The following is a 59,864-nucleotide window of genomic DNA, read 5'->3' on the forward strand; positions in this document are numbered from 1 at the left end:
GAGATGGATTGAGTAAAAATAAAATTTAAAGATAGACTCAACCTACTTGACTTTTACGATGATTTTTTTCTCAATCTCAGCCTCTGCCGAGCCATCATGAGTACTGTCAAGTTGGCAATTTTTTTTAGCAAATTAGCAACAATGTAACATTTATTATTTAACAAAAGCAGCTGTTTAAACAGGTAACGCCTCCCTCCTTACTAATTATCAGGTCATTTACTTGCTAATTTTGGGGTCATTTGTTCTTTTGCTGCTCAACTTTTCATGTTTTTGAAAGAAATCAAGTCAATTTGCTCATGTTTCAAAGGGTTAAACATAATTTCAGATAGCTGGCGTACATGGAGGGAGAGATGGGACGTGAGCAGAAAAATATGTGATGGTAAACAAAACAACCCACACAGCAACATTACATTAACATCTACAAAAAATACATTTTCAGTTATCCATCCAAGATTACTGTAACAGTGTCATTACCCACAATAAAATTTCATGGATTTTCCAAAATTTTCAATGTTTTGTTTTGACGTTTTCTGGCCTGGAAAATGAATTTGAGAAATTTCATGACCTTTCAAGGTTTTCCATGACCACGGGAACCCTGTATATTATCTTGTGAGATCAAGTAAATTAACTTGTGCACACAAAATGAAAATATATCCCCTTTCAGGACTGCAGGGCTCCATAATGTTGAATATTTCAAAGAATAAGTGAAAATTTGGACCCCCTGGTGGCGCTGAATGACACAGAGGTCGGCAGGATTTATTCTCTGGGGATCATGAATATTTCAACCACACTGCTGGCGTGGCTAAAACAAAAACAAAAAAGCAGTTTTCTATGTTAGGCACTTTTATTGATTTTTGTATTATTGATTCACAAACACAAATATTACTGTCAAAGACATCAACCAATTTAAACAGATTGGTATACAGTTTATTTATTCAGAAATTTCAGTGGATTTTAATTTATAGTCTATGTTAGCCGTAGAGGGAAGACAGAAAGTGTTAATTCCTAACATCTGCATAACAAAATGCAAGAGGTATTTTCTAAATTATCTGTTGGTGTAAACAGAGTTTTTGGCCAAAATATAAAAACAGAGAGTGAGAAATGTGTTTAGTGTGTTAGCTGAAAGGCAAAGAAAAGAGTGCTTCATGTAACTAACCGTTAAGGGGTTCGTCTATCTACATAAATAATGTTCTATTCTCATCACATGGCGTCCTACAGTAAAAGTTACCCTGAACATGTTCTGTGCCGTTCTACTTCCAGACCTGCTGAATATCAGAATTGTCACACTGTAGTACAGTAATTAAAGTAGTACAAAGCTATGAAAAATATATCAGTGTAAAGGCATACGAGACTCGCTCAACAATCACAACAGCACCGCACGACACCACCAAGAGTCACACAGAGCTGGCTCAGGGGGACGCAGCCCTTGTCCGAGGAGAGTTCACTGCTGCTGAGATTAAGTTTTATAACATTAAGTCTTATAATAAATCAGCTTTTGTCTGTCTTTTAAGCAGGTTTGCTTAAAAGTAGTAATGCAAAGCAACAGATTTTAGTGGATAAAGCTGTTTAGTTTTTTCATTCATTTACTAAACTGTAAGATTTACAACAAACTCCCAGCAGATATTACATCTTCCAAAAACAAGCACTGCCTACCCCTGGGCCACACTGATTATTACAGTTTCTATCAACCTGGCCTGCCAAGTCTCTCCACTAGAGGACACTCTGGTTTCAACAAAAGGACGACGTGCCACTGCAAAGACACAGCACAGAGAGCTCCACTCCACACTCCTCCATGACTCAAATCCAGCACAAACCATGTCCAGATGTCTGTAACGAGACTGTGTGAGTGACATGACTCCCACATCTGTCACATTATTGTCTACCATATACCAAAATGGCAACTAGTTTTATATTCGGATGATTTTTTTGTATTCTTCTCAGGGTCTTTGGATTAATCTGAAAACATCAGTTTGGACCTTCAGGAGATTATAACTGAAATAAAGAGAAAAGGGAGAAGCTGAAGTGTAACAACAGACATGAACAAAGTAAAAGGATAGGTTCACACAAACACTCAGATGCCCACATGTGCATTAAGAGTTATGGATGGTGAGATTATTCCTTCTGTCCACAGCGGACGTGACAGGATTCCCTGATAATACTGTTCTAATGCACAAGATAGGTGACAAAATCCTTTATATAGACCTGAACAAAAACGCATTTTAGTTAGTTAATCCATGTGGGTAACTTCCAAAATTAGAGATTTTAGTGCAATATTGACTTGTTTTCTTTTAGTGCTGTCCCTGCAGCTCAGTAGGGAAACACAAAGATTTCACACTAAAAAAAGTACAATTATCTTAAAAGCAACCCACTTGATATGACAAATTCATACTGCTAATTCCCCATATTACAAGGCAGACACTTAAAAAGTCCTAAAAGGCACTGAATTCATTAATCTATGAATTGTCGTATTAAAATGTTCAAAATTCTCCAAAATACAAGTAGTGAAAAAAGGATTTTTTAGAATCTTTTTTTTCTGACATTGCATTATAAAATCTCCAAGTTACTGGAAACATCGATTTAAAACAATAAAGACAAAATATCTATATTAAAAAAGGCCTATTGCAAAAACATCACATAGATCAATTTAGAAGAACCAACAACAGTCATTTTTTTTCGTGTGAATGCTCAGAGCAGAGGATCCACGGGCTGCTGGCACCCTGGGTCGGACACCGAGAAAAGTAACTTCAACCAGATTTTTAACCAATATTTCACGGCCTGGCTGAAACCAGCACAAGGCAATACATATGAGGTTCGGTGCATTTTATACATTTTATTTTTCCACAATCTGCAAGAAAAGCAGTGGATCCCTACATGCAGAGTGAGAAACACAAAACCACCAAGAAATCTCACAATGAAACGGCACTTTTTGTCCGTTCTGTTCTACTACAGTTACTGCTGGAGTAGGTTTGGTTTCAACACTGACACGCCTATAAAACTGCAGGTTTGAGCATCAAACGATGAATTCCCTGCATTCTGGTGAATTTTTATTCACCAATTTTTGCCTTTTCTGCATCAACTTTATGGTGGAAATATCTTTAATTTGGTCAAAACAAAAGTTCTCATACTTTTAGGCGTCTTTTGGGAACAAATGCACCTATGCCTTTCTCTCCCACAAGACAAAGTCAAAGTCATGTTTTATGTTTCAGTAAATATTTGGGAAAATTGTTTCTATCATGAAATAAGTGATGTTGGTTCACGCTTTTTCGCCATCAATTTTTGTTGTAAAGCTGGTCTTAGATTTCACTCTGAATGGCATCAAAAAGTCTAAAAACTAATTTGCCTTTAGCTGTAGGAACCCTGTATTATCTCTGTTTACACTTTCAAATGTATTTTTGCACAGAGACAACGCATGTTAGATTATAATCACGTTAGAAGAGATTTTTTCACTGCGGGTCACAATACAGCGACAAATAACTCCTTCAGTTTACATGTGGGCATGTGAGTGTTGTATCAAAGGACAGGTTCACAAGTTTTTAAAGGATTTTTTTAAGGGACCAGTATTGCAGCTTTCAGACGTTAACATTATGAACTTTATCCTTTAAGGTCCACTTGAAAGAAATGTGAATCTATCCCTCAAACATGCTGTTAAACACGAGAACATGCTGTGTGAGCGCTGACTGTCAGGTGGGAATGTGAAAAGTGGTCTTTGTGTTCATGTCTGTTTTACATTTCAGATGAGCGTTTCAAGAGTGAGCGATCTATGAGAGGGACCTAATAACTCCGATAATCAATGGATATAATGCATTAATGCTGCATAAAGCTGCACAGATTCGCATAATTTAGAAATGTGCTGAATGTCATCACATAACGTACTGTCAGAGAGACTGAAATATGTTCCTGCATAGATGTAGATCATTAAGTTACAGTGATTTCACAGATCAGCTGGATATAGAAAATTATACGGTAACATTTATGAGTCTTCATCCGCTGAGTTTCTACTGAAGTTGAAAACAACACATTTGTATCTAAAATCTACAGTTATTCACTTTCACCCACAACACACAGATTTAGGGCCCTTTCACACCTTCCTCATTTGTTCAGGACTTTCGGACTTTTGAGTTTGATCCGAATCCGATCCGATCAAATCCGATCTCTCCTGGATCACAAACGGCCGAACTTTGGTCAAACCGAACCACGGTGCGCTTTGTTTCCTGTGAGAAAACATTTTTTTTGGATGGTTCAGACTTTCAGAAAAAGTACGGTAAGTTTATGCAGGTTATCATCACGTGATCAGAGTGGTGTAGCGCCTCGTCTGCAGCGTGTTTGTGGTTGAGCGACACAGACGGCGGCTGCGGTCAAAGCAGACACGTCTTTTTCATTGGCGACAGGAGAAATGAGCAATAATGTCATTAAATTATAGTAAACGTACAGTGTAGGTTTCAGTAGCACATGGGAGTTGGAAAAAAAAATCATGAAAACTCAGACATTTTTTCAATTATTTTCAGAGAGGATGAGAGAGAAGCTCACGTAAGTGATGACGACAGGACACACTGTAGGTGTGTCATGTATAGTTCTTCAGTGCGCTCACGAGATTGCAGTGTGGAACCAAAACTAATCAGATCAAATATATACAGCGTAACAAAAATGTGGACCTTGGCGTTGACTTTTCGGTGTGAAAAGGCCCTTAGATATCTGGGAACAAAAGTGCAGCCATACCACTACAAAAAAAAAAAAGGATTTCCAAGCGGAAAATTTTGCCAAATGACAAACACACACACACTGGGCACCCACAGGGGCCACATCAGGAGGACTCAGCAGTGGGAGATGTGAGAATGGTGAATTTGAGTCAGCAGGTAGCACTTTGTTTCGTTGGAGGAAGCTTTAACACACAAACTCCTGTCTCATGCGGATGATCTGTAGTAAGGCGGCCTGGACGTCCTCATCCATGTGGCCCTAGAGAGAAACGCAGTCAAAAAAGAGCGGCAGTTAATCTATTTGTACCATATTTCTCACTGACTGTGTTTACATGCACACTAATATTCCACTATTATTATTGAATCTGATACAGGTCACATAAACAGCAAAATGTGTTTAGATATTCTGAATGTAGCATTTTCCAATTAAGACATGCAAGAAATGTCGGTATTATTCAGATTAACAGCATTCTTTGGACGTTCAGAATATGTGTCTCAACAGAGGTTTTACTACAGTTTGCAGCACACAGTCTATTGACTGTTTACGGTTGGCTCTGTGCATGTATGTACAGTGCAGCGTTCAGTGGCACATGTTGCCAACATGTTGAGATGCATGCCGAAAAATAAAGGAAAAAAAGGCCACGTTGCTGGTCAGGAGAAATACACCTACTTTGAAGCATTATGAAAGACTTGGATAGTTTTGGACGTTTTTGCAGGTCCATCAAAAAATGCAGGCCGACATGAGTTCTTTTTTCCTCAGTAGCAGTTTGTGACTCACATTGTGAGTAACTGAACTGCTGATATGTCAATCCACTTTTCTACATTTTAACAAAATTAGCCCATATTAATCAGAGTATGCACAGCTGCATGTAAACAGAAATATTAGTGAAATATTGATTCATTAGCCATGTAAACAGCAGGATATTGTGTGTGCATGTAAGCACAGCCACCGTGAGCTCTGTTTTTCGTTACTCACATAACATCATTGTGTGCTTCAGCTCCCGACAGTGATTGTGCACTTATAGTTACATAGTTTTAAATGATTCTTGCTGAGTCCATGTTTTCTCGTATACTTTTGTTTTTTGCCTTCTTGAAGTTTCCTGTTTTGATGTATGGATTTGCAGCCTGCTCCCACAAGATGTCCAACCATTAACTACAAAGTCTACCTGAAATAATAAGCAGGCTACTGTAAAGTAAACACATGAAGTACCTGCAGACCAAATGCTGAAAGTAGGTTGATCTTGATTTGACAAAAGCGCAACCAAGATTCAATAAAAAAAACCAATGTGATTTAATAAACATATTTTCTTACATATCATTCAATGATTGCAAATGTATGATTGTTTAGATTTTTTATCTGCTCTTCTAGTGTGTCACATAACCTTTCAGTCACTGCAGCCGTCCTGCAGCAGCTGTTGTGACAGCTCCCAATTTATCCCTTCTTTCTGTTCCATGTAGGTGGCAGGAAGTTATGATTAGCCAATAACTTTTGTGAAGAGAGGATTTTCGAATAAGTGAAGTTTTTAAAATCAGAAACTGTTTTTGGGAACGGCCATGAACTGACACAGTGCATGGTAAATCCTTGCTGTGTGAGTATGCCTTTTATAAAATCAAATATTTAAATTAAATCATTCTTTTTCTTTTTTTTTTCCAAAACACTTTTATCATCTTAGTTATTCTTGGATGAATTCTGCTCTCTGTGACTTCAACGTCCTTACTATTTTCGTTCTTAAACTTCTGTAAGGTCGTCAGAAAACTGAACAACAGACCTAAAATTATTTTAATTTACTCCATTCATGGGAAGTGAAATCAGACATTTTGCACCATCAACTGAGATAAATGAGAGGAGCTTACCTGTGCTGCACTGAGGAGATGAGTTCGATAAATGGAAACCACCTCCCTGTGTTGCCTCTCAGCATCCTTATGGAGCAGAAGAGAAAGACATGAAGACGACACAGTGGTTATTGTTTCAGTCAGTGTCAGCGTTGTAAATATCGACGTGGTGCAGTCACTGAGTGCATCTACAAGGACATGAAATGTTTATGATCTGTTTTTTCTGTAATGCATGAGGCTGAGCATCTTCATCCTCTTCAGCCCTGTCCGACACAGTGGTAGTGACACGTTTAAGCCACATTTTTCCTTCTCTACTTTATGTTTTAACAGGATTAAGGTTTTCAGTCTTTAGTCTTAAAAGAGAAACAAGCTGAGCAAATGTCAGCTGCAGGTCGGCTCCAGCCCCTGCGTTGTTGAACAGTATTGGAGAAACACTGATTTTTAATGTGAAACTGCCTCATTCTGTGTTTTGACCAGTTTAAATCACCTCGTTTGTTTGTTTTGGAAAGGAGAAGCCATCTGCAGATAACGTGCCTCTCAGTAAAAACCTCCTGAACGATGAAGAAATCCTAAGTGTAATGACAACATTGCTTCGTCTTTTGTTATTGTTTTGACTGTGAGACCCCTTATGGCTGAAAATGACATATTTCAGTTGAAATGAATGCATCGTTGCTGTTGTTTTTCAGTCAGTCTCTCACAAGAAAGCATTACTGAGCAGTAAAATAAAGCAGAATTTGCAGGTTTACATAATTTTCTGTGTCCACTCACAGCCAGCTGTTGCTGTAGGCTCTTGATCTGGGCTTGGAGTGTGTCGATGTGCTGCGTCTGTCTCTTATTGGGCGCGTTGCTGGTGTACGCCAGCTGGGACAAACCATTCAGTGCCTGCTTCAATCGCTCAACATCTGTCAGCAACTCTGTGATCTGAGAAACACAAAAACACACAAATATTGACCTCAGTGCATTTTTCATTACTGGATCAACCATGTGACACAACTGAGACGGAAGTAATTTAATTCAAGAAATAGTAACAATTTTGATTTTATTTTTTAGAATATATATATGTATGTAATGTAGGTTTTCTTTCTTCAGAGTAAAAACAAATGCTTTTTAATGGAAAGCTGCCACATTTTAAATCTAGAGTAGTTACATTAACCCTTTCAAACATGAGCAAGAAGAAATCACATAAAATTAGCAAGAAATAAGTCAAAAGTACAAGAAAATTACTGTAAAATTAGCAAATAAATAAAAACATAAATTAAAAGTTTTAAGAAATGATCTGAAAAGGTGCTTAGAAAAAATAACTGTGCAACAATGTTAAATACATAAATATATATAAGTATGATAATTAAATAAGTATGGTATAAATATAGTTTTGCAACTTTTTCCCCCTATCTTTTTAAAAATCATTTTTTAAATCTGCTCATTTCTTGCAATTTGCCGCACATGAATAGCCAAGTTTCTCATTGCTGTTTTTCCTGTTTTCAAAAGAAATCACAAATTGCTCGGCACTCAAAATACTTGTGAAAGGCCTCTGAATGCAACACAAGAAATCAATGTCTGTTTTTGTCAGGGTGAAGCTACAGTCAAACAAAAACGTATTGTCTGTAGCAAAAGTAGTTTAAAGAACAAAAAACTGACAGACAGCAAACAGAGTTTCTACCTTCTTGTCTTTGGCTTCAGTCTGCTGCGCCGACATCTGAATCCTCCTCTGCAGATCACCGATGGTGCTGAGCGACTCGTCATATCTCTCCTTCAGCTCCCTGATTTCTCTCTCGATGGCGCGTCCCTTTTCCTGGACGGCCTCCATCTCCGTCCGGGTCCTGCTCTTCTCCTCCCTCGCCTGAGTCGCCTCCCTACGGGCCTCCTCGCTCTCCTCCTCTAAGCTCAGCAGCTTGTTGTTGAAGGTGGCGGCCTCCTCCTCCAGCTGCTGCTTCTCCTTCTTCAGCTGGTTCATTTGGTCTTCCTTGTCCCGAATATCCTCGAGAGCCTGAGTGGCCTGAAGGAGCTCAGACTGCAGCGCGGCCACGTCTTCGGCCCTCTGGGCGCTGTTCTCCTCCTCTTCATGGAGAGCCAATCGAAGCTTGTTAACCTCAGCCTCCAGGGCTTCTTTGCTCTTGGCCTGCTGTTGCAGCAGAGACGCCTGATCCCCGCGGAGCTCCTGAACTTCTTTCTGTAGGGCACAAACCCTCTGGGCCTCCTCCTGCTGAGCCTCTCTCGCTTTCTTGCAGTCGGCCTGGGCCTGCTGCATGGCGTCATGGAGGGCTTTAAGCTCTGTGTCGTATGTTGCTATCCGAGTCAGCTCTGATTTCAGACGCTCCTGGAGATTTTGGATCTCAGCATTGCTGAGGGTGTTCTGATTTTCAAGATCAGCTTTCTGAAGTGTCGCCTCCTCGTGCTGCTTCTCTAAGTTGACGAACTTTTGCGTTAACTCCTCAAATTTACCTTTAAACTCTTCTTCCACATTCCTGTGCTTTTCACTGCTAACGACAGCAGAGGCCAGTCTCTGTTGAACACATTCAAACTCAACTTTTAGCTTCTCCTTCTCCAGTTTGTTGCTCTCTCCAGCAGATTTTTCTTTGTTGTACTTCTCCTCCATTTCCAATAGTTTGGCTGTCAACTCCTCCACCTGCGCACTGTGAGAGTTTTCTTTCTCCTCAGCCGCTGTCAGAGGGATAAACTTGGACTGAATAGCCTCCTGGATGGTATCAAGTTCTCTCTTCTGAGCCTCCAGTTCTTCGGTGAGCTTTTGAGTCTCCTCCTGAGCCGACACATATCTCGCTGACGCCTCGTTCGCTCTGTTCTCTGCCTCGACCACAGAAACGTTCAACTTGTCTGTAATCGCTCTGTGATCTTTAACGCTCATATAGTCTTTTTTCAAGTCCACCAGGACTCTCTCCAACTCTTCTTTCAACTTAGCATTTTCTTCTTTCACATTCTTCAATTCTTCCCCACTTTCTTTTCCTTTGGTCTCCAACTTCAACATATCAGATTTAACACTCTCTAAGGTGGAGTTCAGCTCCATCTTCACTTGCTCGTGCTGCTGTCTGGGAACGTACTCTCCCTCCAGGCTCTGTTTTAGAGTCTGGCTCTGCGTGGTCAGCTGCACACACTCTTTATCTCTGTCTTCACATCTCTTCTGCAAAACTTCAAGTTTCTTCATCAGGTCGGCGTTCTGAGACCTCAGACTGTCAGTTTCAGTCTGGCGTCTCTCGTTGGCGCTTTGGAGAGTTTTGATGTCCTCCTGCAGCGTGGCCCTCTCAGTTTGGAGCTGCTGGAATTGCGCCTCTGCTTTGCCGTAACGTTCACTGGCTTCCACCAATTTGTCCTCCAGCTCCTCCAAAGCCGTCACCATGTTCCTCCGCGCTTCGTCGTGCAAATTTATGGGTACAAAATCGATCTCAATCCTGCTTTTGAGCTCATCCAGCTGCTCCCGTAAAATATCCCTCTCCTCCTCGCTCTCCTCCACCTCCTGAATTAGAGCTTGGCTTCTAGTGGTCACATCGACAAGCTTCCTTTTCAAAGAAGCGTTTTGCTCTTCAAGCGCTGCCTGAATCTTCTGTTGCTCCTCCGAAGTCCCCGAAGCGCCCTGCGAGGAAGGACTGTCCAGTTTTCGATGGAGTTCTGCCACCTCCTCCAGCACACGATCGTAGTCTTCCCTCAGCTCAGCGATCTGCCGCTCCTTCTCGTCGACGGCGTTGGTCAGCAGGTTTTTCATGTTGTCAAACTTCTCGGCTGGTACTGTGTTGCCGTGTTTCGTCTGAGCCTCCTTAAGCTGGGCCTCCATTTCTAACAGCGTCTCTGCAAGTTCATCCCGTTCTCCAGTCAGCGCTGCGAGCTCCTGGTTCAGCCTCTCTGCCTCCGCCGCCAGCTGGTTCTCGCTGCTCTTGTACTCCTCCAAGGCCTTCTCGCTCTGTTTGAGGCGGTTACGAACACGACTCACTTCAGCTGAAGCACCTTCATACTTGGTCTTGATGTCCTGGAGCTGAGCACGCAGTTCTTCTGTCCCCTGACCTCCTAAGTGCTCCTTAACAGCGACGACATGTGCTTGCAGCTGTTTGACCTTACACTCAGAGTCCAACATCCTCTTCTGGACGTCCCCCAAAGCTTCCTCCAGTTCTTGAACCTGCTGGTCGGCCTGTTTCTGGATGGTGTCTCGGCTCTGAACCAGTTCCTGGCACTCTCGGTTTTTGCGGTTCAGGGCAGACTGAAGGCGTGCCGTCTCCTCCTCCGCCGCCTGCTGTCGTCTCTTGACCGTCTCAAGTTCATGTCGGAGTGCGTCAAGTTCACCAGAGAGGTCCCAGCCTACAGCGGGTGGACTCTTCTCTGGAGGTCTGGACATTGAACGGGATATGCCCGGATTCTGATGCATCTGCAGAGAAAGAGGAGAAACATACTCATTTATTATTAGTAGTAATTTTAAATGTAAAGCCAGAGTACTTGTTTGAGAGTACAGAATAGTTGTTAAATGCACCTTAATGCATTTACAAAGTCACTGACTTGTAATTTTGCATTACTGACAGATTAATTCTTAGTTGCAATTCTCCGATCAGGATCTAAATACCGCATTAGCAGGTTCATTTTTCAACAGACTGCTAACACTGTATTTTAGACATTTGCAGGTCATGTGAAACAGTTCAACAAACAAAAAACTCACCCTCTCAGAGTCCAGGCTGAAGGCTTGTTTGACCAAAACGTTTTCTTTACCTGCAAGACAAACAGTAAACAAACAACATTCAAACCTCTTCGTACTCTGCAGGTGAAGGTTGAGATAATGATCAAATGTTTCTTTGTGATTCAGGAAATGGACAGAAGCTCACCTTTGATAACAGACTGCCCAGAGTAGTCCCCCTGTGAATACAAACAGAAACTCATTACAAACAGCTGAACTGAGAATTTTTAGACTTGTGTTTATTCTGTTTTTAACACTACACTGAATGTTTACCAGTGATGATTTATTTCAAAAACGACTGTAATGTTTACTATGTTCTTAAGCATTTTGTCAAAAACAGATATGTCGCTAAAGCTGATGAAGTCTAATATCTGGCTGGCACAATATTCATTCATTCGACCTGTATTTAAGACTCGGGAAATCAGTTGAGGGAGATCCTCATTTTCAATTATGCCGAGCATTAATTAATATTAAAACAATCAAGAAGAAAACAAATAACAGTTAAAATCTAAATAAAATTGTTCAAAACTACAAACAATAATAAATAATATCAGATTTTCATTACAAATTTTTTGCGGCCAAAAGAGTTCATGATAACTATCCGAGTACAATATCTATAAAACGTTTTGAAAAAAATAATAGAATTGCCATTATTGGTAATGGACATTATCAACATTAAACTTTTTTCAGTGCCATCACTTGTCTGATATGACAGTTTTGTAATATATCCAACCTTCATGAAGGTTAAAACAGTCATTTTTGTTGGAACTGTTTCAGAGAGGTTTGATTCAACTGTGTGATCATTTTGGAGAAGAAGTGCTTCTCATATTTAGCCTAACCCTGGTGGTTTTCAGCTAGGGGACGCCAAGGGTACCCCAAAATGGGAACTGTTTATGTTCACAATTTAATTCACCGTAAAAATGAGCCCAGTGTGAGCAAAAGTCATACAATTTGACTTTTCTGAACTGTAGCCTCCAAATTACCCGAAGAGTTAATCAATGCCCATGTAAAACTGTTAACAAAATCTGAACATCGTATGACGGTTTCACTAGATGATCGTTGCATCACATTAAATTCATTTTAGCCTGGTGTACCTAATAAACTGGCAACTGAGTTTATGTTTAGTAAGAAAGAACTTTAAGACTTTCAGACCTCAGACAAATCCTGTATTCACAAAAATGTAACTCAAAGCTTGATATCAAATATATGTATTAAGTCTGATTACAAACAAAATACATCTTCACTGCAATGATTTCCCTAAAGATTAAAGGCTCAAAGTTAACATCAGATTAAAATAAAGTCACTGACCAAAGTACTGCGGAGTTGGACTTTGACTGTCTCCTGGCCTCGAGCCCCCTCCTCTCTGTCTTTGGCGCTGAGTAACACCTTCAACTGCTCCTTCTGACCCAAGATACAGACAGACAAAAGACACCTTCACATCAATAAATGACAAACTGTAATTTTATATAATCATTTTTTAATATTAAATATTCAACAATGGCAAACAGTTTTTTAATTCAATTAGTTATACAAAACCCTTCAACTGAACTACGATTCAAAAATATATTTATATAAGTATTTTTACATCAATGAGAAATGCACAGAAAATGTCAGCCAAACACAATTTCTTAAAGGTTTCTAAAAATTGGACTTTATGACGACAGCCGACTGACTGAATGGACATTAAATACAAAACCAAAGTGGACATTTCTTGTACTTTCCCTTTTTGAACTGTAATCAAATGGGCACGTAAGTGGGAATTGGTCTGCCTTTTTTGGCGTTGCTATGGTACAGCTTCCTCCAGTGTGCAATAATTGGTACTTTGCAAAGGTACTTTTAAAGTAACCTCTCAACAGTGGCTCTCAGACGCCATCAAATCTCAACTGAGTGGCTTTTTTGGCTGCGCTTCCTTCATTTTCTCTTCACCTCCACATGCACAGTTATGTGCTGTTACAGCACTAACAACATCCTTTCACAGTCTTTTATTTTCAAAAAGTTATAGTCACTTAAGATTGTTTTGACACTGCACACATAAATGCTTCTTCTGTATAATGATGGCATGCTAATTTCAAGTGCATCCATTGTGAGATTCAAACAAATGTTACCAAGGAAACAATGGAAAAAACGGTGAATGAGGCTCACAATACACGAGCAATCAACTTTCTTTCCTACCTCCTTTTGAGTGTCTTCTACAGTGATCTTTTCCTGCAAATGAATAAAAAGAAATCATGTTAAAACATACATTCAATTAAATTATTAACATTACATGAATAAAACATATCTGATTGAATTCCCTTGTTTTCCTACAATCAGATACTGTTCCAGCAACAAACAATGATAAATAAAAAAATCTATTATGCCAACTGAATGTAGCATTTCCAATCAGCAAACAATCAATCTTTCACATGGGCAATTAGTAGGGCTGGGCAATCAACTGAAACCGACATTCAGACCCTCTTACTGAAAAGTTCTGTTAACTCTCACACATCTTGCATGAGTTTCACGCTTTTGGGCGCCATCTCAGGCTCTCACGACACCGTGGAAAATCTCATGCAAAAAACATTTCGACTGCAGAAGTGTCAATCCGGTGAATGAATTTGACTCTGAAATACAGCTGAGTGTTTGACAACAGAGTCGTATGTGCTTCAACACATCCTCATCATCAGTAAGACAGACAGACAAACAAACAGAGCGGAGCTTCTCCTCACAGCAACAAAGTGTCTGAATGAACAAACAGACAAATATTCAGCGGTGGAAAGTGACTTCTTTTTCAAATTCAGACTTTGGATTAAATTATTCAGATTGAGGGCCTGGGGTCCACGGACACATTGCCTCATTTTCAACCTTTCTCTAACTGGAAATGCTAGCAGGCTGTTGGCAGCTATAGGAGAAGCAGGCCTACTCAAAACTATTTTTCACACGTAAAATGATTAATAGCACACAGCAGAAATTCAAGTCAAGAGTCCTGCAGTCAGGAGGGGTTGGCCTATTATCAGCACAATGTGCTTAAATTTATCTGAAGTGTAGTTGTTTAAGATTGAGCCTTTAATTCTTATATAATGCTGGATAGTTTGATAAATGATAATACATCATGTTTATTACACTCCAACACACCATGGTCACATGAAACCATGTCAGTGAACTATGAGGGCAAAAAATAAACTTAAAAAAAAAGCAAAAAATTTAATATCAATTTTAGGTAAAATCACCCAGCCCTATCAATTAGTTTAAAAAAGCCCGCTCTGAAAGAAGCGCCTGCCGTGAGGATCACATCACCTTCCCGTTATTATCTCAGTGGAAACTGGGTCTATGTGTTAAAGCCCCCCCCCCACGCGGTAGTTTTAAATCCGACAAAGGGACTTGCTGCTCGCTGCTAGATCCACAAGTCTCTTTCTGTGTGTCATATTATTATATTCGTCAATTTACATACTATGTCATACAAACCTGTTTACCAGTGCAACCCTAGTTCATTGCTCAAACCTCTGGAAGGACCCTCACATCCATCCACCCACAGAAAAAAAGCAAGTGGTGAAGGATAAGCACGCTCAGATGGTTTTACTGCACTCTGCTGTGCAGTTTTTCTCAGTAGCTCTTGCTGAGCTGTTGTAGTGATTACCTGTGTGAGCTGTTGCTGCAGCATGTTGACTTTATCCACCAGGGCTCTCTGATCCTGATGGTACTTCCTGAGATTTTCCTGCAGGGTCTCGTTCTGCCTCTCCAAGTCCTGAAACACACACACCAACAAATCAATCTAATCCAACTTTAAGTTTAACTTCAAGTTTAAAGATGAGAAAGCTTGGTCTCCCCCAGTCCAGGGTTAAGGAGAGTTTTTGCCCAAAAATGTACTTTAATATAAAACATGACTTTGAATGACAGCAATGTGAGTGGTATTCTGTAATTTTCTTTTTTAAAGTTACCTATTATTATTTTGAGATTTAACGAGACAATTTCAGAAAAAAAAGATTGGTAAAATCATACCTTTTATGTATTTGCACTTTTAAGACTATTAATTCCTATTTATTTATAACAATTTAAGGCCTTATTTTTAGATTGATTAAACCAATGCCTTTTAAGACTTTTTAAGGATCTGTGGGGACCCTGGTTTAAAGACGAGCAGCAGCTTTGACTTTAATTGTGAGAGGAAGGACTGGCTGACAACAATGTAAAATGCCTAGCGGTAGTCCAAACGGGTTGTGATAAAAGCATAAATGAAAAAAAAAAAAGAAAAGATAAAATAGTCTTAACCTTGGACTAAAGCCTCATTTGATAAAAACTAGATAAAACAACAGATTTTATCTGTTTATCAAGTTTAAAATCCATTTTGGTATCAAGTCTGGTAACTGTGGGCGTATCAGGGAACCAAAGACTATAGAAGAAGTATCACATGAATGTTATTAAAACAAATAACTAACTGCTGCTTTATGGATATGGATGCCTTGATGACTTTGGTTGCAGTGAATCCAAGCAAACTGCTTGTGTGTTTGTGTAGAAAAGAGAGGGTGATGTTTTGCAGCACTTACATGTATGATCTGATCCCTTCTGTTCACCTCAGTCTCTGATCTCTCCACCGAGTGCTGGGGATGAGACAGGATCTTTTTACAACTATGTTTTGAAGATATAACATTTCCACGGGTTATGAAAGCTTATGAAACAGCTCTCAATCACAATCACTAGATGGCAGTCATGCACATCTGAGCAGCAGTGAGCGCCTCACAGGTTCAGAGACATGAAAAGGTTGTACCAAGAAAATAATTGGAAATATCAAACAAGTGGGAGAAAATGCAAAATCTTGAGTGTTTTTATAATGCATACCTTTAAGTGTTTAACATTTGAATGCTGAGGAGGAAGGACTCGTTATTATCAACAGTGGCTTTGAGATGCAAATAAACGTGTATAAACATGTGCTATGGCTACAGCAAATGTCAGTGCATTGTTATTCCTACCCTGCTATATGTTCAAACAGAGGTCCGTTAAAATATGTAAAATGGTGCAGAGAATATCTCTGGCTCCACACTATACTTTACATGGGGTTTAATGGATGGTGTGAGCTGAATGCTGGATGATTACCTGCCGTTTCCACTGTTCCATTTTCGCAGCCTCTTTATCTAGAACAGAATGAGAAAACAGCAGGTTCAGACTTCCTCACATACATTATCAAAAAAAACATGTTCAAATAAAAGAATATAAACATAAAGGACAAAATAACACATCAGAAATACATGGAATCACTAAATAAACTTTTAGATATTGTGAAATATTAATATCGATGCACTTACTGACAAAAATATTAAAAAATAAGGACCTGTCTTCACATATACAAATGTTTTTGATATTTTTCACTATGTTTTTTTTCCATGCGCAAACAAGTTCAAGGTAACTGAAACAGAGATTTTTTTTTTTTAAACTAAGTTAATGTTTGTGTATTTGGACATTTAAAACAGAGCAAAATGCAAACTGGAAAGCAAAACATCCTCGGGGTATTGGCTATTTGTGCCTACATGTATAATGGTTATCATGGTTAATACATACAGTATTTCTCTCAAGTGTAGCCAAATTTGCTAAATTTTGCTGTTGACTATGAGACTCAGAGACTCACTAAAATTAACACTTAAAACACTAATATGAACATGCAACTTAAATAAAGAAAGCAAAAGTCTACACACATTTCATCTTAATAACCTTTTACCTTGAAAACTTGTGTTCAGATTTTGTTTTTTGAGACAAATGGTTCAAGATTTCTTAGCTTTCAGTGGACTTTAAACATGTTTTTTTTTATTTTTCACATTACTTTCCTGGAAATCACTTGGCATTCAACAGCACTACTGCTGCCATCAGGTGTCTGACAAGAGTTTACATTTCAGAAGCTTTCCTTCCTTCAATGATCTGATCATTTTTTGAAATCAGCGATCTTGCTAAATATCCTCTTCTTGTATTAGCTAACTAGCTAAACAGCTAACTAACTGCCACAATATTCTTTTATCTTCGGCCTGTTTTGACATCTCACCTCTGGTAGCTTTGTCGAGGAAACTTTTTACCATCGCAACAAGCTCCACGTTCTTGCTAAAGCGAGAGTAGTGAAATGCATCGTGACCCAAGCCGTCAACTGCCTTTACATCGGCGCCGCTCTTCAGCAACACCTCCACCGCATCCTTACAGCCGTACTCGCAGCCAAGAATAAGCGCTGTCCTGAGGGGGGCAACGAAGACAGTTTAGGAGGAGAAAATGCACAAACTCACTACGAAACAATTGTGTCACTGAATATTAGGCTATTAAATCAAATCATGTGGCAAACATAAAAATTCTGGTTCTTGTCACTATTTCTAGTTATTTTTTAGATATTATTAGATTTTTAAAGACTGTTTTTGCTTTGTGTTATAAATGCTGAGAAACCAAAATAAGTGAGGCAGGGTGATGTGTATAACACTGAAATTAAGTTCAAATTCAGATTAAACTGAAAATATAAATTAAGACGTTCTCAGGTACTTCAAGTGATATTTAAAATTATGACATAACTCCAACGTATAGCATTAAGTCATGCAATTTTAAATCATTATACGCCCAACAAATATGTACAGAAAATGCATAGAATCCAGTACTCCAGTATGTCTTGGTAGCCAGAAACATGTTTTGTAAAAATGTACTGCCGGTGCGTTATTTTTTTTCTTTTTTTCATGTTCTGTTTTTACTGATGTGTATAAGGGCTGCGCCTGACTCAGAATTATGTCAGATTTGGCTATTCAATATGAGCATTCGTCTTTTTGCTCCTTTTTTCCCCAGATAAACTATCAACCAAAACTTCAAAGAGTGCCTGATGTCTGAGCAGGGTTTGGTGAAATGCTCATTTTGCTTTCAGTAATCAAGTAGTCTATTTAGAGTGTTCATTTGAAGTCTATTTGGACATGAAAACAAATGAGAAAAAAAAACATAATGCCACTCATTACACTTATTCATGTAATAAATATATAAATGTCAATTTGATGGTGAGCTGCATGAATTTTTTTTTTAAAGAATCATAATAATCACCTACTTATAGAGACTGATTTGACCCAGACAAACGTGATCACCAAACACTGTTTCCATTGTATTTGCCAGCCCACCAAAGATAACCACTATGAGGGGATGATGTCTCTACTTACTTGTTTTGTTTGTCACGGGTTGTGATGTCAGCCCCTCGCTCCAGCAGCAGCTGACAGATGCGTGGATGACACATCTGGGTTGCTAGCACCAGAGGTGTCCTGCCATCCTGAAGAAAAACACATAAATACACACACGTACATGTATCGACAAAATCACACAGTTTTTACACAATACAGTCCAATCCAAAGAATCAATTTTCATCTCACCTCAAAGCAAAAATGGGTTCAAGGTTCAAAATATAAACTGTGCTCATTCTGCGTTTTTGCGCTGCTTAAACTGATCTGACGTGAAATTGACGAATGTCACTGACAAAGCAACAGCCTTTAAGGGGCTAGCAGACTGATATATATTGATAACTGCTCACTTGGAAAATGAAGAAAAAAAACCATCTTAGAATAGACCGCTACAATACACCATGTGCATTTAATAAAAAAATAAATTCTCACAAAATCACTGGCATTCACAGAAGCCCCGCTGTCACAAAGAAGTTTCACGCTGGAGGTGCAGCCGGCCATGACTGTGGAGAAAAAAAAATAACAATGACTGCAATCCCTTCATCTCACAACTCTCTGAAATACACACATGCATCAGTCAGCAGTGTCATTCAAATGCTGAAAAAGTGTAAGGATAAATAAGTCTCTCTAAAATAAAGATGGCACATTTTCATTGTTATATTGTAATCTCCTGTTCAACGTGCAGTAGGTCTGCAGGATTATGGCCAAAATAATCAACACATATATTTTCATAAATATAAAGATTACATTGAACAGAGCACTACTTTTAACATTGTGTTACACTCCCGCTTCTGTACAAATCTTTGCATTAAAATATGACTGGTCTGTATTTACAAGGCATCTCCTTGAAGCAAAATATAAATAAAATTGTTTCCAAAATACAGGCTAAGTAAAAATAAATATGTCAGTACAGAATGGACACATATCTTTGACCAAATAAATTGTGATTGTTTTGGTTATTTAAGTCTGTCTCTGAGAGCTGGATGGATACATATCCACCGAGGTCAAGGTACTGTGACACCCTGTACCATGTGGCTGTTATGGATGTCTGAGTTGGCACTGGTGAAGGACAGGAATTCAGTGAGGTGACATTAGGACTTTTATCCTCTTTGACTTCATGCCTTCATCCTACTGCAAATTGAACTGTTTTATTCAGGTGGTTTTACAAGTTAGTTGTGTTGCTTTTCAGCACAGACACATCTCATGCGCTCTCTGCCCATGATTTGTTCTCTCCTAAATCTGAAATCCTCCAACACAACAGATAATGATGGTTGATGGTTTTTTGTTTTTCCCCTCTGCAGTCATATCCTGGAGAGCTTTTCACAGGCTGCCACTGCAGGGTGTGCACACAGCAGCATCACAGCTCTTTAAAAGTGGAGGCTGGCTTGAGGAAGCACTTAATTTGATATGCAGCTAAGTTTTCTACGAGTGGAGCGTTTTAAAAGGTCAATATCACAGCTGATGCTGTTCATTTAATTGTGGGAAGCCACAACTATGACTGCTATAAATGTTTGATTTACTGTGCAGCAGTGACATGTATAATGATGTAGATATTAACATTGATGTGATCATGTGGATGCTCTGTTGATACAATGAAAATTTAGTAAAAGAGAAGTCAGGGTTTCATTGACTTTAAACAGAAGAGAGTAGAGTGGGGTAGACTGGAGTAGATTACAGTTAAGTCAGTTCTAGAGCAGAGTAGAGTCAGTAGCAGAGTCAACAAAGTAGAATCTTACCAGCATCATGTAGAGCGGTTCTTCCTTGTAGGTCCACATTTCCAACTGGACAGTTGTGCTGCAAAACAACATAAAAACATGTTGGAACAACAGAATCAAGCGTAGCAAATGATTTAACTAGTGCTGCAATATCACTGTAGTGTAACATGGATCTGTAAAATAATCATAGATGTATTAAAGAAAGTATGTATCGAACTGGATGGCTGACATCAAGATAGTGAAATGAGTCGTTTTAAGGGACTTTGATGCTCACAAAAAATTATTTACTGATTCACAGACGTCTTTTTGCGCAACAGCACTAGTTTTTAAATGGTAGCTTCTGAGCTTCTGAGCACCCCATGTGGAGCTCATTTTAAAAAGGTGTTACATTTTATTCCAACAGAGTGGGGTTTACCTACCTATATTCTCTCCATAATTGTAATTCTTTAAACAAAAAAGTGACTAAAATAATTCAAATCTCATCCTGAGACACAGTGAGGCTGCAGTGAAGCTGAGAGGCAGCAGCATGCAGGTCACATTAGGCTAAGTGGCGCTGTGCTGATACGCGTGTGACATCTCTACCCAGTCAGTCAGCTGGGTGGAGTGTACCACTGTGGTGATGAGGGCCTGCTATGAAAGCCTTGAGGACTCAATGCTAACAGGGGCCTGATGTTGCTGGGTAGGCTTGCCAGCCGACCCCCCCCCCACCCCCACTATAAAAACCCAACTCTCTCCAGCAACAAGGGCCAAAAATTAGCAGCGCGCTCAAATGACAAAGCGAAGAGGGGGGAGGGAGCTGACGGTGGAGCATGGAGGGGGGATATCCTATATCTTGAGGGTTTGGGCTGATGGACGGAGGTAGAGGAGGTGGTGGGTGTTGGCGTCCAGCTGCTATGTCTGGTGTGATGACGGCACCAAGAATGGACGGCAGGTTTGCAGGAGGGTAGGCTTGTCAACACCACTGACAACCCCCTGCCAACAGCCGCGACCTCTGTTAGATCACTGCCATGAAGGAGGCGGGGCCAGAGGGGGAGGGGCTACAACGCCATGAGAGCACAATATTGCAGCGATAGCCCCCTGATTGTAAACACATAAATCCCCCAGTGGGGCACGGTGACTCAACAGGGCCTACTGTTGACCAATACGGAGTGGGATCAGCTGCCAGAGCTGTTTGGCAATAATTATTTAAAGGAGCTGAGAGGGAAACTGCTCTGACTGGCCAGTGACTGGGAAGCTGCTCTGTGGAACATGCATACAGTGGAGTGCGTACATACACAACCGACCAATATGAGGAGCAAAAAACAAACAAAAACAACAATAAAAAAAGCAGAATTATAGCCTCCCAGTTGTATGCCTCTGTGAACCAGCCAAGTAGCAGTTACAGTTTACATCCATGTCTGTGAAAATATGGATGTTTCACGTGTTTCTCCCTCCCGGCAGCACAGAAGATCTAAACAATGAGCACAGTTTCAAGGTGGACCTGAGATTATTGTCACCAATTCAATATCTAATCGAATGTCTCAGTTCCTGAGTTATGGTGTTAAAAATGGCCACAAAGGTGTTTTTTAATAAAACATTATGAGGTCAAAGTGACCTTGATCTTTGACGATCATCAAATTCTAATCAGTTAAAAATCCAAGAGAAGTTTGAAGAGATTCCTTCAGGGTGTTTTATGATATTGCGTTTATGAGAATGAGACAGACCCAAAGTCACAGTGACACTGACCATCAATCCCCAAATTCCAATGAGTTCATTGTTGAGTACAAGTGGACGTTTGTGCCAGATTTTACGAAATTTCCTCATGGCGTTCTTGAGATATGGCGTTCATAAGAATGAGGCAGACGCAAGGTCATAGTGACCTTTAACCACCAAATTTTTATCAGGTCATTAATGAGTTCAAGTTGACATTTTTGCAAAATTTGAAGAAATTCCCTACGGGCTTTCGTAAGATTTTATGTTCCCAAGAATGAAATGGAAACCCAAAAACATAATGCCTCCGGCCACACCATAAAAGCAGACGCACAAAACCCCTTAAAGTAACTAAACGTGTCTTGCAGTTTGGCACATTTTTCAGGATTTCTCAGGATTAAACACCAATCAGATACAAACAATTTTAGAAAAACACAACTAAACTTTACCTGCAAGAGTTTCTGCACACACAGAGAATGTCCATTTCTTGAGGCCAGGTGAAGAGCATTTTTACCTGAAAGTAATAAAAGCAGCAATCAGAAAGTTCACATCAAGGGTTTGTACTGTATGTATTTCAAGAGCCTAACATAATGTGATGCAACGACCTGTAAGATGGTACTTGTAAGCTGCAGATTTATTTATTTTAATTGTTCTTATAATGATGAAGTGATTCAGTGTCATTTCATTGGAAATTATCCTTATATGATTAATAAATATACTGATTAATTCATGTAAAATATTTTACTTTCTGTGCCCTCAGTTTGGATTTGAGTGGGACTGTTTGCTCAAAAGATGCTCTGAGCTTTGTGTAGTAGCCCTTCATATTGTTGTTTTTAATAATCGCCACAGTCTATGAACGTATGATGAGACATACTGGTTTTGAAATGTTCGTGGGAATAATGTAAGAGTCTGTCTGTTCCCGTTTAGAAGCTCTGTTTTCTGCCATCTCATTTTTTTCTCTTTTAAAAAAAGGGACCAATTGTGCGCACATACAGAGAAAAACGCTCAGGTGCAAAACAAAGGACATTTCACTGCAGGTCACAAAGGTCAGGGATTTTGTTGTGGGTAAAAAAAACCCAACACTCTCAAATCGAAATGGTGCTTTCAAAGAAATGAGAAATAAACTAATTATCCGAAGCCGACAGTGTGCAGACCTCCTTTGTGACCTGTGGTCTCTTTAGAACGCACCTTGTGAAATTACTTTTCTCTGACTCCATTATTTCTCCGAATGCCGTCTCTCGCCTCATGTCTTCACTCTCGAGTCGTGACTCACAGGTTTGACTGGCTGGGTAGCGTCACATCAGATGAGTTAATGCATGTAACTTATCTCAAAGTTTCCAAGTTACTAAACCAGTGTTGCAAATACTGTGCCAAGTAACATAAAAAAAGATCTGGGAAAATTTAAATATTCTTTATCATTTTTCAATTATAGGTCTGGGTATGGATAGAATGGCGTCTGGGTCCGGACCCCGGGGATGGGGAAGGATGGCTGGTTAACAGGGAGGCACGCATTTTGGTAATTTTGAAAGGGATGATCCCCGAAAAAATCCTAATCATCAGTCGAAAAACCCTCATGTAACTTAGAGTTGAGCAGTATTTTTTACTTTTTTTGCACAGTTAGTGTGCAGTGTACTTCTGGGGATGTTTCGGTTTCTGGATTTATCCACAGAATGAGCGCTCCACATTTGCTCTTCGGTAAACGCAGCTGAGGACGAGGAGGAAGCTGCTAGGAGGAGGAATGGCTTTACCCAGTCGGACTCTGAGATAATGTTATTTTGTATTTACAGCTTTCAGGAACTTTATATTGTATAGTCACTGGTTTTTGCTTGATATCTAGTGTCCACAAAAAATGTTACACATTACGATCTATTGTTTGAAAAGTTAGAAAGCATTAGCTTGGGGGCTAACTTGGCTATTGTATTATTAAATTGTGTGAACGTTACTGTTGGACTGACGTCTAACAAAACCCTGTTCAGACTCTCAAATTCTGTACAGAAACAAAAGGAACGAATATGCGTATTGAACAGCCCAATCCAGTTCGCCTGTCATAATTCTGAGTCCATAACAGCACTGTAGGAAACCAAAAATAACTGTACTGTTCGTATGACTCAGCTTCATTGTGACAGTGCTATTAAACCAAAATCTCTGCGTGTCAAGCAGCCAGAATACGTCAAACTGCACGTGTGTCACAAGACTAATCAGTGCATCACTGAGCTTGTCTCAGCTGGTAAAGCTGCGGTTTGAGAACCACAGACAGCAAGTTTGATCCTAATGAGTCAATCAGGAGGCAGTTAGGGACTCACAGCTTGACATTAATTATGTACAACACATTATACATCACAGAATGTGCAGCTGATTTCACATTAAGCCCATTTCTTTTAATGTGTTACATACTCTCTCAAGTTGGAATGACATTTCCACCTCAAAGTCCAAGTGCGCCGTCACAGTTTCACTTTGGAAATAAATCCTAGTGTGTCTCTCTGGGGCGCACTGTCATGCTGGTACACTTTTAATACCTTATCTGAATTGGAAGAATGAGCATCAAAATATTCTTCTTCAGCATTTCTTTTAATTTGTTTATTTTACTCTTTATGCTGCGTTCACTCTACGAGTGACACAGCATCAGGTCATTTTCCCTGATAGCTGGTGACATGTTGCTACAAACTGACGCCTGACACTTGGCATTACTGATGGGTGTGACGTGCTACAATCAAAAACTGAGCTGGCCTCTGCTTTCTTTAGTGCTCTAACAATGCGCTGAAGCAACAACCAATCATATGTATTTGTTTCTGGCTGTGGTACTGTGTTGTTTAGCTTGGTCAAATTTTTGTGTAAAATTCCTCTAGGAAGCAGGGCAAGATGTTACATCTTTTGGTCATTATTCAGTCTAATTTCACACCCTAGTTTATAATAACAGCGCTCAACTGCACTTTACTTCTATCAATATACTAAACAGACAACCAATAAGACTAATTCTCTGCCTAACATGTTCTCATCTCCCTCCTAAAAACAATGTGTACTGGCACAAGTATGTATGGAAGTATGGAAGACCATACCATACCATACCATACCATGCCATACCATAGGTGCACAGTGTTTATTTTTAAAACATGGCAACAGCAACAGATTAACTCTTACCAAAGACTTTGTAGGTGGTTTGTCTCTGAATGAAACGACGCCTCTCATAAACTGTCAAATGTTGCTGGTGCTGAAAAGTACTGTGTTCCACTGCAAGGTGCTTTTAGTATGTCTGAGCTGAGTAATATAGTGGGGGTTTATTAATGCAGCTCCAGAGTATTGCTTGAATCTAGCCTGAACTTACCGGTGGCATCAGTCGCAGTGACATCAACATTGTGTCCCAGGATGAGATTGAGACAGTCCAGGTGTCCTCGCGTTGCAGCCAAATGAAAGCTGTGAAGCCAAGAAGAGAGATGGAGGAAACATTAAGAACAGTCGGGTTGTGAGACGGAGGGGGATGGCAACAAGTAGGCAGAACAGAGTAGAGAAGGGCAAGTGAAAACGTGATAGGGTGTAAAGAGAAGAGGGGGTGAGAGTGAAACTTAAGGACAAGAGAGAGATCGCAAACGGACGCCTGGCTCCTCGCTATCAGCAAGATCAGCATTCTTGAAGCAAATAACAAGAAACCTCTGGGTCAGTGATGACTCCAAGGCAACCAGGAGCAACACAAACAATGTTTTTATTCTGTTTTAGCTTTACTGCTGTATGCATGAGCACGGGGCTGGGCAATATATCAATATTATATCAATATTGCAATAAAAGACTAGATATCGTCTTAGAATTTAGATATTAAGTGTTGTTTTTTCCTGGTTTAAAAGGCTGTATTACAAGTGATGTGATTTTCTGAATTTACCAGACTATTGTAGCTATTCTATTATTTGCTTTTACCTACTTAATCTTTAAATCCACATTACTGATTATCATTAATCAAAAATTCTGTTTGTGTAAATATTTTGTGTAAGCACCAATAGTCAACCCTACAACATCTTCGCAATACTGATATTGAGGTATTTGTGATTTTGCATGCCTGCAATAAAAGGTGTCCAAGGTTATAATTTTTTACACTCTGTGTCCCCAATTCATTTCTAACCCTATATAAATTGAGGAAATATTCTGTTGATAAAGTTTAGTCCAGGTCCAGTCTGTAGGATTTAGGAGGATTTATTGGCAAAAATTGAATATAACATTCACAGCAATGTTTTCATTGGCTAATAATAACCTGAAACTAAGAATCTTTGTGTTTAGAGTGAACTATTTATATCTACACGTGGAGCGGGTCCTCTGCCGCAGAATCCACCATGTTGTGTCTACAGTAGCCTGGAAAAAAACAAACAAACCACTGGCTCTAGATAGGGCCATTTATGTTTTTGCATCAGCCAGCACACTTCTGCTACACCCTCGGCATATGGGAGGAGTTTCAGATGGTTGCAATCTGCAACCTCACTGCTACATGCTTCTAAATCCTACAACACTGGACCTAAAGACATTCTCACCTGCTGCATATTGTAGTCATCTTCTACTCCCAAAAAGTAGTTGAAAAGTCTATCAATAATAGGAGATATATCTTTTTTTATCCCTACCCACAAACAAGGATCAATTTTGATTTAAAAATATCTCAAATACAACCGGTAAAAGGTTAACTAGTGTAGGCTGGACCCGCCTGGGGGTAGATGACATAGAAGAGTCCTCATTTGGCTCAGAGAGGCTGTTTACATCTGAGCCAGCAAGCTTGTCTTAGCTAGAGATACCAGGCATGTTAAATCTAGAAAAGGTTGTGTACCGTTTTTCTACAGTTTCTGGGTTGATCGACATGTTTCCTTGAAACTGCGTGAAACAGGCTTTAAGGTTCATTTTTTCTCATTGGTGGGTGTGTCCGAGTTGTTACCCAATCAGCAGTGCCGTTTATATAAACCCGATTCTTGCAGGTCTTCACTTATTGTACATACAATTTTTGTATTTATGTTACACTTTGTCTGGCAATATAAACATGTTCACCATTACCAATAAAGCCCAACTGAATTGAATTAAACCCTGTTGTATTAACAGACAGTGGACTTGCGTGACACAACAGGGTGTTCACTACACCACTGTTTCAATTTAAATTGCTACATTTTATTGGGGCTGAATACAGCCCCTGTTTGACTGCAGTAACAATGTGACTGCTTTCTAGCAGGAGTAGCTGGACTCTTTCCTTCTCTAATTACCTTAAATTATATGCATTTAACATGGCATAATGTAAAACATGACAGTACAAACAAAAGCTGCAGTTTGTCCACCTTCAGTCTTTAGCAGGCATTTCAATTACCATTATGATGTGTCAACCTTAACTACCCACAGTGCCCCCAGCTGCATATCTGCTATAAATGCTAGGCCACTGCTTTACTACTGCACTGTGTCAAATCACAGATAAATGTTTAGTTACAACTATATAAAGTGTCGACTGGTGGTTTTGATAGCTGCCTTTTCTGTAAAAACCCCGTTAACACAACAAAAATACTCATTAGAGCTTTGCCTCTGTGTCCACTGTCTTGTTTGCATGATGTGAAAAAACTAAATGAAGTGCAGTGTATGGTAACAAGCAATATGAGTTATTAGGCAGGCGACTGACTTCAAGTTATTTTTATTCAAAAGTTTTTAGTCTATACTACAACTTCGAACCAGCAGTTGAGACCTTGAAACTCAACTGTCAAATCAGCAAGGATGAGAAGGCCTTTAAATGCTCAACAAAAAAAAAAAAAACATTTATCTGTCATCTATTTCATGACAACTTGTCACACTCCATCTGCTAATGAGGATCAAGTGGCTCGACTGAAAGCCCTACAGCAGCTACGAAATGGACCTTTAAATGTGATTGTTTTGTCAAATTTGTATCCATGTTTAATAGCCTCAAAGAGTGCATAATCGTTTTTGTAATTGCCTCCTCAATTATGCAGTTTCCCCACTGCCAACCGTTCGCCAACGCTTCTCTTAAATCATCACTTTTGACTGGAAACATTCCTGCTCCCCTCCTCTGATTTAACCCACAGCAGCACTGCCGCCACCACCAGCCATGAAGTTCTGCAAAGCACTTGTGTGTAAACCAATCTCAGTCTGTCACCCATCAAGTCACATGAACCTGTTTATACACTAACCCCGAGGTATCTGCCAAGGAGACAGCTAGGCTGTCACCTCAACACTGCTGCGGGTATTAAAAGCCGTGTTGATGGCCGCGAGATGCTGGTTCTCTGGAGGGTCCTGACCTCTCGGGGGCAAACGGCAGACAGGAAGCAGACCAGAGCTATCCAAGAGAGGGGGACAGAAGTGATGTGACACTCCAAGTTCATGAGCCACGCAGTTTCCAGAAGGTAACTGGAGGAATGTTTGTGAACGTAGTCAATAATACTGCACATAACTGCAACCTAGAACTGGGGTAATGGAGTCCTTCATGGCAGTAAGTGGCACTAACAGCCACTTAGATGATTTAGACTGAAAATTATGTATTTGCTATCACATTATGACTATATTCAAGACATCAAACACAGACAGATTCAATTTGAGGAGACTTAACTCGCCCAAGTTAATAACTATTGCCAGCTCAGCTAAGACCAACAAAGAAACCAACAAAACAGCAGCGTGTCTTACTGCTCACCCAGCTGGAGACCTCAGTAAAAATGGTTCGAGATGAATTTTAGGAGACTAATGGGTCTGACTTAAGAGTATAGGCACATTGAGCTATGTCATTTCATCTTCACACCTGCTCCTTGAGTGGCTTTCAGGTTGTCAGTCTACAGGATAGGCCTGCTATTTTTAGAGAGCGTACAGCGAAGAGTAAACCCGAGAGTATATGCTGGGAGCTGAAGCGCAGACAGTGTACGATAATGTCAAAAACCTGCTGCAGCTTCGAATAATTCCTCACTGATTAGTGTTTATTAAATGTGTAGGTTATGTACTATAAGATGAACATCTTTTTTTATCACCATCTACAACCTTAAATCTGCATATATGTATTTCCTCAATATTTCTGCATGGTGTTTTGAAAGAAGTCTGCAAGTCTTCTGATGTATTTATAGACAGTGAGAAGCCTCAACGTCCCAAATATCAAAGCTGGAAAACTGATCACCCTGTTTGGTCAACGAACTAACTTTTAAAGCAGCGTTTTTCATTTTTAATTGAATCTAAATCAATGACTACATATATTATGAAAGCAGTCACTCACAATGAAGCCATACTGAATTGTAACCCGATTCTGTAAACGGAAAACGGCAGAAAGGTCAGCAAGCTGATGAGGAAACATTTAGTGAGCTAAAAACCTTTTTCAGGAGTTTGTGGAAAACGAACTACAGCTTAAACAAAAGTCAAGACTTTAAGTACAGCTGTGATGTTGCTTGGTGTATTTGACAAGTCAAAGTGTTAAAACTCGTGTTTGATGACGTGGTTAGAAATATGGTTATACTCGTGTACGTTGAAAATGTATTAAAAATTAATCAAATTAAACAAAAAAAATCTATGGAAATCTTTCCACCAAAATGAGTTCATTTTTTCAAGATTAATTTTTTCTTTTATATTTTTAACTCATACATCACTCAGTTTCTTCCCCTCCAATCTGTCACACAGTTTAGCAAATCATAGATAGAGATCTATTATCAGTAAATTTCCAATAATAATTTAACTTATCATATAAATATTCATTAATAACTTAAAAGACGAGGGCAGTGTGGAGTAATGATCAGAGAAGGTTGCATACATGTGCTGTATAATGCAGTTGCACCACTAGGAGACTCTTGCTTTAAAGAGATTGTGTTACAGATGTGTGACAAACTGTAAAACAAATGCCCCTCCCTGCCCTCTGACAAAGGCCCTCCTAACCGAGGCAGTCCAGATGATTAACGCTTAAGCATAAAGCTATAAAAATTACACAGAGTTGTTTGCTGGCTGTGCTGTTTAGCTATCTGAGGCTCATGCTAATGCTAGACTAGGGCGGTGAACAGAAGCAGCATTGCGGTGAACGCAGGCTGAGAGCTGAAGGTAAGACAGTAGGACTCTGACGAAGGCTAGATGACCCAATTCCAATTTTCTTCTCTCATGTGGCACAGATCAGACATGTATCATGAACATGTAAAAAGGAAATCATCTCGGTTTCAGGCCTCATTCATATGTGGAATCAAATAAAATATGATTTGGATATCTACAAAGGAGTCTTTAGTCTAACTAGACAGGTCAGATACTCCCTGGCATTGCAAATTGTAATTAAAAATACGATGATGGAGCATTTTAATGATGTAGTTACATGTGCTCGGAAAGCGGAAAAAAATAAAAATGGAGGACGAGGGCTCAAGCCAATGGTCAAATACAGAGGTTACCTTTCTTTTAAGCCTGTGGGGCTAAAGAAAATGTAAAGGTGAAAATGCAGGGTTTGTATTGAAACAAACAAGCTTATCAGGACATTTCAGGCACTCAAATGAGTGTCATTTAAAGCACAAGATATCAGACTTGAGTCACTTTTAAGAGCAGTTGTAACCAGGCAGTCAAAAAATCAGATATTGGCAACAAATCAGAATTGGGCATTAAGACATGTAGTGTAAATCCAGTCAAAACCAACACAGGAGTGATGAACTGTACGAGCGACACCTCCTATTTATGAGTAAAAATGCATTTTAGTGGTGACAATAAATAAACGGTTAAAGTCAGTGCAACAGTGTTGTAGCTGGGCTATTGTTAGCTCCAGTTAACTTTTCACTCCATCATGTCGATCAGATCTGCTGATTACTTTATATAAAATCCCTCAGTCTCAAGTCAATTGTGGGGAGATCACTGGAGTCGCCTGTTTTACATTTATTGAATAATATTATGGGTTTTTTACCAAACGGTGGAGGTTTTGTTTTTCACAGTGACGTTTTAACACGGATTTGTTGTTCACAATGTAGCATTATCATTAGGGTGCATCTCTGGACACACTGAGTTTACTGCATGCTTTCAAATTCTACTGCATCCAAGATGCAGAGCACTTTTAGATTCACCAACTAATAGTGTCTGTCTTGGTTTCAAGCTCCTTTGTCCCTTACTGACAATAATTGGATTCATGCAGCTTTAAAGAAAATATAGTCCTTATTATGTTTTTCATGAAGTCCATGTTTGCTGATCTTTTGTCTTCCTTGACTTTTTTTACAACACAGCACGTGCATGCACTAATGTGCTGCTGCTGACTTAAAATTTTGCTCTCAATCTGTCCAAAGTTCAGCCTCAGCCTCATGCAGATCCAACTGTGAAACTCACAGCTTGCTTTAGTTATTCTTAAAAAGACACTTTAGTGCAAAATTCATTTCCGCTAATCCTACAAACAATAGGCACGCAGCAAGATCTTAACTCTGTTCCTGTTTCATGCTGCAAGGCCAAGCGGGCCACTGCCTCAAGTGGCGCTCTGTCATGTGGACTTCTGTTGCTGCTAAGCCCTCGTCAGCGAGATATCACCACTGCACTAAAATGAACAGGTGTGATGGGTTGGGTTTACCTCGGTGGGATCCACCTAAGGCCTTTGCAGAGATGTAAACTGTTTACTCAGCTGGAAGCCGTGATAAAACAGTTAGAGCTGAATTAATTAGCTGAACACATGAGGCTAATCCAGGGCACACCAAATTATATATCGCGGGTAACAGTTTGTAATTAGTTTCCCCACAGAGGTCCATGATTACAAGGCATCACCATTCGACATTCCTGTGCTGGCTTTTGGAGAGGCCAGAAGGCCGGAGACACGTGTTGGTCTGTGTGTGGCCCACTGAACTAAAAGCAGACTTGCTGAGTTGCGATTGTGGTTCACTTTTGTTTTGGGCAAACTTGGCAAAAGTGCGACCTCTTTCCATAAGTGTTCAACGTGTTGATTTTATGGTTAACTAGTTGTGGTCTGTCCGCCCTGCAGGGGAACACTAAATAATGAGCGTGCCGATGTTTGTGCACAACAACCGTATTTAGTTCTGACAAATTCTAGCACCTTATTATGAGACCAGGCATTTATCAGGTTGTGTGTATAATTGTATAAAGTGTGTTTATTTACACATACAGGCATGTGCATAATCATTGGTCCGTGCAATGGAGCCACAAGAGAATTTCACACACTGCTGAAAATACTCTGCACCTTCGCTTCTGGGATCTGGTGCTCCATGGTTTTATGATTTAACAAAGCCTTTATCAAAATAAACCTAAAGCATGGCCCAGAGACCAGAGACTTCTTCATATATCTGGGATTAAATTGAGGGCGCCAGGACTCCCGAAAGGCTGCTGTTGGAATATGGTTACATCTAGCAATAAAACTGTGCTTTTGAGACAGCTCAGTGCATTGTTTTCTAAGCCTGGGCCATTAGGATCATTAATAGGACCAAAAACAACAGTCTGTGTTAGATACCTGAAATATCTGTGGTATTGTTTGATTAAGATGCAACATCCGAGAATTCCTTGTACATGTTTCAATTCGGTTGACCTGCTTTTCACCCTGCACCTTTCATTTCTCCCTGACCTACCTTTCTGTTCTCCTAATGAAACCCAGTGAGGTGTGCAAATACAACTCTCAACAAAAAACAACAACCTCAAACCTGAGGTTCAAACTGAAAAATATACCATATAAAACACAGTCCTTCAAGACGTCGACCTATCCTGATAATAGCCTGCAGCTGGGCTTTTATGCATCACTCGCTGTTGCAAGTGCCACAGTGGATCTGATCTGAGTTTGCAGGGAGTCATTTCCTGTGGGAACTACACAAACAGTCTCCAGTCAATGTGGTCAAGCCTTCAGTGGCCACAAACATTCTTTATACCGGCTCCCACACTGACCTCCAGTCAGACAGACATGAAAAGAGAAATTTCAGGATATAAAAATGGACACATAATAATATGCGACTGTGATGCCTCTCATATGCAGGGCAGCTGGGTGAAGGTTTAAAGCTGACATGTGCAACAGGGTCACCATGGCCACGGGAAATTTCCGAGGGAGGCGGGATGGTTTTTTGTTTTGGAGGCAAGAGGTAAAACTATTTCTGAGTAAGACCTAATTGTGAAGGAATTCCCATCTAAAACTGCTTTATCTGGGAAACGCTGTCAGAGTGTGTGGAAGGGAAACAGCAACAATGTCTGGAATTTGTAAATAACTGAAATATTTAAAAAGGAACAGCAGACAGTAAAAACAAAGAAAAGCTTCTTATTTTCACACACTGAATGTGGATATGATCATGTTTACTCACGCTGAGCGTCCCTCTACATCGAGCTTGGTGGGGATGATGCCCTTCTTGCTGAGAACAGCAGCGACCTTGTCCACCTCGCTGCGCTCCACCGCCTTCATCAGCCGATCATCATACTTGTTCCAGTCTGTGTTCTGAAAACGATGATAAAGAGTCAGACATACAGTTGACAGTATTTCCCAAATCAAATATTTTACCAAATACCTACATAGTTTAAAAGTAGAGTAACACTATGATTTTGTTTCCAATTCGTTTAGCTGAGTAATGAATGCAACAGTGAAAAATGCATAAAAAGTCCATTTCTGATACAAAAACAACAAAGAATACTGGCAATGTAATTTTTCTTTTTTATAGTACAATAATAGACTCAAGTTAATGCAGAATGTGCCAAGAATGTGCTGTGGTTTCACTAGCCCCCACCCCCCCATGAGTGATGGCTGCTAAGCATGGGAAGAGAGTACTTTAGAGGCTTGTGAAAAGCACACTTAATGGTGCTTAGGATTGAAGGTCAAAAACAAACAGAGATTACACAAACAACAAATTATAACCGGACACAAGCAATCTGTACATCCATAACAGCAATCCACTGAAATTAAATAACAAGAAAATCATCATATCATAGATACATCACTTTGACAACAAGCACAATAGACTGTAGTTGTGATGCAATAAATAAAACTGATCCACTAACTATAATTGCCTCAGGAAGATTTCCTTCACTGCTAAAACACTTTAAAACACAATTTTCATGGTTCAGTTTTAAGACTAAAGCACAACAACAACAAAAAGCCATAAAAGAAGCTCTTGGTGACTAAAATTACTACTGATGAATACCTACAAAGTGCATGGAGGTGCATTTCAGCCAGCGGCTCATCTTGGGTGAGTGGAGCTGGTCCTTGCACCGGGCTACAGAAAAGGTTGCCACTGTTCCGGTTTACAAAAGCAAAAATGGAGGAAAAAAAGGTGTATAAAAAAATCCCTTGTGTCTCTCGGTGCACTCAACCAGTGAGTGTAACAAAAAAAAGATAAGAAGACAGAAGGGTGATAGTCAATACTGCAAGGGAGGTCCTCTTATGGAAGGCTCAACCTCTGGAGTTTCCCTCACTTGAGGCAGAGAAGTTCATTTGGCAGGATTTTCTAAGCATTCCTGTGTTGCTCACGGGCTTTTCCTGTAAGTTCATCACTGCACAGCAGTTTGGTTGATGGTAAAAGGGAGGAGAAGGAGGAGTAAGAGGAGGAAGGAATGGAGGTGGAGAAGCAGTAGGGCCAGCCCTGCCAGCCCTGGGACCTGCCCTGGCCGGCAACTGCAACTCCTCCTCTGGGGGGAAAGTCAGCTCAGCCTGGCTATCTCTCGCCTCCCACAAGTGTCTCCCCCTCTATTCTCGCTTTTATCCTCAAACCTTCAGTTCAACTCAGTCTTCTTTTGTTTTGATACTCTTCCTCTTCTTCTCTGGATTGTTTTCTATCTGTAAAAGCTGCAGCGAGCTTCTGTGTTTGCCTCCTCTCTCCTGTCAGTGGTCTCCAGCGTCTTCACCGCACCAAATGGCAAGTGAGTCCAGCTCAGCGGGGTAAATATGTGAGCTCTCCCAGGTTTAAAATATCCCCCCCTCCCTGGTAAACAGCGGTGGTGCAGACAGCCCTGTAGACTGGTTACCTCTTTATTTTTTGACCCTCCAACCTTTCTGTAGTGACTGATAGGAAGACAGGGGCTAAGAATACATTCTGGACATGCCTGCACCATGAGTAATGGCTTTAGTGTCTATCACCACTGCCAGCATGAAACAAGGCCAGCCAAAAAGACCTTGCTTACATTGCCACCCCCCACCGTGCTCCCTGCTTGCCTCCATCTGAAAATATTAATGTCAGAGGGGGATTATGGTTTGCACATTTGAAGTGGTCCTGGCACTGACCCTCACAGGACACTACTGGGCCAATAGCTGCTGTTGACCCATCCATCTAAAGAGGGTGGTGTGGCTCCAAAGCCCCCTGATCCTGACTGCACAGTAGCAAGGTTAGATGTCAGCCTTTTTACAACCGGCTGTCCCAGACTGCAGCCGCACTAAAAACTACAACTACATGGCCTCTTCACTTAACACTGCAAAATACAACTTTCACTTTTATACCGTAAAAACCAAAGGAGAAAAAAGGCACAGCAACCCGAGGACCTGTTTAATTTACACACTGCATCAGCTCCTTGTGGCCTCGTGTTACTCTCCGCTGCCAGACTGGCGTTAACAGAGCGGCACCGATATCCACAAACATGCAAAAAGACCTCCTCCGCATGACATGACATATGAAGAAGTAGGTGTCAACTTACGAAAGCTGCTCACCCTAGCATAGAGACAAAGGCGCCAAAATGGCACCTAGCCACCCAGCATACTGGACATCGGTCACATAAATATCTCACATGGGTGTGTTGGTGTGTGCCGTGTGTGTATTTGTTAGGGAATCTGTTAATGTACAAGTTAATGATAGGGCTGTTAGCAAGCATGAGTCGCCACTGAAGTAGTCACTCACTGACACAAACAGAAATCATGACTGGTTTGTAAGTAGACCTTGATGCTTAAATGTGATATAATTATTGCAGCCCTCATAAAACATTTGGTCTGAACTGTTTGTGGGTGTTATGGTCACTGAGAGAATATTTTCTTTGATATGATGCCCATTATGTTTAAAGATCTAAGCTTGAATCAATTCAGCCTTTAAGACCAGCAAAGATAATGACGAGAACACATGACGATATCTGGTTTCATTTCATGACGTCAATGTACCTCCCTGCTGTACTTTCATACGCTGGAATAATGACAACAAATTCAGGTACATAAATATGTTTCAAGTTTATTTATTAACTGCTGATCTCAACAACATTTAATCTGAGCTGTGTGTAGGGCTAAAAGATATCGGGGAAAATCATTTTGATATTATGATTTATTTTGCAAAATACAAACATTCTTTTTTATATTTAAAATTTAATCAACGATTTACAGATACAGAAACAAGTAGAGATGCCCCACTGTTTTTATTTTTTGCCAAATGGTGATTATCAATGAGCCATATTAGCGAATATGGATCATTTTGTTATAAGTGCTGATTTAGCAGTTTTATATGTAAATTTGACGGCTTTAAAGTGTATTGGGATTGGATTTGCACATGAATGTGTTTCTTGAAGTTCATGGCAATCCATCCAGTAGTTACTGAGATTTTACTCTCAAAACCAAAAATAGAATTGTCTCCACTAAACAGTGAGGTTGCAGTTTCCATCCATGTCGATGCAGACTCATATGTAACCATGACAGTAGACAATGCTTTGAAGATCTGTACAATCAGCACAATTTGAAGGTGGTCACCCAAGACTCATGTCACTAATTCAGTATCTAACAAAATGTCTTAATATGACGTTGAAAGGTCAGAAGAGTGTTTTCGTGGGTCGTCATGATGTCACAATGAAGCTGACCTTTAGATATAAAATGTCAGCACCTCAATTTATTTTATTTGATATTTGCGTGAAATTATGTCATAAATAGCATATGATTTCTTGCATTATGACCAAAAATATTTTTGGTGCGGTCACAGTGATCTTGACATTTGCCCACCAAAATCTGTTCGCTCTTAAGCCCAAGTGGACATTTGTGCCAAATTTGAGGATATTCCCTCAATGTATTGCTAAGATAATGTGTTCGTGAGAATGGCATGGATGCAAGTACATATGGCCCGATGGACAACCTGAAAACATAATGCTGTCCCTTGTGCAGAGGCAAAAATATGTCAAATTCATTGTGTGGGCATCAACAACATCTGAACCAGATTTCATGGAAATCGATTGCCATTAAACTTTGAACTCGGGATATCAGCCTCTCAGACTTGCTATCCCTTAAACCACGCCACTGACGTGGCTACAAAATGAAAGCCATTCAATGCAGAGAAATAAAGAAAAGTTCCATTTGTGCACAGATCCATGAAGGAAGCAAAGGGACACATACTGCATTTTACACTGATGCTGAAACGATCTTCAACCCTTGTGTGTGACTGAAACAAACACATTCCCCTTAAGTTTCTATTTTAACACAATGACATTGGGGACACAACATCACCTGACCCTGATGAGCCAGTTTCGGCCTCTACCTGTCCACACAGATTATTCTGGGTGTCTGTTAGAGACTGCTGTCATCTTCAGGTCAGGTTTTCCATCACTGTCTACAGACTGTAACTCTTTCCAACACCTCAGTTTCCTGCCTCTCTCAGCCCCTGGCCAGACTCATGGGTTTCTCATGTCCTCACAGATGAAATCATCAGCAGGAAATATCTAACTGGTCATATGATAACACACTGAAGCCAAGACCAAAACATAAAGCTATACGCCAACATGTCAAGTGATAGTGGTGTCCGATGCCAAACTGCAGTTAATGATGTGGTTTCATAAGATTATGACTACGGGGATGAGTGTGATCTGAGGAGACATCTGTGACGAGATGTTATGACATGAAATGAAAACCTTTGACATTTTATGTGTGAAGTTACTAGGCGATAGACCTTCTGGAGTACTTTCATTTCTTATAGTACCTTTAATTAGGGATAAAAAGATATGTAAAACAAAAAGTATAAGAGAAAAAGGGTGCTTTCACACTCACGACACCTGAAGGACAGCCTCAGATTTTTCACAAGTCTATCTTATTACAGAGACTTACTGCTGGCTTAACTCCTGCTGTTCAAATGCGATTCTGAGATCTCTCCTTTGCGTGATACCAATGTAAGAAAGGAGGAAAGGAAATCCACAGTCCTGGTTCTATGCAAAAATGACTTCCAAAAAATGTAAATCTTTTCAATTTTAGTTCAAAAATCCATCCACAGCAGGTGAGCAAGGCAACACTGTCTGTGGAAAAGTAAAGAATGACTTTTACACTAAAAAGAAGAATGACTTTTAATTTGACTTAGAATAGTTGAAACCTTGCAACCTTAAGAGAACCTAATTTTTGCCAAGAAACAAAACCAAGCATCTTGTTCCCCGAAGAGATCATTTCATGGTTAGTATGGACAGACAGAATAATTACAGAGAACAATGACTCAATGTGCATGACACGCTTGCCTTTACTGTAATGTATTAAGTGACATAAAAACACACTATGCACATCAGACTGCTCTTTTTTGAGTCCCAGAGCTACAAATGACAGCATCCTATTACCTTCTCATTCATTTCTTTTTTGTTTTGTTTTTGCAATTTTTGTCCACATACTATGAAACTCCAACATCAGGTGGTTCCCCTGCACAATTATCAAAGCCAGAACAATTCGCAATAATTATGGTATCACAACATCTATATAGAAGTGAATAAATAAAAGCACTATCAGGACAACTTTGTTAGTTGTGCTGTTTTTTTTTTGGTGAATGAATCAGGCTCAAAATACATATGTAATACGCTGGACTATTCGCACAATATTATAAATGTATTATTGACATAATATCAAAATCTAATTTTCAAGTAATATGTTTATTGTCAATAATCGATAACACGACGGGCCTAGTGTAGAACATGGCAGAGCACTTTTACTGTATGTGCACATCGTTAAATTCGTTAAAGTCGGCACAGCATTTTCATTTGTGTTCACAGTATGAGATAGTGATACTTATAATAAAAATCAGATTATTTCTTGTCTAACAAGACATAGAATAAGAGTCTGTGAAGCCACACCTAAGTATAGTGGTGCTTGGAGCTAAACGCTGACATCAGCATGCTAACATGTTTATGTTTTTCATGTCCATCATCTTAGTTTAGTGTGTTAGTATGCCATTATTTTCCTCAGTATCGCTAAATGCAAAGTACATCCGAAGCTGATGAGCTGATGTCATTAGTTTTGTAGGTATTTGATTTGGTCTTACCGCAAAATATTGAACAAATTAGAGTTTTAACCTGATGGTGCCTAAGATTATCCTAAGTGGGGCATGAGTGTCTGCACTGAATTTGCACTAATGAACAGTTTATCTGAATAAGTACATAAACTTGATGTGCTATACGGCAAAGTACCAAACAAAGAAATTAACTGAAATCAATTCAAAGTAACTACAGGAGAGAAAATGAGGCGTTCTGACGACTCAAAATTACAAGCACAAACTCTACTTCTCCTTTATGAACAGGCTTAAACAGGACACCAATCATCCGTTTATATTTTTATCATTTATACCCAGAGATACCTGTTTGTGACATTAAAATAGCTGCACGGCGTGTGAATATCTCAGTGACAAGCTGATTTATTAGTGCAATATACCCTGGCAGTGAAAAGCCAAAACTCTAGCTGCGTCAGTGTTAATGACAACTTTAAGAGCAAGCTCACATACCAGAAACTGTGCCACAGAAATCTCTCGAAATTACGTCAGTCACAGCTGTTGCCCGAGAATGGGCATTAAATAACTAATGATGAAGGAGCAAATGATGTTGGTCAGAGCAGTTATCCATAAAGAAAACAGTGGATCTTCTTTATGATTGCCCATAATCGGGTCCCTGCAGCTTAGGGCACAATAGATTTAAGACTTTGTAAGGCTTTTTTTCAATGCCATTCTAAATTAAATCTAAGACCAATTTTACAATAACCAAAATAACAAAAAATCACAAACAAAACAAAAAACAAAAACAAAACAGGGGTTATGGATAATTTTACCCAGACATTTATTGTATTTTAAAACTTGATTTTTATTGGTTCCACGACCGTCATTTGCCTGAAGTTACTGCAAGAGGCATTTGGTAAATGAATGATAAAAAAAAAAGAATTAAGAGATACAGAGATATATGTTACCTATTATTTTAAGATTTTAAAATGCAATGTAATAAAAAAAGGATTCACATAATCCTACTTTCTATGTCCCAAACATATTTTTCTGAAAGACTGATTGAAGACAAAATAATTAAGGACTTACTTTTAGTTTAATGATTTCAATGCCTTTTAAGGTCTTTATGGGAACCCTGTATAAAAACATTTTATTTTCTGAGACAGTTAAATACCTGCTGCATGGAAGATGGCAGCTATTATAATTCAGTAGGAAACATAATATTTCTGAGGACAATGTTCACTCTCTCCTTCTTCCCTTTCTACTGACATCCTCGAATTGCTGTTAGCACCCGCACCTATCACAATGCACCCCCGTCTAATCTGCGACGACAGACCTGCACATGAAGTAGTAAAGTGTGCAACTGTCTGGGCATGCAGAGTGTAACTGAAACCCCATCAGGGGTAGAGACAGAAAGGGTGGAGGAGCAAAGAAAGAGAGAGAGGTGAACAAATGTGTGAAAGAACAAGTGCAGAGGTGAGAAAGCGGCGAGATATGGCATGCTTGCTGTCAATCTGTCGTTATAGGACAGGTAAACTGATGCTTCAGAGTGAAAGCCCCTCTTAGATCAGGTCAAGCTCCCCACTGATGGTTCAGGCCAGGTGTCGGGAGGAAAACTGGCGCTCTGTTTTTGGTATGTACACGAGGCACTCGTGCTGCTAAACACAGGACCGCTTTTGCTGGGCAGAGTGAGGACTTGATGCAGGAGAGCAAAAAGACAGACACACCCTCTACTGGTGAAGAGAAAAAAGACAGGTCCATTTCACTAAGGTCTATTTGTATGCTGGGACACAGTGGAAAGGGTGCCAATATTGATTCTTTCTCCACAAGACGATCCCTTTTCTAATACGTACAGTTGTCAAACTACAATAGTATCTGCCGTCTAGAGAATTTATCGTATATAATATTGTGTATGATTTTGCAAGTTAACCCTTTCAAACCTGAGGAAATTGTCTTAATTTCTTCCCCTAAAAACATGAAAAGAAGACAATGAGCAACTTGAGATAAAATGACACAAAAATAGTACAAAATTTATATTAAAAAAATTACAACAAAATTACCTGAAAATTAGCACAAAAACACAATTATTAGAAATTAATAAAGCAAAGAAAATTACCTAAAAATTTCCAAAAGAAAAAGAAAAGTTAAGAAAATTACCTAAAAAGATGCTTATAAATAATTCTTAAACATAATATGATAATTATGGATATAGTCAGCATGGTGTGCACATGTTCGCAGAGGCTTGCAGAGCCTAGCATAAGGACCATGATGCCTTAGAGGTTAATAATACAGGAAAAAAATATCAGAATTATTTTTTTAAATTATGTGACAACATGCTTGGTGACTGGGGTGCTTTAATAAATTATTTAATCAAAATATTGGGTGCTAGGCTATGGTATCTAAAAAAGAACAAACACTACCAATGTGGCTTCCATGGCCTAGCATTTATTAAATATAAATTCAGAGTCAAATTCTGTCAGTTTTCTATATTTTTCTATGAAGTTATATGTTTTACAAACTTGCAAACTAGCATCTAGTTTTTAGAAAATTAGATAATTGCTATATCTAATTATTGCTAGATAATAGATGTCCAAATCAGTATTTGAATGCTCGATTTGTTGTGTATATGTATACGCATTACCCAAACAATCCAAATTACAACATAAATTAAGAAAGTGTAATAAAACATTATTCACTATGCATCAAAATGAATTATTATTAGTTGTCACCAGCAGTCCAGTACTCCTGAAAATGGGACAGTTTGACCATAAACGACAGGCTTACAGATATTCTAGCAAGATGTTGAAAATGTCAAGTGTCTGGAATAATTTTAAAAATTTGCAAAGCTGACCCCCAAAAAGTCAAGTCAAGTGCCAGATATGCTAAAGGAAACTGTCGTATCATTTGACAATGAGCTTAGCAAAACTCACCTGACAAATGTAGGTAACAGCGTCGGCATCTTCCAAAGTATTCTTTTTTTTTAAAATGGCTATTATGGCAAAATATGCTGCAACCTGCTGGCATGCTTACAAAGTGGCTAACTGTCATCCTGTTTTAGGCATTTTGACTGTTAAATGATATTTAAAGGAACAAAAGAATACAAAGTACCTCTCTTATTGAAACCCACCTCCTGATGTCAAAGTGTTAATTAATCGCGAAATATTTCTTACTAAAGGTTTTATGTCCAAAAATTGGTTTTTGAGACAATTTAGTATCCATCATGTTTCAATTAGTGACAGTTGCTTGGAAGAACACCTAGGACTTTTTCATCTCATTTTCATTATTTTACCACAATGGAATAAGAGAATACTAATCTCACAGCAAAGAACAAATTGACCTAAATTAAGTGCAACAACTTTACTGACTGCAGACAGAAGAATTCATTATCTAACTATAAACACCTAAATCATCACCATAACATTCATACAACTTGCACTAAGCAGAGAAGATAAAAAGACCATTTCTAAGTCAAGTACAGTAAGACCAATTCTAAAGAAAGAGAAAAAGAGCATGCTGCCCTCAAGCACTGATAGAAGCTGATAACATAGGTCTGTTTTATGGTGCTTGAGTTAAGTCAAAGCCAGTTGAACACAATAAAACTAATGTGCTAAAGTAGTTACTGGTGCCTCTCAAGATATACTTTCTGGTGTTGCACATAGATGCGAAATGGAGTCAGGCCAGCTGCTTGCTCACACCATTTTAGATGACTTATGACCCAGAGGGCAAAGCCTTTCCTTGCTATTTTCTTCTACTTCCGACTCCCGCTGCCAGGGTGGGAGATCAGCTTTCTAGTTGCCCAAACCCTGTGAACTTTGCCCCTGCCACTACCCCAGTTAAGACAGACTCCACAGGATTATAAAAGACAGAAAGTTCTACAAAGACAAAGGTGTCATTCATGAGAGATATGTCAAACGAATTCACTATCAGTTGTTGAAATCTGGAAGTCTATTATGAATCTCGACAAAACCTCTCCTAAGGTAATGCTTTCTTATCACTACTGCATTTATCCCAAATGGACTTGGTGGATTATACTGTACCACTAATGTGTTTTTCAGACCTTTAAAGCTTACAAAACAGTTGTGTGAAGCCTTTGATAAGAACTGTTTTATCTCAAAAGAGACAACGTCCGCTTACCAATTACTCCCAAAACATGGTAAGTAAGTGCACAGCATGTGTCTGAAGTAGTAATAATTAAGATAAAAAGTTAATACTCTTATCTAGAGGTGGGTGACTCGAGTCACATGACTTGACTCGAATCAGATACAATTTGCAAATTTGTGGACTTGAGACTTGCTTGACTAACACTGACAAATGACTCCTCTTGATTTTGACTTGGTATTTTCTTGAGTAACCGGGTCATGATGTCTGGAAAGAGACAGTTCTGTAGACTTTTTTAAATGTTTTTCTTTTTTCACTTTGAGCACCACAAGCTGAGCGCCATCTAATTCCAATATATTCGAGAGAGGGCAGACATCTCCACGGCTGATATCTCCAACACTCAGCAACTCACATCAAAATAATAATCTAGATTGATCAGTGTCACTACAGGTCAGAGGAAAAAATATGTATTTTTGATTTTGGGGTGAACTGTCACTTTAAAATATTTATTTGGTGTATAATGTCAGCAGCTCAGCTGACACGTTTTAATAGCTATCATAAAAATAACAATGTTCCAAAGGAGAATTAAAAACAAGCAGTTTTGTGGGCTTTGGCTGTAGATGGCTGCCGGTGAGGCTGATATTATTGCAGCTGGTCTGATGATGTGGAGATAAAAGAAAATAACAGGGCAGACAGAGAGCCGTGGGGCTGTGAAATGAATTCCAATAAGGAAGGTCACTAATGCACAAACAAGACAGTGAATTAACTAGGTGGTGATTTTCTAAAAGAGCTGCTTTATTTCAAGAAAACACCATTAAAATAACCATTTTCAGAGCCACAAGAGACAATAAGGGAATACACATTTCAAAAAGAAACACAAAGAGACACAGACAGAGAAAATTGGTGTGTCTACTGCCGTGTTTATACATATGAGGGTGGTACTTTAAGATTATGTGCCTGAAGGGAAGAATTGTGAAGAATGAAGGCTGTTGTTTTTATCTCACCTCAAGAAAAATGATGAGGCAATATTAAGGGAAAAAAAGCACAGGAGTATTTTGTCTCACGTGGCCCTATTTGGTTAAATGAGGGGCATGCTGGTACTTGGGCACGAATGGTGGTGATGATGCTTGTTTGGCCAGCACTTACACGTCGTCACACACACCGGCAGGGCGAGGAATGTGACTGGAGGGTGGGTCAGATGGGCTAGGCTTAGTAAAAACAAAAATGAACTCAAAACTATTTCTCCATAATCTTATGGAATGCATTAGAACAATAGCTGCCCGATGCCTCAATGCGACTTTCATTTCCTGTGTGGTAATAATTAAAGTTAGTCAGAGGTTACAAAATTTCCCTAACCACTATACAGCATGCTTTAGTTATGCAACACAATGTATGGATAAACATTTTCTGCACAATGACATCCGTAAAGTCTTATATGTAAGGACACCTGATGGGAAAACTATGTCAAGAAATACAATAATGTAATGCAATTTTTCTTTAAATTACTTTAAGTGTACAAAATGACATCTGAGCTGCCGTATTCAATTCCAAAAGACAACATTCAACTCCCACAGTGTAAGACAACGATCAGGCAGATGCAGAGCAGGTCGTGACTTGCCCCTTCAACAAGTCAAATGCTCCACCTAACCCTCCCTGTGACCAAGCTCTGAGTAAGCAGGTTTTCCTGAAAAAGGCTCCTTCCACACCTCAAAAGACAAAAAATGTCAGTGACCTTTAGAAGTCACATAACTCTGTTTCTAGTCATCACCAAGAACACCTAAGTCAATGCTGCTGCACTTTGTTTTTCCTCATCAAATCTCGCTATATACAAAAAGCCGGCGGCGGTGTTGAAAACAAAGGTACTAATTGGCTCCACGGTCTCTTTTCTTCTTAAGAGGGCACTGTGACTTTTGCAAAAAAGTTTAGAGAAAAAAAAACTTTAAGTTTCTGATAAAGCAGAGACACTTGTCTAATCTGCAGAAAGAAACATACAAACACACACTGAGCACAGCTTGATGAGGCTTAGTCTGAGCCATTTCACAGCAGTTTGTCCCTCATCAGCAGAATCTTTGTGCTCCCTGTTGCTCAGCATGCCTGACTGTACATATGTGTGTGTGTGTGTGTGTGTGTGTGTGGGTGTGTGTGTGTGTGTGTTGGCTGATGTCAGCTGCAGCCCACCAAACCTCAGTCAATAAGCTCGGCACCTCTCACATGACATCCTCCCCCAACACTGGTTATCTCTCCATCACTAATGCAACACAGTTCAAATTACACATGTAATCTGCAAACTGCATGGTTTCCCTATAATTCACATGAGAAAAAACAAGAGACAAACAAAGACAAACTTGCACATTGTCGCCATTACACAATTACACACACACCAATGCCCTTCCACAGAGTGAGCTCCCTGCATGGGAAGACAGACGGGTAACACCGCTGTGATGACCTCATGGCTGCCCCCATGGAGCCAGACATTAATCCTAAAAACACAGACCGTTGAGCTACCACCTACTCTGCAGCCTACACAACGTCCAGCCTGAAACCAACTACACACAAACTGCTGCTGATCCCGTCTGAGAGTTTGCCTCCTACAATGAACAAAGTAAATGGCTATGTGGACAAACACAGTAGGATCTACTACATTATGGGAAAACGTGTAGAAATAAGGACGTCAACTGGTAACTTTTCAGGAAAATACAAACACAAAAAATCTCAATATTAGTTGGTCATTCAGCCCAAGTAAGAGATCAACTACAACTCCAGATTGCAGTGAAACTTGATATAGCTTTTCATGGACTCTTACTGACTTTGCTGACCCCCAGAGTTTTCCAAAGAGACACCATCTGGCCAAAATTTCCACTCGCACCCAAGAAACAATCAAAACCTATTGTTACAAGCAGACTGCCATGACAAAAAGCTACATTTATACTAAGAGGCGTAGGTTCTGTAGGTGTGTCAGCATGTTTCTGATCCCGGTAGAAATTGTTAAAAGGGATTGCTGAATTTTGGGGGGGGGCTCAGTTATCTTCTCCTTTGCAGTAATACACATCTAGCAAAGCCACTGCAAACTTCCTGTCCAGTCTTTGTCAGAGTGAATGAAACATTCCCCCCATTTTACACTGCCTGTAAAAGGCAGTAATGTCATGCCGTTATTCTGTCTTACTATTCTAGGGTTAGGTAAAGGTACAGTCGCATACCTCATTCCCACTGCAATAAGCAGGTGCATGCAGGATTTTTCGAATCGAATACATAAGGCTATATAATATCAGCCCATATTGATTGCAGGCCCCTAAACCGAATTAAATCAAAATCGTATTGTGGTAGACTATGTAATATGGGCAAATATTGTATCGATGTCTAAAGTATCAATATATAATATTGTATTGTGATGAAACTAGTGATTTACCCCCCCAAAATTAGTTGTGGCCCCATAGTGCAATCTCTCTCATATTCAGTGATAAAACAAGGCAAACTTTTCCGCCATCACTCAAATCAATAGGTAAATCACAAAATGTAAAAAGAATTATTGTTGGAAAAGTAAGTAAAGCATCATACATCCCGATAATGTGCAATACATCTGTCTAATATTATGTTGGCAATATCAATAAATGAAATCTGCCGTTGAACCATAAATTTAAATTTAAGTGATATAGTAGCTATTGTTGGGTTTCCATTACCCTTCACTGAGCACAGTCATGCTCCCAAGGGGATGAATGATTTTGGAGACTCCTCAACATTTCGTCCTGCAGTACCATCTGGCCAAAATGTAAACTTTGCACACATGTATTGCTGTAATGAAAATACATGTTTTGTCTATATTACTGTTAATTAAGACTGCCGCCTCTATGATCCCCAGAGGAGCTTTAAACTATTATTCTAATTCATACTAAGACAGCATAATTTCTCATCTAATCTCATTTGCAACCCAGTAGTTTCTCTTTCCTTTCAAGTGCTTGGTTCACTAGTTTTGATGAATTAACTGCTGCTATTTCTGTCAATGAAATGCATGCACTCATCTAAAAGCTTACATTAACCTCTTTATTTCAACTGAAGCTAAAGAGGGCCTATTATGCTCAGTGTCGGGGTTGATACTGGTATTTTTAGGTTTCTACTAGAACATGTTTACATGCTTTAATGTTTGAAAAAAATATATATTTTTCTCCTGTCTCATTTTAGTGCCTGTCTCTTTAAGCCCCCCTCCCAAAAAAGCCCAGTCTGCTCTGACTGGGCAATGTTTCTGTGTCTTCTGTATCTCGGTGTCTATGCATTGTCATTGCAGATTGAGAATGACTATAACAGAATATAGCAGCACTTTTTACCATGAAAAAACGCCAACAAATGTTTCCAAACACAACTGGACATGTCCCAGCGGAAATCTGAAATCTGTGAGAAATTTGCAACAACAGCAACCATGAGTTACTATGGGTTACATAATATTAACACTTGCAGCAGTGTGCCTGGAGCCGATGACCATATTAAGAAATTCTGCAAACTATGATGTTATACTGCCAGAGTAGAAAAACTGCTGAAACTGAGTCTTAATAAGCACGTTGGTGCTCATAAGAATTACTTCTACATATGTTTACCTCATTATTTTAAACTTTGGCCTCTTTTAATATGAACAGTCTTCATTGTAACACTGTAAATATGCAATAAAAACAGAATAGCATGAAAGGTCCCCTTTAAAATATGACGCCAAACATTTGATAAGAGGGTATAAAGGACAACATGACCAAAAAAATGGCAGTAATGTTGCAATGCCACTTCAGAAATGAAATGTTTAGCTCTTGTGCCATAAAGTAAGAGACAACAGAGACTTGTGAATGAGTAGGAAAGCGTTTTTGAATACTAACATTGTGTACAATGTAACCCCTTGAATGTATGTGTGACAGCAAACTGTGCTCCATTGTTTAGTTTGAGCATCTTCCTGACAGGGCAGCAAGCAGACTGGTAATTTAGTCTTCCTCTGACAGCTGCTCGTCAGAGGAAGACTTGAAAAGCACTTGTAGTCTGACTGAAGATTAACTCAAATGAAACATTCAGTCTATACCAACTCAAGCCCAAAAGGCAAACAAAACACATACTTTGAAAATGACAGAGGAAAAGAGGATTTTCCAAATCCATAACCTTCTCACCCTCACCAGTAGAAGGGTAAGAACCCCTGCTGGGTGTCTCTAAGATGGAGCCTAAACTCACTGAAAGAAGTTTCCACTTTATAACATTAAGAGGGTACTCTGGGCATTAAACGCTGCTCAACAGCTTTGAAAAGATTCCTTAGGGGTTCAGGAGGGTGCAAGTTCCCACACTAGACTAAAATTGATTATATAAATCAACAAACTTCCCCTTTTGAAAATACGGATCGTGCACCAGCTGGCATTTTGTCCAGATACTATTTCTGTGATGGTGTGAAAGCAGTCTTAGTTATAGCAGAAAGTACGCAAAACATCCCACACAGATGAGACTGAATGTCTGTCCCTGCATCACAAACACTGCATCTACTTGCTGATAAAATATACTCCTCTATTGCCATCCCTTAAAAAGATTTCCTTATAGGATTTCTGCAGGAGACCATTACAAAGCTCTCCGAAGAGCTGCAGTAGCTCATTCGTTTTAAAAGCCTCAGCACACATGCATGTTTTTACAGTGTGGGCAAAAAACAAAAACAACTAAAAATAATATATATCATTAACAAATCCTGGCTGATACAAAAATACAGATTCTGTGTCATTATGCCTGCGTTCAGAAATATAAAAATGCTCCATTTTATGCAGTATGATGCTGCAAATATGAATATTGTAAGAACTATGCCTTTGTTAATTCCATGTCTTGAGCCCATTTTATTACAATTCTACAAATGTAGCTACAAAGAAAAATTTAAAACACACGTTCCATACTTGCCAACAGTGCAGGACACACCACTGCGACAGGGGCTGCAGACACTTTCCGTCGGCCCAACATCGGCTGACGGCTGACCGTCAGCTTAGTGTATCATGGGCTGTAGACTTTATATTGTGATGATGTCACAGATTTGTAAATCATTTCTCTCAGCTTGGCTGAGAGAAGTGATTCTCTCTTCTAAATTTTTGAGCCATGGTGGCTCAAAAATTTAGAAGAGATTTATAATTGACCTTGTTTGAAGTTCGAGGGTCAGATCTTTTGCAATTTTGCGCCAAAATACAGAGAAGCCAGAAACACTGACCAATAAGAGCAGACTGGGATTTCTGGAGGGGAGCTTAAAGAGACAGTCGCTAAAACAGGTGTTCCAGCTGTATAAAGAAAATAAAGTGTTTATAGAACATTAAAACATGGAGATATGTTCAAGTTTAAACCTTAAATAGAAGTATGAACCTGAAAGTCAGGGTGATAGGTCCCCTTCAAGTATGTATAACAATGAAATCAATTCAGAACCAGTTCTTGATATCAGTTATTATTCTACTAAACTTTCGTAGTTAACATCTGAGAGATTGTACAAATTAATTTGTGTCAAGCTCATCTGAGACCTATTTTGGAATGTTATCACTAAATACAAAGACTTAACTAAAATAGCAGATAGTGATTACTGCCTGAGGCTTGGAGCCACCATGCTCTCTTCTCCCCACCCTCCTTTTGTCACGACGTCCCAACAACACAATCCAACTCCATATGGCTCCTCGATCTCTCTACGTCATCTTGAATGCCTCCCAGCCCTGCTCTCTGTTTTGTAAAATAACACCACTTAAAGGGTGAGGCAGGCTCTCGTCTTTCATCCTTAAGGATGCCTGCTGTGGGAAGAGACAGAACAAAAACAAGGTGTGTCCAAGAACACAAAGACGTAGTAAAATGTGCAGGCCTACAGCAAACTCCCTGTACAAATCAAAGGATGCTCTAAGTCCAAAATCCTCATACCGTCATGAACTGTCCTGATACCGTCATGAACTGTGAAACTCAAGCTCACGATAGAATGAATTGATTATAGTCCAAACCTAGTCCAGCAAAAACCAAATTCAGGAAGTCTCCCAGATTCATGCTCACATGGTGTTTTTCATGTTTACAAAACGTATTGGCTATATAATTATTTTTATGTTTATGCAAGCAAAAAAAATCACTGTGTTATAACTGTATTTGCCCTTTCCATACAAAACTTTGTGGGATGAGTGTGTGTATTAGTACTGTTTGAACATTTTCAGCACATTTCACCTTTGCATCTCTAGTCAGACTTCAACAGAGTTTTCAGTACAAAAAAAACGTTATTACCAGATCACGGAAACCTTGTACAAAACATAGATACAAATGTATAAAGTTATGTTATCAGACACAGGTCTAGGTTCAAAAAACTCTGCCTGATGAAGTGCCCCAGAGCAAGTAATTAGATTCCTGTTTACTTCAGAGGCAGTGTTTTCTCTGGTCTGCAAATTGTTTTTCTCCAGTAATCCTAATCCTTTCTGCAACAAAAGAAATGGAGGAATAACGACTCAAGTTACGAAAGACAATGATTCCTGGTGAGTGAAGTGAAACCATGGAAACACCATTCTTTTATTATAAAGTTACTATGGTTATGCTCGAAGACAAAGAAATCAGAATGTCTTTAAATTATATGGAATATTAGCTTCTGAATTAACAATGCTGCGACACAGAAATTAAAGCAAGGCAGTATTCTCTATCGCAAAAATTAAATTCTCTGAAACATAATAACATAGTAATGAACCCAGCTGTATACGTGATGCCCCACAATCCTAATGTTGGGCTCCAGCTCAAGTTAAATTGTGTTAAACAGTCAAATTTCAACATGCATATGGCACAATAGAAATATATTTATCATATTATTGTTATTTATATATATTTTTCTTCTTTTACCAAAAGGAACAACAAAGTACCTTCTCATTTATGTCAGATTACTGATCATAGTTGCCAAAATATGCTTATATATTTTGGTTTCTTGGAAGACTAAATAAAAGATGTACTAAAAACCAAAACCACACTCAATTTAAAGTAAATTCCAGGCAGAGAACTGACTACTGTTTTGAAATGCTAAGATATGCAAACTTGGCAGACTTATTTATTTCAGTTGTCATTTTCAGTCGTAACTGTAACATATAAAGATACAGAGTTAAATATGGTGGTCCAACCTGACCTTTCTTTTGTGCTGATTTTATGAACTGTATTGGTTTGCTAACGTTTGCAATAAACCTAATCTACCAGCACAGAAGCTAAGCGATGTGCTGCTGTGGATGGGGCCTCTTCCTATAAGCATCTGTTTATTGTGGAGCTTATAATTCTAATGCAATGCTGAATGTTTTCATGAATAATAACGGATCAAATCATAATTGTTATAATTTGTGGATAAATCAGATTCTGTAACAAAACCAGTAACATTTCTTAGTCTGTAAATGTAACAGTACAATGTTTTCATCTGAAGTACAAGTACAAAGTAAGAAGGGAACGACTGAGTTGCACATTGTCTAAGTGCGTTGGCGGCCTTTTATACATAGTTTCAGGGTACAATGAGTAAGTATAGCAAATCATGCAATATTTTTCATATATAAATCTATTGCTGATTGTGGCCCAGGTGTGTTGCTCAGGACTAGAAGAAGCACAGGGTCTACTGTTGAAGCTGTTGAATGAGCAGTTCTTGAGAAAGCTAAAAGCAATACCACAGGCCAAGCAATTCGCCTGTTCCCTACTGGCATGTTTTCAACGGCCACTTCACTAGTTCTTCTCAAAAGAAGGACATGAACACAGCAAATCAATACTGCACAGGGAATTATTGCAGAACACTTACTGACAGAGCTGTCTGTTCATGTTCAACTCTGTAACTAAAGCTCTTAGCAGTTGGAGTTTTAAAATGAGAAAACTATTCTAAAGTGACACAAGTCTTTACAAAGCCAGACAACAGTTGTGGTTTTCAATGCGGTCTGCCAAGGCCATGGATGAATCTGTCTCAGAAAGACCCCATTACATGTGGGCTGCTGAATCCATGATTGAGTGGTACAATATCTCCCTAACTATTTGAATCAGCTCATTTCATACAATTTAAGTGTCTTTTGGCCGACACACAAAACACAGTAGAGTTCTCCAACTGACAGAGCGTGTTTGCTGTGACAACAAACTGTTATTGATGTGTGTCGCAGCAGAGACTAATCTCAGAACTAACCAGGAAATCCAGTTTCTCTTTTCTCCATAAGCTCTCCTGTCTGCTTTTGGCTTTGTACTCTGAATAACTGCCACGTTTTGCTGAAGCTGAAACATTTTCAACATATTTGCTTTGGAAAATCTTGAGTTTGTGGCCAGCTAAGGTGTTTTAAGAACGTTATTCCAACCACATTCAGATATTTGATCATAGTCTTGCAGAGGACATTTTTATCAAAACAATTTCTTCTGCTTTATCTTCTGTTTGTTTTGTGTTGATAAGGATCTGCTCGTCAGCAGAATGATATTTATATAACGTATTGCCAAAAACTGAAACACATGAGAAACTAATAATGAAAGCCTTGTTTTTGTGCATTTTAAGGCCAAGTGAAGGATAAATAAGGAATCTTCTACTGCTAAGAGCTGCTTAATGGATTAGTTGATAAACATATCAGCAACTATATTTTCATATTTTTTCTTGATTATTTTCATAATCAATGAAACATGTGGAGTCATTTTTAGGAAGAAAAGGAAAAAAAATCGCTCTGGTTCCAACTTTTTTAATGTGAGAACTTGCTGCTTCTCTCCATATTATATGATCGTAAACTGAATATCTTTAGGTTTTGAGGTGCTGGTCGAACAAAATGAAATTTGAAGACAGACTCTTCTTGTTGTGGGAACTTGAATCAAAATTTTCAACTATTTTCTGATTTTTTTTAGTCGAAACAATTAGAACCCAGCCGATACTGGATTTGTGGGGCAGATGCCGATGCTGATATTAAGGTGTACAAATGTCCAATACTAATATATATCAGTCGATGGTTAGGGTTTTGTTTTTTTTTTTTTGTAAACACAGGCCTACCTGTAATAAAGGCGTGATATTAAAAACAATTTATAGTTTAACAAAGAACTTTGATGCAGTAAAATTGTTTGATTTTCTAGCACAGGTGTCATCTAAGATGTCCTAAACTCAAATATTTATATTACATTTTCCACTCAAAAATCAAAGAATAAAGACATTTCCCTTACAGTGACTTGTATTATAGGCCTTCTTCATCTTGATATAATTCAATTAATCTTATATCCATATATGTAGTTTGTAACGCCTTATTTTGAAAACCAGACATAGTCACAAATCTATCCCTCAGCTAACTTCATCTAATCTGTCACGTTCTTCCTGTAAACAGAACCAGGGCTGTTTGAAGGAATTATTCAGTGCAACACATATTTATGTCAGTATAAAGATGCACTTGAGTTGTAGTGTTTGCTGATTTGACTATGGAAATGCTGCTGGGCCAACTAAGGAAGGGCATCAATTTCAAATGTTGTATCAATATTTTTTTGAAAATAGAGGTGTCCTATCAGCACATATTGGAAGACCAATATGCCGATACAGATATATTAGTGACAGACCAACCTCGGCCGATTAATTGTCACGTGACATGTCCAGCTCATGAGAAATAAAGAGAGAAAAATTGATAATTTAAATAATCCTTAGTTACAGCCCTTGTCATACATTTGTCACTTTAAGACTTAAAACATAATGAATAACAAAATGGTTACTTTCCAGTGGGAGCATACGGCAACAACAATGCTTGTTATGACAAACCTTGTAACGGAAAAATTGTTTTCTACACAAGAGAATGACAGAAACTGGAGGCCTGCCTGCAGGATTGAGCCAAAACTACAGACCTCACCCTGCCTTTAATCTACAGCTGGTATTGAGGGAATGTCTTGACATTTTGTATCCTGGTCACTGAGTTTGTTTTTTAGCTTCCTTAAATGGTCTAGTCAGCATTCCTTGGCTGAAATATGGTCTTGGCAATACGAGATGGGTAAATCTGTTTGGAGAATACTAACAGACACAGTAAAATAGAACAAATATCACTAAAAGAAGTGTTTTACTGCTGAAAATATGGTCTTTTTCATAAAACTGGGCTTTCTGGGCAGTAAAAAGACACAAATATTTTGAAATTGGTGCTACGTGACCAGAGAAAACTGAAAAAATGGGCTATAGTGTTTGCTTTTACTAAAGAGGAAGAAAACCTACAACTACCAGAAAGCACTGTGCCTCAGCTGAGCATCTGATGCTCCTGCTGGTGGGTGATATAGTGTGAGCTTGTCTGTTTTGAGACAAAAAACAATATGCAGGCTGGTTGGCAATAAACGATCTTGACAAACAGTTAAGCAGAAAGCTCAAATATGTTGCTGAGGCAATGCAGTAACAAAATCTAAGAAAGCATTTGATCAGCAATACATAGCTTTATCTTTTGATCTCAGTTTTTTCGGCCTCCGTTTTTACAATACAGTAACGTTACTTGCTGTTCACGAATGCTACAAACAGGGCACCACAACATATTTCTGAGGACACTTAAAGTGAGAAATAGGAAATGCAGTTACAGAATCTTGGTTTATATTTTATCATCACTGCCTAGTTATACTGTTTGATCATTGTTTTGTCTGGAGTCGAGAGAGAAAGAGAGAGCTGGGCTTTTGAAAACACTGAATAAACACTGCTCTGGTAAAAACACATCACCAACACCTTTACAGCTGCACACCCCAAAAAACACACAACATTTGATGATTAAAGTCTTTGAAAACTTTTTTTGACATTACTTTTCCTGTACAGTCTTCAGATTCCTTTCACAAGTAATTAAACCTTTGAACCTCTTGCTTGATCTGCCTCTATACTCTTTGTGTTAAGGAAAGCCAGTTGTAGGCATACAAAAATGCTAAGTACAATTTGAGCAACAGCGCTAGAGCCAGCAAAAAAAAAGAAGCTGGATGACACACAGGGATATCTGGGTATCAGTAAAATGAAGGGCATTCTAAAACAGACCATTTATACATGCTAACCGCATTGTTATGATACAAAGCTCGTTGAAGTTCAGCAAAGTAATCCTTATCCCTGACACTACCAAGAAGAGTCTGAAATTGTAGTTATGGCTTCTTTGTATAAGAAAATCTAATCAAATCCATAAATTCTCACTTGAGTTAACTGACTTGAAAAAGCCAAAAATCCAAGTTTCTTCAAATAGCCTCTTCCACTCAAAAAACACAGATTTTCTTAACCATCAGTCACCTCACCAGGAAACAGCAAGTCGGTTCAGCTCCTGAAGAATGTGTGCCAAAAACAGGAAGCATGCATTCAATAAAGTGATGCTGTCAATCTAAGGCCTCGGTGACTGATATGATTTATCCATTTTATGGACATCAAAGGTTTCAGGATGGCGCTCTGACAGGTGGTTATGATCCAATATGCCTTTACCTTTAGAAGCACACAAATCAGAATTAAGGTACCAGATGTTGTTATCAAAAGGACATTAGACCTATAGCGATGTCAGTAAGGGTACTGCCATCTGGTACTTTTTCCTTTAGTATCTGCCTGCACTGATTAATCTAATGGGAATGCAATAAAATCATCACCCAGACTTGCCTAAATGTCATGTCTGTTTCCTCAACACAGCTTATGGTCAGTTTTTTTCCTGAGGTGGTTTTAAAACAAATGGTACAGAAAATGCTGCAGGGTGAAAAACAGGCTTCTCTCTGTGTGTGTGTGTGTGTGTGTGTGTTTTAAATGGCTGACCAGGACTGAAGGAGAGCAAGGATACAATACCATTTCATTCCTGAAAGGCTCTTTTTCTCCTTCCCTTTAAAAAGGGCCAGAGTTTACCACACACAGCTCCTGGCTTTGTGCTTTTCTCATGGTAATTGCTAGGAGCCGGAAAAAGAGGGAAGTGCCAAACACCCACTGCATGTTGAACTGAGCAGAATTATAATGACTGTCTATTACGGAAAAATCATAGGCCATTTCCCGATTGTGAAGAAATAATCAAACATCTATGATGGGGTTGAGGCACTGCAAGGTTTAGTTAATCAATCATTCACTGGCTGTAACAAAAGCAGACTTTACCTCACAACATGACATTCCTGCAGGGACTTATGGTGTATCCACGGTTTCACGGAGCCTTGATGGCTATCCACAACACATAAAAATGTGAGGTTAGGATGTAATTTTAAAAAAAATGTATGGGGCTTCTTTATTTTGTTGCAGGATTACTGCATTTCCTTCAGGTCAGGATATGCACTACAGATGCCAGTTTATTAGGCAGGCAAAGCTAATCCCAATGTAATCAAATGCAAAAGCCCTGCAATAAACCTGAGGGTTTTTTTTCAGGTTATAATGTTCAGTTTTTGTTTAAAAGGCTGGAGTTTGTGGAAGAGTTGAAACAAGAGGTTGATCAATCCATTAGTAAGATTTTGACAACTTTATTATAGTCATTTACACAAATGCCATACATTCTTTGGTTCCAGCTTCTCAAATGTCAAGATGTGCTGCTTTTCTTTGCAAAATATGATATCAAACAGAATGTCTTTGAGTTTGGAGCTCATAAAACAAGGGATATGAAGAAAAAGCTTGGTCTATGGGAAACAATAACTGGTTTTTTTCCAGATTTTATAGGTAATCAACAGAATAATTTACTCCATAAAACACATTAATTGCAGCTCATTTTGTGGTGGTGTTGTGTTATCCAGAGAAATGTTTAATCCACCAATATTACCTCTCATGCACAGATTCAGCAGCACAACAAACCACACCCTCGAAAATGAACAGAAAGTTGAACCAAGACCTTTCATGAAACTGTTTCTACATAAACTGAACATTATAACCTTCATTTACAGCAGCATTAATATTGTGTTTGCAGTATGGTGGAAAGTAACTTAGTATATTTACTAAAATCCTGCACAATGTTGAGTTACTTGCAGAGTATTTCCATTTTTTCTACTTTATTCTTGAGCTCCACTACAATTCAGAGGTACAAGTTGTACTATTTGGGGCACCCGGTGGCTCAGTTGGTAGAGCAGGCACCCCACGTACAGCAGTGTCCTCGCCGCAGTGGCCACAGGTTCAAGTTGAGTCCTTTCTTGGCCCTTTGAAGGCAATAAAAGGCTCAAAAATTATCTAAAATAAATAAACAAAAAAATGTTGTACTATATAAATACACTACAGATATTTTATTAAGTTACTCGTTACTTTACATTCAGATTATTAATACAAGAAAATATTATCAAAAAATATATTATGATGTATCAATTTAGGCTAGGTACTACAAAGATATTTCATAATTTGATATTGTGATATGAGACTGGATATTGTCTGATAACTTTCATAGTATTCTAAATGTTGTCTTTTCCTGGTTTTAATCACTGTATTACAGTAAAGGGATGTGATTTTCTGAACCAGACTGTTCTAGTTGTTTTTTGTCTTTACCTTCTTCGTCATTATATCCACATTTGTGATGATTAATTATCATTTAGTAAAAAGCAAATACAACACGTTCACTCACAATATAATTACTTGAAAGTGGGTGCTGAATCCTCAAAATGGATATCAAAACAGATGACAATAATAAAAGACGTTATAATTGGAGTGCTGTCCTATTTTGACTGTTTTAATTATCATCACATTTAATTAGCTCCAACTTTTACAGTTACAACATTAAAATGATACATATATTAGGAGTGGGGAAAACATTGACACGGCATAGTATTGCACTATTTTGCATGGCAATATTGTATCTACACACAAAGGCTAAGTATTGATTCTTTTACTGTACAAATAATTGATATCTTAAATACAGATTACACTTTGGTAGCCTACTACAATACTCAACTGCTTATTCAAACCAGTAGATGCATTTTGCTGCATTTAATCTGATTGAATTGAGATGAACAGACTGAAAGCAGCTGACAACAATTTTTTTTAGAGACAAAATTTGCAGCTTAAAAAAGTTATGAATCGCAATTTATCGCAATATATGTTACTGAAATACACAACATATCGCAAAATGTTTAAAATCACAATAGTGTATAATGACTTTAGTATAATGATAATATTATATCCTGGGACTTCTGAAAACACATATTAATCTATTCATGATTATAACTCAGTGATTCTGAAATGTGCTAATGTTTAATTTCCTTTGATACTTTGATTTTATTAAACTTCTGAATGCCTGACTTGTAGCAGAGTATTTTTGTGCTGTAGTATTACTACTTTTTACTAAAGTGAATAATGTAAGTACACTGTAAAAACCAACTGGAAACCAACTGCCTTAAAAAAGCAGTGTGAATATAACCATAAAATGTATTTATTTACACTTTATATTTAATTGATAAGTTGACTTAAAATTTAGTTACATTTACTTCACTTTGTAAAGCTGTTGCAACTTAACAAGTGTGCAGCAAGCAGAATACAGATATATAGCACAAGAAAAAAAAAATTAAAAAGATTGTTTTAATTAAACTGCACTGGTTGCATACATGTCAGTCATATTTGTATTTTCTTAAAATTGTTAGCAGAACATAACTTGCAGATCTCCTAAATCCATCACTGGCAAAATCTTTTGTCATGATCAGGTGAAAACTGACTTGGTTTACTGAAGCTGCTAACACTTAGAAAGAACAAGGTAATTTCAATCATTTCACCAATTTACAAAGATTAAATGAATTTAAATTTGTCATTTTTAAGGTGCAAAATTAGGTAAATATAACTAAATTTTAAATAAACTTATCAATTAGAAATAAAGTAAACACATTAGGATTAATAGTTATATTTACTTACATTATCCAAGGCAATCAATTTACTAATGCTTCTGAAGTAAGATCAACTTGTCAGATTTTACAGTGCACATATTCCACCACACTTGCATTAGACTTCATAAGTCCTGACTGACTAAAACCAGTAAACCAGTAACTCCATCACAAAGGGGACCACGCGTCTGTTGGTGAAATGCTGCTTTCAATAAAAAGTCAACATTTTAAACCAAAGCTTCCAGGGGTCTTGAGGTTATCCCCAGTCTCACAGATGACACAAAAGACACTTTTACAGTGTCCCCGCTGAAAACAACCATAAGAGGAGGCACTTTGGTGCACTGATTTGAGGAGCTTTTTTTTCCTTCCCTGCTGCGCTTTGTGACTATAACAGCAGTCAGCTGCTTTAGATTTAGGTCAGACCCTTAAAAAAACCTGAACCTGAATGCATCCAGTGTAATTTAAGTTTTCAGGCCACATCCACCGCTCGCTCAGAGGTGCAGGTGCCTAAACTTGCTGGCGGTGAATTTTGTGACCACACCGCAGCAGCACAGCCGCCGTGGGAACAGGACCGCGGTTAACGTGGTTGTTAGGGGCAGGAGGTCGGGGTTACAGACAATAAACACCCCCACGGTGTCAAAAAACGACACTTAGCATTAGCATCGTTCATCAACACATATCAGAGCCAACGGTAAAACACGGGGATGCTAGCAAAACACAGCCAGAAACAACTTACTGTGATGGTAACTTCGTGCTTTTTCAATCGATACTTGAGGCTCTTCATCTTGTAACGTGTTGGCCTTCGGTGTTAGGAGTTTCCTTTGGTGGGTAAGTTCATAAATGGTGTAAAAAGTTTCCAAAAAGTTCAGACGAAGTTATCTGTCCCCAGCTTTTACAGTCCTGACGGAGCGAGTTTCACCTGACGCCTAACCGCAACTCTGCTCGCGCTTTGATTAACAGCCGCTGGAAGCCAATCAAAATGAAGTATCCGCAGGTCTGATACTTTTGGTCCAATCAGCGACCTCGGGAGGCGGGACTTCCTTGTAAAGTGTCGTTGGGAGAAGTTGGAGACATCCTGGGACAGGCCAGGAAAACCTGGCATGACGTCAGATTTACCTGAAGACCGAAACACCTGGAAGAAGTACCTGTGAATCTGTGAACAACCTGCTGTCATTGTCTGTAAAATTACGGTAAACACCTTGACAGAAACTGTTTACCTAAGTGGCCTCTACCTGGAAATAACACCTGCAATTGAAATGATCTTAATAGTCTGTCAC

The 59,864-nt window shown here is 39.0% G+C and overlaps 1 protein-coding gene across 2 annotated transcripts; it reads right to left on the reverse strand.

Annotated features, from left to right (window-relative positions):
* Positions 1-4,147: 4,147 nt before the first annotated feature.
* uacab (uveal autoantigen with coiled-coil domains and ankyrin repeats b) lies at positions 4,148-59,518 on the reverse strand. Of its 2 annotated transcripts, none has more exons than XM_042491508.1 (19): positions 59,324-59,518; positions 32,977-33,107; positions 25,074-25,162; positions 22,201-22,265; positions 20,084-20,141; positions 18,780-18,850; positions 18,333-18,439; positions 17,201-17,382; positions 16,264-16,301; positions 15,717-15,770; positions 14,813-14,920; positions 13,369-13,401; positions 12,505-12,597; positions 11,345-11,375; positions 11,182-11,231; positions 8,188-10,896; positions 7,296-7,448; positions 6,549-6,614; positions 4,148-4,953 (listed from the first exon to the last, which is right to left on the reverse strand). In XM_042491508.1, the coding sequence occupies exons 1-19, from the start codon at positions 59,369-59,371 to the stop codon at positions 4,882-4,884; spliced, it is 4,158 nt and encodes a 1,385-aa protein (XP_042347442.1). In that variant the 5' UTR covers positions 59,372-59,518; the 3' UTR covers positions 4,148-4,881. The 2 variants fall into 2 exon arrangements, with proteins under 2 accessions (XP_042347442.1, XP_042347451.1); XM_042491517.1 differs by lacking the exon at positions 59,324-59,518 and adding an exon at positions 33,812-34,504.
* Positions 59,519-59,864: the final 346 nt, after the last annotated feature.

Source organism: Plectropomus leopardus, chromosome 1, assembly GCF_008729295.1.
Source record: "Plectropomus leopardus isolate mb chromosome 1, YSFRI_Pleo_2.0, whole genome shotgun sequence".
NCBI classification, from domain to species: domain Eukaryota; kingdom Metazoa; phylum Chordata; class Actinopteri; order Perciformes; family Serranidae; genus Plectropomus; species Plectropomus leopardus.

What these genes read in the sequence shown, in the direction of transcription:
- uacab (XM_042491508.1), bottom strand. Translation starts at nt 59,371, where the DNA reads ATGAAGAGCCTCAAGTATCGATTGAAAAAGCACGAAGTTACCATCACA. An exon ending in GAAGGGATCAGATCATACAT is followed by an intron (nt 14,921 to 15,716) that starts GTAAGTGCTGCA and finishes TGTGTGTTTCAG; the next exon opens with GACTTGGAGAGGCAGAACGA. An exon ending in TGGGCAGTCTGTTATCAAAG is followed by an intron (nt 11,232 to 11,344) that starts GTGAGCTTCTGT and finishes TTTGTCTTGCAG; the next exon opens with GTAAAGAAAACGTTTTGGTC.